At 39.2% G+C, this 72,089-nt stretch overlaps 2 protein-coding genes across 12 annotated transcripts; both read left to right on the top strand.

Moving 5' to 3' along the window:
- The first annotated feature begins 28,339 nt into the window (after positions 1-28,339).
- Positions 28,340-29,410, top strand: ANP32D (acidic nuclear phosphoprotein 32 family member D). The gene is given in 3 exon segments (XM_054443113.1): positions 28,340-28,438; positions 28,780-29,151; positions 29,153-29,410. Coding segments are annotated over 3 exon segments (729 nt in total).
- Positions 29,411-33,119: 3,709 nt separating this feature from the next.
- On the top strand, positions 33,120-53,516 carry C10H12orf54 (chromosome 10 C12orf54 homolog). 11 transcript variants are annotated; one of them, XR_008492826.1, is made up of 10 exons: positions 33,120-33,452; positions 33,896-34,017; positions 36,814-36,868; positions 37,355-37,393; positions 39,579-39,611; positions 47,560-47,584; positions 49,686-49,734; positions 51,533-51,713; positions 52,286-52,329; positions 52,921-53,121. XR_008492826.1 is itself a non-coding variant. In XM_054443114.1 (8 exons), the coding sequence occupies exons 2-7, from the start codon at positions 33,953-33,955 to the stop codon at positions 51,679-51,681; spliced, it is 342 nt and encodes a 113-aa protein (XP_054299089.1). In that variant the 5' UTR covers positions 33,120-33,452; positions 33,896-33,952; the 3' UTR covers positions 51,682-51,713; positions 52,921-53,130. The 11 variants fall into 11 exon arrangements, 4 of the variants coding, with proteins under 4 accessions (XP_054299089.1, XP_054299093.1, XP_054299090.1 ...); XR_008492828.1 differs by having other exon boundaries at positions 33,138-33,452; positions 36,838-36,868; XR_008492829.1 differs by having other exon boundaries at positions 33,139-33,208; positions 36,838-36,868.
- The last annotated feature ends 18,573 nt before the right edge of the window (positions 53,517-72,089 follow it).

Genomic DNA, 72,089 nt, shown 5'->3' on the forward strand with positions numbered 1-72,089 from the left:
ACTACTGGGTGCATAACGAAATGAAGGCAGAAATAAAGATGTTCTTTGAAACCAACGAGAACCAAGACACAACATACCAGAATCTCTGGGATGCATTCAAAGCCGTGTGTAGAGGGAAATTTATAGCACTAAATGCCCATAAGAGAAAGCAGGAAAGATCCAAAATTGACACCCTAACATCACAATGAAAAGAACTAGAAAAGCAAGAGCAAACACATTCAAAAGCTAGCAGCAGGCAAGAGATAACTAAAATCAGAGCAGAACTGAAGGAAATAGAGACACAAAAAACCCTTCAAAAAATTAATGAATCCAGGAGATCCTTTTTTGAAAGGATCAACAAAGTTGATAGACCGCTAGCAAGATTAATAAAGAAAAAAAGAGAGAAGAATCAAATAGATGCAATAAAAAAAGATAAAGGGGATATCACCACCGATCCCACAGAAATACAAACTACCATCACAGAATACTACAAACACCTCTACGCAAATAAACTAGAAAATCTAGAAGAAATGGATAAATTCCTCAACACATACACCCTCCCAAGACTAAACCAGGAAGAAGTTGAATCTCTGAATAGACCAATAACAGGAGCTGAAATTGTGGCAATAATCGATAGCTTCCCAACAAAAACAAGTCCAGGACCAGACGGGTTCACAGCCGAATTCTACCAGAGGTACAAGGAGGAACTGGTACCATTCCTTCTGAAACTATTCCAATCAATAGAAAAAGAGGGAATCCTCCCTAACTCATTTTATGAGGCCAGCATCATCCTGATACCAAAGCCTGGCAGAGACACAACCAAAAAAGAGAATTTTAGACCAATATCCTTGATGAACATTGATGCAAAAATCCTCAATAAAATACTGGCAAACCGAATGCAGCAGCACATCAAAAAGCTTATCCACCATGATCAAGTGGGCTTCATCCCTGGGATGCAAGGCTGGTTCAATATACGCAAATCAATAAATGTAATCCAGCATATAAACAGAACCAAAGACAAAAACCACACGATTATCTCAATAGATGCAGAAAAGGCCTTTGACAAAATTCAACAACCCTTCATGCTAAAAACTCTCAATCAATTAGGTATCAATGGGACGTATCTCAAAATAATAAGCGCTATCTATGACAAACCCACAGCCAATATCATACTGAATGGGCAAAAACTGGAAGCATTCCCTTTGAAAACTGGCACAAGACAGGGATGCCCTCTCTCACCACTTCTATTCAACATAGTGTTGGAAGTTCTGGCCAGGGCAATTAGGCAGGAGAAGGAAATAAAGGGTATTCAATTAGGAAAAAAGGAACTCAAATTGTCCCTGTTTGCAGACATGATTGTATACCTAGAAAACCCCATTGTCTCAGCCCAAAATCTCCTTAAGCTGATAAGCAACTTCAGCAAAGTTGCAGGATACAAAATCAATGTACAAAAATCACAAGCATTCTTATACACCGATAACAGACAAACAGAGAGCCAAATCATGAGTGAACTCCCATTCACAATTGCTTCAAAGAGAATAAAATACCTAGGAATCCAACTTTCAAGGGATGTGAAGGACGTCTTCAAGGAGAACTACAAACCACTACTCAAGGAAATAAAAGAGGATACAAACAAATGGAAGAACATTCCATGCTCATGGGTAAGAAGAATCAATATCATGAAAATGGCCATACTTCCCAAGGTAATTTACAGATTCAATGCCATCCCCATCAAGCTACCAATGACTTTCTTCACAGAATGGGAAAAAACTACTTTAAAGTTCATATGGAACCAAAAAAGGGCCCGCATCATCAAGTCAATCCTAAGCCAAAAGAACAAAGCTGGAGGCATCACACTACCTGACTTCAAACTATACTACAAGGCTACAGTAACCAAAACAGCATGGTACTGGTACCAAAACAGAGATATAGATCAATGGAACAGAACAGAGCCCTCAGAAATAATGCCACATATCTACAACTATCTGATCTTTGACAAACCTGACAAAAACAAGCAATGGGGAAAGGATTCCCTATTTAATAAATGGTGCTGGGAAAACTGGCTAGCCATATGGAGAAAGCTGAAACTGGATCCCTTCCTTACACCTTATACAAAAATCAATTCAAGATGGATTAAAGACTTAAACGTTACACCTAAAACCATAAAAACCCTAGAAGAAAACCTAGGCATTACCATTCAGGACATAGGCATGGGCAAGGACTTCATGTCTAAAACACCAAAAGCAATGGCAACAAAAGCCAAAATTGATAAATGGGATCTAATTAAACTAAAGAGCTTCTGCACAGCAAAGGAAACTACCATGAGAGTGAACAGGCAACCTACAAAATGGGAGAAAATTTTCACAACCTACTCATCTGACAAAGGGCTAATATCCAGAATCTACAATGAACTCAAATAAATGTACAAGAAAAAAACAAACAACCCCATCAAAAAGTGGGCAAAGGACATGAACAGACACTTCTCAAAAGAAAACATTTACGCAGCCAAAAACCACATGAAAAAATGCTCACCATCACTGGCCATCAGAGAAATGCAAATCAAAACCACAATGAGATACCATCTCACACCAGTTAGAATGGCAATCATTAAAAAGTCAGGAAACAACAGGTGCTGGAGAGGATGTGGAGAAATAGGAACACTTTTACACTGTTGGTGGGACTGTAAACTAGTTCAACCCTTGTGGAAGTCAGTGTGGCGATTCCTCAGGGATCTAGAACTAGAAATTCCATTCGACCCAGCCATCCCATTACTGGGTATATACCCAAAGGACTATAAATCATGCTGCTATAAAGACACATGCACACGTATGTTTATTGCGGCACTATTCACAATAGCAAAGACTTGGAACCAACCCAAATGTCCAACAATGATAGACTGGATTAAGAAAATGTGGCACATATACACCATGGAATACTATGCAGCCATAAAAAATGATGAGTTCATGTCCTTTGTAGGGACATGGATGAAATTGGAAATCATCATTCTCAATAAACTATCGCAAGAACAAAAAACCAAACACCACATATTCTCACTCATAGGTGGGAATTGAACAATGAGAACACATGGACACAGGAAGGGGAACATCACACTTCGGGGACTGTTGTGGGGTGGGGGGATGGGGGAGGGATAGCATTGGGAGATATACCTAATGCTAGACGACGAATTGGTGGGTGCAGCGCACCAGCATGGCACATGTATACATATGTAACTTACCTGCAAATTGCGCACATGTACCATAAAACCTAAAGTATAATAATAATAATAATAATAATAAAAGAAAATACCTGTTCAAATGTTAAAGTAGATGAGGAAATGCCTGTATATTTATGTATAAATACACACACACACACACACACACACACACACACACAGCCAGTTCTTTTGATCCCAAATAAGCCCTTTCTCTATTGCTACTGTAATAACCTACTGATAATAAACATTTAGGGGGTCAGTTTTTCTTTTTCTTTCTTTTTTTTTTTTTTTTTGACAGAGTTTTGCTCTTGTTGCCCAAGCTGGAGTACAATGAAGCAATCTTGGCTCACTGCAACCTCCACCTCCTGGGTTCAAGTGATTCTCCTGCCTCAGCCTCCTGAATAGCTGGGATTACAGGCATGCACCATCATGCTTGGCTAATGTTTTGTATTATTTTAATTTTGCCACATAACACAGGAAATGCAGTTCAATGGGAGAGTGGTAAGTGCTATGGCAAAGGCACAAAGAAAGTATCATGGGGATACACCAAAAGAAATGAACTCTAGTTTGAATAGTTCTGGTTGGAACTAGCCTGAAGGCAGGGAGGGAGGAAAAAGGATATTAGAAAGAGGAAACTGAGAAGTTAACTTACAGAGGCCTGGGGGCATGTGGCTCATTCAGGAAAAGGAAAATGATTTCAGAGGTCATGGAGCATAAGGCCTGAGAGGGTTGCAGGTGGGAGGGAGAGTGAAGCAATTTCACAAGGGGCTTTACATGCTGTGTTAAGGGAGTTTGAATTTGATTCAGTAGTAGGTTTTTGAGCAGAAGAGTAACTTTATTAGAGCTGTGTTTTATACGTGGAATCGACCTAGGTGCCCATCAACAGTGGATTGATAAAGAAAATGTGGTACATATACACCATGGAATACTATGCAGCCATAAGAAAGAATGAAATCACATGCTTTGCAACCGCATGGATGCAGCAGAAGGTCATTGTCCTAAACAAATTAATGCAAGAACAGAAAACCAAATACCATATGTTTTCACTTATAAGTGGGAGCTAAACATTGAGTGCTCATGGACATAAACATAGGAACAATAGACACACTGAGGACCACTAGAGCGTCCAGGGAGGAGGGCAAGGGTTGAACAACTACCTGTTGGGTACTATGCTCACTACTTGGGTGATTGGACCATCCACACCCCAAACCTCAGCATCCCACAATATACCCATGTAACAAACCTGTGCATGTACCCCCGAATCTAAAATTAAAAAAGTTGAAATTATTTGAAAATTAAAAACATATGCTTGTCAAAAAAAAAAAAAAAAGTTCTGGCCAGGGCAATGAGGCAAGAGAAAGAAATAAGGGATATTCAAATAGGAAAGAGGAAGTCAAACTATCTTTGTTTGCAGATGGCATAATTCTATTTCTAGAAAACCCAATCATCTCAGCCCCAAAGCTTCTTAAGCTGATAAGCAACTTCAGCAAAGTCTCAGGATACAAAGCTAATGTGCAAAAATTACTAGCATTCCTATTCACCGACAACAGGCAAGCCAACAGCCAAATCACAATGACCTCCCATTCACAATTGCCATAATGAATAAAATACCTAGGAATACAGCTAATAAGGGAAGCAAAGGACTTCTTCAAGGAGAACTGCAAACCACTGCTCAAAGAAATCAGAAATGGCACAAATAGAAAAACATTCCAGGCTTATGAATAGGAAGAATCAATATTGTGAAAATGGCCATACTATCCAAAATAATTTATAGATTCAGTGCTATTCCCATTAAACTACCATTGATATTCTTCACAGAATTAGAAAAACCTATTTTAAAATTCATGTGGAACCAAAAAAGAGCTCAAGTGGCCAAGACAATCCTAAGCAAAAAGAACAAAGCTGGAAGTATCACTCTACCCAAATTCAAACTATACTACAGGGATACAGTAACCAAAACAGCCTAGTACTGGTACAAGAACAGACACATAGATCAATGGAACAGAATAGAGAACCTAGAAATAAGACCACACACCTACAAACATCTGATCTTCAACAAACCTTACAAAAACAAGCAATGGGGAAAGGAGTTCTTATTTAATAAATGGTGCTGGGAGAACTGGCTAGCTGTGCGCAGATAGTTGAAACTGGACCCCTTCCTCACCCCATATGCAAAAATCAACTCAAGATAGATTACAGATTTAAATGTAAAACCCAAAACTGTAAAAACTCTACAAGAAAACTTAGGCAATACCATTCAGGACATAGGCACAGGCAAAGATATCATGACAAAGATGCTAAAAGCAATTGCAACAAAAGCAAAAATTGACAAATGGGATCTAATTAAACTAAAGAGCTTCTGCACAGAAAAAAAAACACAAAACAACAACAACAATAAAAACTATCAACAGAGTAAATAGACAACCTACAGAATGGAAGAAAATTTTTGCAATCTATGCATCTGACAAAGGTCTAGTATCCAGCATCTATAAGGAACTTAAACAAATTTACAAGAAAAAACAAACAACTCCATTAAAAAGTGGGCAAAGGACATGAACAAATACATCTCAAAAGAAGACATACATGTGACAAACAAACATATGAAAAAAAACTCAACATCACTGATCATTAGAGAAATGCAAACCAAAACCACAATGAAATACCATCTCACACCAGAATGTCTATTACTAAAAATTACAAAATAACAGACACTAGCAAGATTGTGGCACAAAAGAAACATTTTTACACCGTTGGTGGGAGTGTAAATTAGTTCAACCATTGTGGAAGACAGTGTGATGATTCCTCAAAGACCTAGAGACAGAAATATCATTCAACCCAGCAATCCCATTACTGAGTATATACCCAAAGGGATAGAAATCATTCTGTTATAAAGACACATGCACATGTCTGTTCACTGAAGCACTATTCACAATAGCAAAGACATGGAATCAAGCTAAATGTCCATCAATGATAGACTGGATAAGGAAAATGTGGTACATACATGATGGACTACTATGCAGCCATAAAAAGGAAAGAGATCATGTCCTTTGCAGGGACATGGATGGAGCTGGAGACCATTATCCTTAGCAAACTAATGCAGGAACAGACAACCAAACACCACATGTTCTCACTTATAAGTAGGAGCTGAATGATAAGAACACGTGGATACACAGTGGGCAACAGCACACACTGGGGCCCGTTGGAGGGTGGGGGATGGGAAGAGGGAGAGGATCAGGAAGAATAGCTAGTGGATGCTGAGCTTAATACCTGGGTGACGAGATGATCTGTGCAGCAAATCACCATGGCACGTGTTTACCTATGCAACAAACCTGCACATCCTGCACATGTACCCCTGAACTTAAAGTAAAAGTTGGAAATAAATAAATGTGTATATATATACATACACATATATATACATATATACACACATATATACGTACATATATACACATATATATGTATATATATACACATATATATACATATATATGTATATATATACACATATATATACATATATATGTATATATATACACATATATACACATATATACGTATATATATACACATATATACACATATATACGTATATATATACACATATATACACATATATATATACACACATGTATATATATATATTCATGTTCTGATATTCAAAGGAACTAATTTGCCCAGTGCCTCACAGCTAGAAATTTAAAGATAATGAAGAGCCAGGATTTATCCTCAAGTTTATTTAAACCTAAGGTATTTTTTAAAGAATAAAACAAAATATTTTGCACATTGCCTGTTTCAAACACACACACACTATATATATGAAACATATAAGCATAATATCATATATCTATATTCATCTATCTACCTATCCATATCCATATACATGTAATCATTCACAGCTCATTTATTCTGACCTTGAGGAAACAAAGAAGGTGATATTTTACTTCTCAACCAAACTGAAAAAAGAAATGCCTTCTTTTGATTTAGATTCATTGTACTTGAAGCCTTGTGTAACTTTGGAGCATCAGGATACCATGAGGTCAGGGAACTCCTGTTATTGTTGGAAAATAAATCAGGGGCTCTAAATTACAGGAAGCAAAATCAAGACAGTTCTCTCTCTCTTTTTTTTTTTTTTTTTTGAGACAGAGTCTCGCTCTGTTGCCAGGCTGGAGAGAAGTGGTGCGATCTCGGCTCACTGCAACCTCTGCCTCCTGGGTTCAAGTGATTCTCCTGCCTCAGCCTCCTGAGTAGTTGGGACTACAGGCATGCACCACCACATCCAGCTAGTTTTTTTTGTATTTTTACTAGAGACAGGGTTTCACCATGTTGGCCAGGATGGTCTCGATCTCCTGACATCATGATCTGCCCACCTCGGCCTCCCAAAGTGTTGGGATTACAAGATGAAGACTATCACAAACTGCAGGCGGATTTGAAAGGCCTAGGAGATGTGGGGTTTGCCTGAGCAGGTCTGATTGCTAAGAATAAAGCCTGTGGCCTGCTTTCTCTCCTCCTGCCCCTTCTTCTCTATCTCTTTCCTTCTTTCTTTAATGCAGCCTAAGAGGAAAGTTATTCAGAATAAAATAAGTGTTGAAAGAAAAATGCAAAATTATACTTTGACTTCCTTTTTAAGATTGAAATTATTTCTTTGTAACATAAATTCCAAGTATCGTATTTTAAAAATACTGTTGGGTAACTATAGTAACTTAGTAAATGAAATATGCAAAGCTCAAAGTTGTAAGTCTAGAGAAGGCATTAGAATAAATATGCCAGCATCTTCAGACCTTATGGCTAGGACACTACTGCTTCCTTGTGGCTCAACTTTAGAATGACAAGTTTTGACTACTGCAAGTTTCTTCAAATCATAGGGGCTTCTTTTTGGGTTTGTTTTTCCTTCCAACTTTTAGGTTCAGAGGGTACCTGTGCAGGTTTGTTATGTGGGTAAATTGCAAGTCACTGGAGTTTGTTATACAAATGATTTCGTCATCCAGGTAGTGAGCATAGTACCACACAGGCAGTTTTTCAATCCCATCCTCCAACCTCAAGTAGACCCTGGTGTCTATTGTTCTCCTCTTTGTGTCCCTGTGTACTCAATGTTTACCTCCCACTTATAAATAAGAACATGCAGGATTTGGTTTTCTGTTCCTATATTAATTTGTTTAGGATAATGGCCACCAGCTGCATCCATGTTGCTCCAAAAGCCATGATTTTATTCTTTTTGATGGCAGCATAGTATTCTATGGTGTATATATATCACATTTTCATTTTCCAGTCCACCATTAATGGGCATCTAGGTTGATTCCATGTCTTTGCTATTGTGAAAAGTGCTGCAATGAACATATGCATGCATGTGTCTTTATGGTCAAATCAGAGTTTTGATTGCCAATTTTAAGCAGCTCACCAAAGCCATGGCTTGGGACGCAGACAGAGCTGTTACAGATCTCTGAGAAATGTCAGCAGAACAGCAGTCTTTGTCAGAGACACAACCATAGTCAGCCAGGTTTTTCTTTCAGATCTCCCAGGTTTGGGAGCAGAGAGGCTGAAGAAAATATTTAAATAACAAGAAAACCTGGAGTTGAGCAGCACCTAAAGATCAGTGAGCAGCTCAAGCATGATTGTACAGAAGAGCTAGGGCACTGGAAGTCTAGAGAACAGGCAGAGATATCCCCTGTGCTGTGTAAAATTATGAAAAATGTATCCATGAGGTAAGATTTGATACATACACATAAATAATCAAGATCTGTCATTCATTGTCTGTTTGACAGTGAAAAAGTTACTTCGCCTTCTATTACTCAGTTGCCTTATTTATAGAACACTAACAATCATAGTAACTAGTCAGTGAATTTTCACAATGGTTAAATAGTGATAATAATTTTAAAAAATGTGATTGAATCCTTACCAGGTGCCATATGTTATTTTAAGTGTTTTACACTGATTATCTCATTTCTTCTCACAAAAAGTATAAGAGCATATAAAGCTCTTAGCTAATAATATGTCAGTAGTTTGTACTCAATAAATTATCATTTAAAAGTCTGTAAAGCTTTCTCTATATCTCAACGACGTAGGGAAAACACATTTTTAAGCAGCTCAGCCAACAACAGTTGTTTTCCAGGCACTGTACTGGGCCCTGGGTATAAAAAGATGAGTAGGAGAGAGTCTCTGCTTTTAAGACACTCACACTGTAATGAGGAATAAAGTTATACTGACAGCTCTAATGCAGTATAGTAAGTTATACTCTACCAGTGTGACAAGATTGCTATGGGAGTTCAGAGGAGGAAAAATTCAAGCTGTATCAAGTGGTCAGGGAAACAGTTACAGGAAAGATACCATTTGACCCTGCCTTATCTAGAGAAGCAAGTCTTAGAACGAGGAGTGGCAGAAGTCTTCCTGGCAGAGGAACCAGTTTAGTAAAGGAAGAGAGATGTGAACAGGTAGCATTTGAGATTAAGATCATGGACTCTGGAGCCAAAGAGGGTTAAATTTGAATCCCAACTCTGCTCCTCACCTGCTGTGACCTTGGGAAAGCTATTTCTCTTTGTTTCTTGGCCTGCAAAATGGCTTTGACAATTGTTCTCTATGTTAGGTTGGTTGTGAGGATTAAATGAGATGTGCACATTAACATTTAGCATATTGTCTAGCCCATTAGTGCTGTGTTATTATTAATATATTTGCCTCTGTCTAGGTTGCCATCAGTTGAAGAAACAACTATTTGTTAATTGTCAGCTTTTTTCTTCTTTGGCAAGCAGAATAAACCACATTAAATGCACATATCAATTGTAAGATGCAGCTGAATCTCAGAAACACCAAAGTATGAAAAGTGTGCATCTTCAAATCAAGGAAAGCATATTATCATCATTATGAGGAGCAGTCTGCCAAGAATCTTTCATAGGATGCTCAATATTTAGGTGTGATCCTACTGTTAAAAATCTTTCCTTTCTTGGTGGTTTCTAGATACTTTGTAGCTCTTAAGTCATGCATTAAGTTTAGTGTGTAGTTAGTTGTGTCTATCTCCCCTATTAATCTGTGGTCTCTGTGTAATATGTCCCCAGAACATCATGGGTAATCCATAGACTATGAAATTAAATGGAATCAGACCAAGCTGGGGGTGGTATAGGGTGAGAGGTGACCGTAGGGCCCCAGGCCAGAACTCAGAAGAATGGGCCATAAGCTTGGTGCCAAATGAATGCAACAAGCAGTTTTTATTGTTGTTGTTGGTTTTTTATTTCTGTTTAGTTTTTTTTTTGTTGTTTTTTTTTTTTTTTGAGACAGAGTTTCGCTCTGTGGCCCAGGCTGGAGTGCGATGTCTTGATCTCAGCTCACTGCAACCTCCGCCTCCCGGGTTCAAGTGATGCTCCTGCCTCAACCTCCTGAGTAGCTGGGATTACAGGTGCCTGCCACCATGCCCAGCTAATTTTTGTATTTTTAGTAGAGACGGGGTTTCAACATGTTAGTCAGGCTGGTCTCGAACTCCTGACCTTGTGATCCACCTGCCTTGGCCTCCCAAAGTTGGATTTGCTCTAGTCCCGGGCTTCTCTGCCAAGGACAATTGTTCTGATGGTGTTTGGCCCCTCCAAGCCTGTCTCTAATGGGATGGGGAAGTCGGCTTCGGCTTCGGTGCCCAGAAGCTGTGAGCCTCTCCAGTCTGCTGCCTCCTTGGCTTTGGGTCCTCTTTCTGTGTGGCATTCTCTACCTCCACAATGACACTGAAATTGTGCCCTGTGGGAGAAGCAGCTGTGAGCCCATTGAGCATCATTACCCAGAGGACGGGATGACTGGGGAGTGATGTTCTGCCTGGCTTTCCAGGGTCTCCTTACTGCAAGTTGGCACTTGTCCCTTCAGGCCCCAGCAGCTTCTCCCTCCTCTGACAGATCACAGAAAGCTTAGTTGACAGGAGTTAGAGGAAGCAGCTCCCCAGTATCTGAGCCCAGGAACAATTGCTGAAGACAAGGATGGCCTGTGCTTTACTTCCCTCACCTACAGACTTTTGAAGAAACTGGCCAGATGCCCACCTTGTTTTCAGCTTCCTCTCAGCAGAAATATCAGAAATGCAGAAAAGGAGGCAGACGCCCTTGAGGCTTTCCTAGTGAGCTCCAGCCTGACCTGCTGGAGTCAATTAAATGCACAAGCTGCCCTTGGCCTCATTCACTGCAACTGCTCAACAGCTAGTGGGGAGAATATTTTGGATTTAGAGAATATTTGTTGATTGGTACAGGAGAGGGATCTGAACAGTCAAAACTCTGAGCTATATGCATTGAAAACACATAACTCAATATTTGAGTTAAACATACATGGAATTTTATTATCGGGGTGTTTGGACAGAATAGGCTTCTCTTTCCCATAATTGTTCATATCACTTTTCTACTGCTGTATTGTAACAACCACCTCTCTGTTGACCTCCATACCTGATTCATATACTCATTTACTGCATGGCTCACCCAAACATTACTGTTAACTGCAAAGAAGCTTCTCAAGCACAGGGACCAGTCTCCTCCAGTTATTTTATTCCCAACTTGTATCTTAGTGCTCAAGACATGGGTGCTTAATAAATGTTTACAAAATACTAGTGTTACCATCGACATCATGATCTCTAGTCATTATTGTTTTATGCCTGACACCTGCTCCACAGAGGATACCTTGATTGTTCTTTGCTTTTTTTTTTTTTTTAAACCAAACCTCATACCTCATCCTGATGGTACCTCACTTCCTATTTTGGAAAGACTGAAACAATTAAGCATGCACGAGCAGTCATGGACCTCTAGTCTTCATTGAAACGTTACTATTTTACTTAGATTTTCAGAGATTTTAAGCATTTTAATAGAACTTATCAAATATTTTCTCTATCTTTGCCACCCAACTTTTCAAGTGGATGTCCAAGCATGCTGACATCCTTTCCTACCCATCAGTTCCTTTTTTGAACCTCACTTTCTCCTGTAAGCTGGCTTCCATCTATCCTCCTCTTCAGGAATCATACACTTTTTCTGCACCAAAATCTTCTTGATAAATTGTAACTACCCCTTCCTCCCTTTATTTCTTTACTTGCTTAAATATTATGAAATTGCACTTTCCACAAACAGAGAGCCAAATCATGAGTGAACTCCCATTCACAAGTGCTTCAAAGAGAATAAAATACCTAGGAATCCAACTTACAGGGGACGCGAAGGACCTCTTCAAGGAGAACTACAAACCACTGCTCAAGGAAATAAAAGAGGATACAAACAAATGGAAGAACATTCCATGCTCATGGGTAGGAAGAATCAATATCATGAAAATGGCCATACTTCCCAAGGTAATTTACAGATTCAATGCCATCCCCATCAAGCTACCAACGACTTTCTTCACAGAATTGGAAAAAACTATTTTAAAGTTCATATGGAACCAAAAAAGAGCCCACATCACCAAGTAAATCCTAAGCCAAAAGAACAAAGCTGGAGGCATCACACTACCTGACTTCAAACTATACTACAAGGCTACAGTAACCAAAACAGCATGGTACTGGTACCAAAACAGAGATATAGATCAATGGAACAGAACAGAGCCCTCAGAAATAACACCACATATCTACAACTATCTGATCTTTGACAAACCTGACAAAAACAAGCAATGGGGAAAGGATTCCCTATTTAATAAATGGTGCTGGGAAAACTGGCTAGCCATATGGAGAAAGCTGAAACTGGATCCCTTCCTTACACCTTATACAAAAATCAATTCAAGATGGATTAAAGACTTAAACATTACACCTAAAACCATAAAAACCCTAGAAGAAAACCTAGGCATTACCATTCAGGACATAGGCATGGGCAAGGACTTCATGTCTAAAACACCAAAAGCAATGGCAACAAAAGCCAAAATTGACAAATGGGATCTAATTAAACTAAAGAGCTTCTGCACAGAAAAAGAAACTACCATCAGAGTGAACAGGCAACCTACAAAATGGGAGAAAATTTTTGCAACCTACTCATCTGACAAAGGGCTAATATCCAGAATCTACAATGAACTCAAACAAATGTACAAGAAAAAAACAAACAACCCCATCAAAAAGTGGGCAAAGGACATGAACAGACACTTCTCAAAAGAAGACATTTATGCAGCCAAAAACCACATGAAAAAATGCTCACCATCACTGGCCATCAGAGAAATGCAAATCAAAACCACAATGAGATACCATCTCACACCAGTTAGAATGGCAATCATTAAAAAGTCAGGAAACAACAGGTGCTGGAGAGGATGTGGAGAAATAGGAACACTTTTACACTGTTTGTGGGACTGTAAACTAGTTCAACCATTGTGGAAGTCAGTGTGGCGATTCCTCAGGGATCTAGAACTAGAAATACCATTTGACCCAGCCATCCCATTACTGGGTATATACCCAAAGGATTATAAATCATGCTGCTATAAAGACACATGCGCACATATGTTTATTGCGGCACTATTCACAATAGCAAAGACTTGGAACCAACTCAAATGTCCAACAATGATAGACTGGATTAAGAAAATGTGGCACATATACACCATGGAATACTATGCAGTCATAAAAAATGATGAGTTCATGTCCTTTGTAGGGACACGGATGAAATTGGAAATCATCATTCTCAGTAAACTATCGCAAGAACAAAAAACCAAACACCACATATTCTCACTCATAGGTGGGAATTGAACAATGAGAACACATGGACACAGGAAGGGGAACATCACACTCTGGGGACTGTTGTGGGGTGGGGGGAGGGGGGAGGGATAGCATTGGGAGATATACCTAATGCTAGATGACGAGTTAGTGGGTGCAGTGCACCAGCATGGCACATGTATACATATGTAACTAACCTGCACATTGCACACATGTACCCTAAAACCTAAAGTATAATAATAATAAATTAATTAATTAATTAATTTTAAAAAATAAATTGCACTTTCCTAGCTCTCTCTCATTCTTCTTATAATCATTTTTCTCTGCTTGATAGGTCCTGCTATCTCAGTGGTAGAAGACTCAAGCCAGGACTTTCAGAGCTTGTAGGTGCTGAGGTAATCAGGAATGCTTTCACCAATATTCCAGTCCTCTGTCTGAGCACACAGTGAGACAGAACTTCTCAGCTGCCTCAAAGGTAAGTGTAGCTAAATATCTAGTTTGGGCCAATGGAAAGTGAGTGGCGGTGATGTGTCAGTTCAAGGCAAAAGTTTTTAAAACAGTGTGTGATTCATCATGTTTCTTTTTCCATATCTCAACAATGCTGAAGCATGAAGGAGGAGGCTCCCTCAGCCTGGTTACCTGGGTGGAGATGATACAGAGCAAAGTCCTTCCTCCAAGCCCATCTAGAGAGGACATGTCACGTGAGTAAAAAAATAAATCTTTCCGATTTTAGGTCACTGAAATTTAAAGGTTGTGTCAGGGATTCCCAAGACCATTCTTAGGCTCAGTTATTCTCTAGAAAGACTCACATGACTCAGAAACCATTGTAATTACAGTTGCGGTTTATTACAAGGAAAGGGTACAAATTGAAATGAGCAAAGGGAAATGGCACATCTCGCCAAATCCAGGAGAAACCAGGTGCAAGTTTCCAGGTGTCCTTGTCCAGCAGAGTTGCACAGGAGTAGTCTTAATTATTCCGGCAGTGATGTGTGGCAACGTGTAAAATACTGCCAAACACGGAAGCTCACCTAAGCCTTGAGGTCTAGACTTTTTATTGGAGGTCGGTCCCATAGGCATGTACATATGAATGACCTCAGTTACTCAGACTCAAGTCCCCTCCAGATTAAAAAGAGGCATTCACCATAAAGATAATCTTGTTTGGTCAAACTGGTACAGGATGGCCCAAAGCCTCAGACGTACAAAAACACTCTTATCAGGCAGAATGTTCCAAGGGTTTAGGAGTTATCTTCTAGGAGCAATCCAAGAACCAATCCTGAAGACAAGTCTTTCTTTGGAATATGCAGAGTATGAAAAACCTAGGCCTACGGAGTTTATTCTTTCCTGCCCAGGGAGTTGATTTTGGGGGTCATACAGCCTATTCTGATTGTTATAGAAACCCAAGTCATTTCCAGTTTTGAAACACTCGTTATACTAAAAAATGAAGAAATGTCCAAACAAAACTATAAAGAAAGGTGAAATAATGTAAATATTTACATTTAGTAAAATGAAACTTTGGAAATAAGGCTTTTAGAGACATATAAACACTGAAGGAATTCATTACCTGGAGATCTACACTGTAAGAAATCTTAGGGAGAGTCCTTCACGGAGAAGGAGAATGACACCAGATAGAAATCTGGATCTACACAAAGAAGTGAAGAGCCCCACACATGATACTTACAAAGGTAATTACAAAAGACTTGGTATTCTTTTTAAAATCTTTTTCTTTTAATGATAATTGACTATTTAAAGAGAAAATAATAATATATTTTGGGGTTTATGCCATATGACAACAATAATAGCACAAAGGCTGTTGGGATAAATGGAAGCATATTGTTGTAATATTTTTACATTATAAATAAAGTCTACTTGAAGGTAGACTCTAATAAGTTAAAGATATAAACTATAAACCATAAACCATAAAGCAGCCTCTAAAGTAACACAGAAGTAGTTATACCTAATAACCCAACAAAGGAGATCAAATGGTATCACAAAAATACTCATACAAAGATGCAGGAAAAACAGGAACAAGGGAACAAAGAATAGCTAAGACAAATGGAAAACAAAGAGCAAAATGAGACTGAAAAACCTAAATGTCAACTAAATATCTCAATTAGAGGACAGAGATAACCAGATTTGATTTTTTAAAAAGAAGGAAACCTAACTGTATGCTGCCTCATAAGAAACCCACTTTAAATATAATACCACAAGGATGTCAAAAGAAAAGTGATGGAAAAAGATATTCCGTGCTGACACTAATCAAAATAAAGTTGAAGTGACTTTATTAATATCAGAGGGAGTAGATTCAGGAGCAAAGAAAATTACCAGGGCTAAAGAAGGTCATCTCATAATGATAAAAGGGTTAATTCATAAAAAAAGCATCTGGGTATCTGACAAAATATATGTCACAGAGAACTAAGGAGAAATAGACAAATTCATAATTTTAGTTGCAGATTTAAATACCCCCTCAATAATTGATACAAGTAGACCAAAAATCAGTAAGTGAATAGAAGACTTGAAAAACACTATGAATCAACTTGACATAATTGAAATTTATGTAATGCTCCACCCAACAACAGCATAATACACATTCTTTTCAAGTATACATGGAATATTTTCTGAGAGAGACCACATTCTGGGCTATAAACCATGTCTCAATAAAATTTTTAAAATTCAATTCATAAAACTATTTTATCTGATTATTAAGCAATTAAATTATAAATCAATGGCAAAAAGATATCTGGAAAAATCTTCAAAATTTGGAAACTAACTAACGTACATCTCAATAATTTAAAGGTCAAAGAAGGAATCAAAACGGAAAATTAGAAGGCATTTTGAACTAGATACAAATGGAAACAATATTTTAAAACTTGTGGAATGCAGCTAAGTCCCACAAATTTCCCACCAATTTAGAGGGAAATGTATAGGATTAAATGGCTGCATAAGAAATTAAATGTCTAAAGTCAGTGCTTCTACTGTAAGAAGCTAGGAAAATAAGATCCAATAAAACCAAAGTAAGCAGAAGAAATAATAAATATAAAAATTATAACGTATATCATTGGAATAGAAAAAGAGAAATTAGTGAAATCAAAAGCTGATTCTTTGAGATGAATAAAACTGATAAATCTCTAATCAGACTGATCAGAAAAAAGAGACGGAGGGAGAGAGATGGATAGAGAGAGAAAGGAGACACAACATTTCCAGTGTCAAGAATGAGAAAGGTGACTTTACTATAAATTGTATAGATATGAAAAGACTAATAAGGGAATTTTGAGAAAATATTTATTTTAATAAATTTGAAAATGGATATGAAATTGGCATATTTCTTGAAAGATACAAACTACTAAAGCTCACTCAAGAAGAAATAGATAACTTGAATAGCCCTGTTAAATGTTTAAATTAAAGAAATAATTTCTAGTTAAAACCTTTCTATAAAGAAAAATTCAGGTCCATATGGCTTTACTAATGACTTCTACATTTAAATAATAAATAATAAAAAAATAAACAACAACTTCTGGAATATTAGGAGGAAGGAATACTTCTCAATTAATTTTGTGATGCCAAGATTATTATGATGCCAAAAATCAGACTATGACATCATAAGAAAAAACCAGAGAGCAATATCATTCATAAACATAGATGCAAAAATTTTAATAAAATTTTATCAAGCAAATTTCATAATATATAAAGAAGATAATACATTGTGACTAAGTGGGGTTTACTCTAAGAATGCAAGATTGGTTTAACATTCAAAAATTAATATTATATACCATATTAACAGAATAAAGAAGAAAAAATCTTAATCTCAATATGTAGAGAAAAGGCATTTGACAAAATCTAAAATCTATAATATTCCCAATGAGCAAATTTCAGCAAAGTGGGAATATAAGGAAACTTGTTCAACTTGACAAAGGCGATCTATAAAAAAATCTACAGCTAACATAATACTTCATAGTAAAAGACTGAAAGCAGTCTCTTTAGGATTTGGAACAAGGAAAGAAATCTGCTCTCACCACTCCTATTAAACATTGTACTATAGATTCTAGCCAGTACAATTAGGACAATAAAAGAGACAAAAGGTTTCCAGACTGGAAAGGAAAAATTAAAACTGCTTATGCATAGAAAACATGATCATCTATGTAGAATATTCATAAAACAACTTCCAGTAGAACTAATATATGAGTTTAGCAAGGTTGCAGAATAGAAAATTCAACATACAAACTAGATGTAGATATTCAAATACTAGGAAAAACCAAAACTTAAAATTATAAGGGAAAAATACAATTTACAATAGCATCAAGAAATATTAAATGCTTAGGTATAAATCTAACAAAAGATGTGCAAGATTGTACATTGAAAACTATGAAATATAGCTTAAAGAAGCTAAGGGGGATATTACCACTGACCCCACAGAAATATAAATAACCATCAGAGATTATTATGAACACCTTTATGCACATAAACTAGAAAATCTAGAAGAAATGGATGAATTCCTGGACACATACACCCTCCCAAGACTGAACCAGGAAGAAATTGAATCCCTGAACAGACTAATAATGAGCTCCAAAATCGAGTCAGTAATAAATAGCCTACAAACTTTAAAAAGCCCAGGACCAGGTAGAATCACAGCTGAATTCTACCAGAGATACAAAGAAGAGCTGGTACCAAGAAAACTATTCCAAAAAATTGAGGAGGAGGGACTCCTCTCCAATCATTCTATAAAGCCAGCATCATCCTGATACCAAAACCTGGAGGACACAGTATAAAAAAAAAAAGAAAGAAAAAAAACTTCAGGCCAATATCCTCGATGAACATCAATGCAAAAACCCTCAACAAAATAACTGGTAAACCTAATCCAGCAGCATATCAAAAAGCTTAACCACCATGATCAAGTAGGCTTCATCCCTGAGATACAAGGTTGGTTCAACATATGCAATTCAACAAATGTGATTCATCACGCAAACAGAACTGAAGACAAAAAGCACATGATTATCTCAATAGATGCAGAAAAGGCTTTCTTTATAAAATTCAACCCCCTTTCATGTTAAAAACTCTCAACAAACTAGGTATTGAAGGAACATATCTCAAAATAATAAGAGCCATCTATAACAAACCCACAGCTAACATCATACTGAATAGCCAAAAGCTAGAAGCATTCCCCTTAAAAACTGGCCCAAGGATACCCTCTCTCACCACTCCTATTCAACATAGTATTGGAAGTCCTGATAAGAGCAATCAGGCAAGAGAAAGAAATAAAGAGCATCCAAATAGGTAGAGAGGAAGTCAAACGATCTTTGTTTGCAGATGACATAATCCTGTATTTAGAAAACCCTATAGTCTCAGCCCAAAAACTCCTTCAGCTGATAATTTCAGCAACGTTTCAGAATACAAAATCAGTGTGCAGAAATCAGTAGCATTTCTATACACCAATAACAGCCAACCTGAGAGCCAAACGAGGAACACAATCCCATTCACAATTGCCACAAAAAGAATGAAATACCTAGGAATACAGCTAACCAGGGAGGTGAAAGATCTCTACAATGTGAATTACAAAATACTGCTCAAAGAAATCAGAGATGACATGAACAAATGGAAAAACATTCCATGTTCTTGGATAGGAAGAATCAATATTATTATGGCCATACTGCCCAAAGTAATTTACAGATTCATTGCGATTCCTATTAAACTTCCAATGACATTCTTCACAGAATAGAAAAAAATGGTTTTAAAATGTGTGTGGAACCAAAAAAGTGCCCATATAGCCAGGGCAATCCTAAGCAAAAAGAATAAAGCTGAAGGCATCACATTACTCAACTTCAAACTATACTACAGGACTATAGTAACCAAAGCAGCTTGGTACTGGTACAAAAACAGACACATAAACCAATGGAACAGAATAGAGAATGCAAAAATAAGGCCACACACCTACAACTATCTGATCTTCAACAAAGCTGACAAAAACAAGCAATGAGGAAAAGACTGTCTATTCAATAATGGTGCTGGGATAACTGGCTAGTCATATACAGAAGAGTGAAACTGAACCCTGTCCTTACATATACAAAAATTACCTCAAGATGCATTAAAGACTTAAATGTAAAGCCCAAAACTATAAAAGCCTTGTATTACAACCTACACAATACCATTCTGGACATAGGAACTGGGCAATGATTTCATGACAAAAATGCCAAAAGCAATTGCAATCAAAGCAAAAATTGACAAATGGGATCTAACTAAACTAAAGAGCTTCTGCACGGCAAAAGAAACTATCAACAGAGTAAACAGACAACTGACAGAATGGGAGAAACTATTTGTAAACTATGCATCTGACAAACATCTAATGCAGTATCTATAGGGAACTTAAACAAATTTACAAGAAAACAAACAATCCTATTAAAAAGTGGGCAAGGGACATGAACAGACATGTCTCAAAAGAAGACATACATGTAGCCAAGAATTATATGAAAAAAAGCTCAACATCACTGATCATTAGAGAAATGTGAATAAAAACCACAATGAGACACCATCTCACACCAGACAGAATGACTATTATTAAAAAGTCAAAAAATAACTGATGCTGGCAAGGTTGTGGAGAAAAAGGAATGCTTATTCACTATCAGTGGGAGCATAAATTCATTCAACCACTCTGGAAGAAAGTGTGGCAATTACTCAAAGACCTAAAAACAGAAATACCATTCAACCTAGCAATCTCATTACTGGGTATATAACCAAAGGAATATAAATTGTTCTAGTGTAAAGACAAATGCATGTATATGTTCATTGCATCACCATTCAAAATAACAAAGACATGAAATCAACCTAAACACCCATCAATGATAGACTGGATAAAGAAAATGTGGTACATACACACCATGGAATACTATGCAGCCATAAAAAAGAACTAGATCATGTCCTTTGCAGTAACATAAATGGAACTGGAAGCCATTATCCTTAGTAAACTAACACAGGAACAGAAAACCAAAAACCACATGTTCTCACTTACAATTGGGAGCCAAATGGTGAGAACGCATGGACACATAGAGGGTAACAACATACACTGGGGCCTAACAGAGGGTGAAGGGTGGGAGGAGGGAGAGGATCAGGGAAAATAACTAACGGGTACTAGGCTTAATATCTGGGTGATGAAACAATCTGTACAGCAAACCTCCCATGACACAAGTTTATCCACATAACAAACCTACATGTGTACCCCTGAACTTAAAAGTTACATTTTAAAAAGAGCTAGAGATACACATTAATGCATAAAAAAGCTCAATATTAAAATGTTAAGATGTCAGTGCCCCCCAGTTTGATTTATAGATTCAATACAATTGTAATCAAAATCCCAGCAGGACTTTATGTAGAAATTGACAAGAAGATTCCAAAATTCCCATAGAAATGTAAATTATCTAGAATAGCCAATACAATTTGAAACAGAACAAAGTCAAAGGTCTTACACAGCCTGACTTCAAGACATTGTAAAGCTATAACAATTAAGACAATACAGTATGGATATAAAGACAGAAAAATAGACAAATAGAACAGATAGAAAGTATAGAAATAGACTCATGAATATATGGTCAATTGTTTTTCAACAAAAATACATAGGCAGTTGGGGAGAAGAGACTGTCTTGTAAAAAAAAATGTGCAGGACTAATTGAATATCAACAAGGGAGAACTTCTATCTATGATATGTTTCACACCACTTCAAAAATTAATTCAAAATGAATCATAGAACTAAAAGTAAAGCCTAAAAAATCTGAAATTATAAAACTTCTAGAAGAAAACCTTAGAAAAATACTTGGTGACCTTGGGATAGGCAAAGATGTCTAAAAAGAAAAATTGATACATTGAACTTTATCAAAATTAAAGATTTTCCTCTTCCTAAAAAACAAACTGAGAGAAACAATTGCAATTCACATATATGATTAAGGAATTGAATCCAGAATAAACAAACACCCAAAACTTAATCTATTATTATAAAACAAGAAACCCAATTATAAAATGGGTAAAATATTTGTTCAGACATTTCATCAAAGACACATGGCTTGGGACTGGACGTGGTGGTTCATGCCTGTAATCCCAAAACTTTGGGAGGCCTACTCAAATGGATCACCTGAGGTCGGGAGCTTGGGACCATCCTGGCCCACGTAGTGAGACCCAGCTCTACTAGAAATACAAAAATTAGCCAGGCATGGTGGTGTGCAACTGTAATCCCAGCTACTCAGGAGGCTGAGGCAGGAGAATCGCTTGAACTGGGGAGGCAAATGTTGCAGTGAGCCAAGATCAAGCCATTGCACTCAACCTAAGCAACAAGAGTGAAACTCTGCCTCAAAAAAAAAAAAAAGATACATGGCTTGCAAATGAAAAGATGCTTAACATGATTCGTTATTAGGGAAATGCAAATTAAAACCATGAGACAACACTACACACCTATTAGGATATTTAAAATTAGAAATAATGGCCATACCAAATTCTGGTAAAAATATAGAGCAACTTGAAATCTCATGAACTGGTAGTAGGAATGTAAAATGGTACTGCAACTTTAGAAAACAGTTTGACAGTTTATTAATTTTTAAAATATACAACCCCTACCATATGTCCCAGCCATTCCACTCCTATTTACCCAAAAGAAACAAAGCATATGTCCATACAAAAATTTGTGACTGGATGTTCATAGCCACTTTATTTGTAATAGCCCCAAACTGAAAATAACCAAAATGTCCATCAACAGGTAAATGGAAAAACAAATGGTAGTATATGTATACGTAGTGATGTGAATGGTACCCCTCCCCAACAGATGTTCACTCAGAACCTGTAAATGTGACTTTATTTGGGAAAATAGTCTTTGAAAATATAACTAATTTAAGGGTATCAAGATAAGATCATCCTAAATTAGGATGAGACCTAAGTCTAATGACAAGAGTCTTTAGAAGAGAAGGGAAAAGACACATCAGAAGAGAAGGTGATGGGAAGACAGAGGTAGAGACTGAAATGAGGCATTACAAACAAAGGAACTACACAGATTGTCTGCAGCCAGTAAAAGCTAAAAGAGAAGCTTGGAACCCATTCTCCCTTAAAGGCTTTAGAAGAAACAAACCCTGTCGACACCTTGATTTCAGACTTCTGGCCTCCAGAGCTATGAAGGAATACATCTTTGTTGTTAAAACCACCAATTTTGTGGTAATTTGTTATGGCAGCCCTATGAAATGAATATACCACATGATGGAATACTACTCAGCAATGAAAATGAATGAAATGAATGCTGTACATAATAACAGGAATCTCAAAATAATTATTCAGAATGAAAGAACCTGTACCATGAAAAGTACACACTGTATAATTTTATTTAAATAAAATTCTAGAAAATGTGTAACATTCTATTAATATAATAAGAGAAAGCAAATACATGGTTGCTTCAGGATGGGAGGGTCAGAATGGCAGAGAGGGCTAAGATGACAGATTACCAAGGGGCCCAAGGAAACTTTTGAATTCATGGATATTTTCATTATCTTGTTTTTGTTGATAATTTCATGGGTGTATATACGTGCCCAAACTTAACAAGTATGTGTCTTTTATTGCATGTCAATTATACCTCAATAAAGTTCTCAAAAATATAGTCTAAATTTAGTCTTTGTGTTGGGGGGCCATGTAACAACTTAGCTATTTTAAATGATATCATGGCAGCAGAGGGGTGCCTCTCCTCTGTAGGATGCCCTTGTAGCCTCATCACTGGCCTGGATAATAATGGATGACTTCCCACCCATGGGAAATGTCACTATGTAATATTTGTTGGCTCATTTATTCTACGTACATTTGAGTTCCTTCTATTTTTCAAATATAGTTCTTGGTAGTGTAAATACAATCAATAATGATTAAGACAAAAGCCCTCATGAAGCTTACATTCCATGAGATGAAACAGACAAACAAAACTATTAGGTATTTATAATGTCCAGTGGGGATTTAAAAAATACAAATCAGAGTAAAGGGCAAGCAGTGGCAGCTGCTGCTTTAGAGAGGGGATATAAGAAGACCTCTCTGAGGATATGTCATTTGAGTGAGGGAGCCAAAACCTTGAGACAGAAGTGCACATCTGGCACACCTGAGGGAAAGGAAGCTAGTGTGACTAAAGCAGAAGGGACAGGTGGAGTGGGCAGGAATGATGTCCAAGGGGTAGGCCTGGACATGGAAGGACTGTGTGCTTTGTCCTAAGCATGATGCAGAGGGAACACAGGGTTTTGAGGAAGGCTGTGATGTGATCTACATGTGTTTTATGTATTTGTTTGTTTATTTATTTTACAAGAGACACATTTTATGTATAAAGATACAGATGGATTGAAAGTACAAGGACCAAAAAGATATCATCCAAATGCTAACTACAACAACAATAAAGCTGTTATGGTTATATTAATATCAGACAAAGTAATCATTTTTTTTCAACTTTTATTTTAGATACAGGGGACACATGTGCAGGTTTGTTACATGGGTATATTGCATTCAGGTAGTGAGCTTAGTACCCAATAGGTAGTTTTCCAGCCCACACCCCCCTCTGTCTTATAGGGGGAACCAGCCCCCAATATTTCAATGTAGGTTCTTTTTTATTTTCCCTAAGTGTCACCCTGTCTGAGAAATAAAGAGAAAGAGTACAAAAGAAAGAAATTTTACAGCTGGGTCTCCGGGGGTGACATCACATGTCAGCAGGTTCCGTGATGCCCGAGCCACAAAACCAGCAAGTTTTTATTAGCGATTTTCAAAGGGGAGGGAGTGTATGAATAGGGTGTGGGTCACAGAGATCACATGCTTCAAATGCAATAAAATACCACAAGTCAAATGGGGGCAGAGCAAGATCACAAGGCCAGGGCAAAATTAGAATTACTAATGAGGTTTCATGTCCTGCTGGGTACACATTGTCATTGATAAACATCTTAACAGGAAACAGGGTTCGAGAGCGGACAACCGGTCTGACTAGAATTCGCCAGGCTGGAATTTCCTAATCCTAGCAAGCCAGGGGGCGCTGCAGGAGACGAGGGCGCATTTCATCCATTATCTACAGCTGCATAGGACAGACACTCCCAGAGCGGCCATTTTAGAGACCTCCCCCTGGGAAATGCATTCGTTTTCCCAGGGTTATTCCTCACTGAGAAAAGAATTCAGCGATATTTCTCTTATTCACTTTCTGAAAGAAGAGAAATATGACTCTGTTCTGCCCGGCCCCACAGGCAGTCAGACTTTATGGTTATCTCCCTTGTTCCCTGAAAATTGCTGTTATCCTGTTCTTTTAGGATGCCCAGATTTCATATTGTTCAAACACACGTTTTACAAACAATTTGCACAGATAACACAATCATCACAGGGTCCTGAGGTGACATACATCCTCATCTTATGAATATGATGGGATTAAGAGATTAAAGTGAAGACAGGCATAGGAAATTATAAGAGTATTGATTGGGGAAGTGATAAATGTCCATGAAATCTTCATAATTTATGTTCAGAGATTGCAGTAAAGACAGGTGTAAGAAATTATAAAAGTATTAATTTGGGAAACTAACAAATGTCCATGAAATCTTCACAATTTATGTTCAGAGATTGCAGTAAAGACAGGTGTAAGAAATTATAAAAGTATTAATTTGGGAAACTAACAAATGTCCATGAAATCTTCACAATTTATGTTCTGCTGTGGTTTCAGCTGGTCCCTCCATTTGGGGTCCCTGACTTCCCACAACACTGTCTCTTCCCACTCTAGTTGTCCCCAACATCTGTCGTTCCCATGTTTATGTTCATGAGTGCCCAATGTTTCACTCCCACAGGTGAGAACATGCAGTATTTGGTTTTCTGTTCCTGCATTAATTTCCTTAGGATTATGGCCTCCATCTCCAACCATGTTGCTGCAAAGGACATGACTTTACTCATTTTTATGGCTACATGCTATTCCATGGTGTCTATGTACCACATTTTCTTTATCCAGTCTACCATTGATGAGCACCTAGGTTGATTCCATGTCTTTACTATTCTTAATAGTGCAACGATGAACATATGCATGCAAGTTTCTTTTTGGTAGAATGATTTATTTTCCTTTGGGTAGATACCCAGTAATGGAACTGCTGGATCAAATGTATTTCTGTTTTAAGTTCTTTGAGAAATCTCCAAACTGCTTTCCACAGTGGCTGAACTAATTTACATTACCACCAAAAATGTAGAAGTGTTCTCTTTTCTCCGCAGCCTCACCAACATCTGTTATTTTTTTACTTTTTGGTAACAGCCATTCCGACTGGTGAAAGATGGTATCTCATTGTGGTTTTGATCTGCATTTCTCTGATGAGCATTTTTTCATATGTTTACTTGTGTGTGTTCTTTCGAGAAGTGTCTGTTCATATCCCTTGCCCATTTTTCATGGGGTAGCTTTTTGCTTGTTGATTTAAGTTCCTTAAAGAGTCCTGATATTAGATCTTCATCAGATGCATAGTTTGTAGATATTTTCTCCCATTCTGTAGGTAGTCTGTTTATTGATTGTTTCTTTGGCTGTGCGGAATCTCTTTAGTTTAATTAGGTCCCACTGGTCCATTTTTTTTGTTTTCGTTGCAGTTGCTTTTGGGGACTTAGCCAAAAATTCTTTGCCAAGGTTGATGTCAACAAGGGCATTTCCTAGGCTTTCTTCTAGAATTTGTTTTCAATTTTTATGTTTATTTATTCTTTTTTAATTTTTTAAAATTTTGTGCATGCATATTAGATATATATACTTATGGCATACATGAGATGTTTTGATACAGGTATGCAATGTGAAATAAGCACATCATGGATAATGGAGTATCCATCCCCACAAGTATTTATCTTTTAAGTTACAAATAATGCAATTACACTCTTTAAATTATTTTTAAATATACAATTAAGTTATTTTTATTATAGTCACCCTGTTGTGCTATCAAATAATAGGTCTTATTCATTCTTTTTATTTTTTTGTACCCAGTAACCATCCTCATCTCCCTCAACAGCCCCCACTACACTTCCCCCAGCCCCTCCACCATGAGTTCTATTGTTTTTATTTTTAGATCCCACAAATAAGTGAGAACATGCAATGTGTGTCTTTCTATGCCTGGCTCATTTCACTTAACATAATAATCTCCAGTTCCATTCATGTTGTTGCAAGTGACTGGATCTCATTATTTTTATGGCTGAAGAGTACTCCATTGTGTATATGTACCACATTTTCTTTATCCATCCATCTGTTGATGGACATTTAGGTTGCTTCCAAATCTTAGTAAACAGTGCTGGAACCAACATAGGAGTGCAGATATCTCTTCTATATACTGATTTCCTTTCTTTGGGGTATATTTTCTAGGATTTTTATAGCTTGTCCTTGCATTTAAAACTTTAATCCATCTTCAGTTAGTTTTTTTATATGGTGAAAGGTAAGGGTCTGGTTTCATTCTTCTGCATATGGCTAGCCAGTTATCCCAGCACCATTTATTGAATAGTCCTTTCCCCATTGCTTGTTTTCATTGGTCTTGTCAAAGATCAGATATTTTTAAGAGTAAGGCTTTATTTCAGAAGTTTCTATTCTGTTCCATTTGTCTATGTGTCTGTTTTTGTGTCGATACCATGCTGTTTTGGTTACTATAGCTTTATAGGATAGTTTGAGGTCAGGTAGTGTGATGTCTCTGGCTTTGTTCTTTTTGCTTGGGGTTACTTTTGCTATTCAGGCTATTTTTTGGTTCCATATGAATTCAGAGTAGTTTTTTTCTAATTCTGTGATGGATGACATTGGTAATTTGATAGAAATAGTGTTGAATCTGTAAACTGCTTTGGGGAATATGACCATTTTAATAATATTGATCTTACAATTCATGAACATGCGATGTTTTTTCACTTATCTGTGCCATCTCTGGTTTCTTTGAGCAGTGATTGGTAGTTCTCCTTGTAGAAATCTTTCACCTCTCCTTGGTTAGCTGTATTCCTAGGTATTTCATTTTCTTTGTGGCTATTGTAAATGGGGTTGTGTTCTTGATTTAACTCTCAGCTTGAATACTATTGGTGTATAGAAATGCTACTAGTTTTGTATATTGATTTTGTATCCTGAAACCTTACTAAAACTGTTTATCAGTTCTATTAACCTTTTTACAGAGTCTTTAGGGTTTTCTGCCTTTTAAAATGAGCATTCTGGCTGCTGCAGGAAGATAAGAATGAGCCAGTTAGGAGGCTTTGACAACAGTCCATGAGATATATAATATGGCGTGGCCTAGAGATGATGAGAAGTGATCAGATTTAGGATACACTGTAAAGGTACAGCCAATACATCTATCCAGTGTAAAACAGAAAAATAGAGGAAGTAGTCATTATTCTAAGGTTTTGGAGCAACTGGGTGAATGATAGCACAATTTAATGTGATGGGAGATAATAGATTTTGGGTGTGAGTGGAATTAAGAATTTACTTTTAGAGAACCCAGCGGAGCTGGTTGAGCTTTCAAACGCGCGGTTGTGGGTTCAGGGTTTATTGATTGAATTCCGCTGGCTCGGGAGCCTCTGCAGAGAAAGCGTGAGAGATGGAGATGGGCAAACAGATTCATTTAGAGCTGCGGAACAGGACGCCCTCCGATGTGAAAGAACTTGTCCTGGACAACAGTCGGTCGAATGAAGGCTTCGCCTCACAGATGAATCTGAAGAACTGGAATTCTTTTTTTTTTTTTTTTTTTTTTTTTTTTTTGAGATGGAGTCTGGCTCTGTCACCCAGGCTGGAGTGCAGTGGTGCAATCTCAGCTCACTGCAAGCTCCGCCTCCCGGGTTCACGCCATTCTCCTGCCTCAGCCTCCCGAGTAGCTGGGACTACAGGCGCCCGCCACTACGCCCAGCTAATTTTTTGTATTTTTAGTAGAGACAGGGTTTCACCATGTTAGCCAGGATGATCTCGATCTCCTGACCTTGTGATCCGCCCACCTCGGCCTCCCAAAGTGCTAGGATTACAGGCGTGAGCCACCGCGCCCAGCCAGACCTGGAATTCTTAAGTACAATCAACGTAGGCCTCACCTCAATCACAAACTTGCCAAGGGCAAACAAACTTAAGAAGCTTGAACTAAGCAGTAACAGAGCCTCAGGGGGCCTAGAAGTATTGGCAGAAAAGTGTCCAAACCTCATACATCTAAATTTAAGTGGCAACAAAATTAAAGACCTCAGCACAATAGAGCCCCTGAAAAAGTTAGAAAACCTCGAGAGCTTAGACCTTTTCAATTGCGAGGTAACCAACCTGAACGACTACTGAGAAAAGATGTTCAAGCTCCTCCCGCAACTCACATATCTCAATGGCTGTGACCCGGATGACAACGAGGCCCCTAACTGGGATGGTGAGCGCTACGTGGAGTGGCCTGGATGACAAGGAGGAGGATGAGGATGAGGATGAGGAGGAGTATGATGAAGATGCTCAGGTAATGGAAGACGAGGAGGGCGAGGAGGAGGAGGAGGAACGTGAAGAGGAGGAGGTGAGTGGAGAGGAGGAGAAGGATGAAGGTTATAACAATGGAGAGGCAGATGACGAGGAAGATGAAGAAGAGCTTGGTGAAGAAGAAAGGGATCAGAAGAGAAAATGAGAAACTGAAAATGAGGGAGAAGATGATGACTAAGTGGAATAACCTATTTTGAAAAATTCCTATTGTGATTTTACTGTTTTTACCCATATCCCCTCCCCCGCTCCAATCCTGCCCCCTGAGATTATTTTTTTCTGATTGTAACGTTGCTATGGGAACGAGAGAGGAAAAGTGTACTGGGGGTTGTGGGGGGGGGAGGGAAGGAGGGGGTGGAATAAAATACTATTTTCACTGCCACTCTTTATTTTTTCCCCCTACTTTTTCCTGGTGTCCGGTTTTTGTCCCTGTAAATGCAATAGCTAAGTACACACTAAGCATTTGTTCCTGGCTCTCAAAGAAGATGGTTTGGAGTTCTTTTATGTTTCCTGGTATTTCCCAAGTCTCGGGTTGGGTGGAAGGCCGCGGCTGGTCTCAGTTTGGTTACTCAACGCCCAGGAGGGGCTGAGCACAAGCCATATCTTTTGCTTTGATTCACATGCTTTTCTCGGACCTGCTAGAGGCATCCAACACCCTGGTTTGTAAATAGCAATCTAAAGGCGTATTTTGGCACTGGTTTGGGGACATTCCCCATCTGTCATCCCTTTTCCCCCTTCACAGATAGTGGTGGGCTTCACTCTACAAAGAGGACTCAGATGTTACTCTTGAGAGCTTAAGAGCCAGAGAGCTGAAAACGGCAGGCTTGTGAGTTATAAGGAAAATGGATTTGGTAATAATATTTAAAAGAGAAGAAACAAACCCTCAAACTTCAACTTCTTTACAAGAAAAAAAACTGTCCTGTCTTGTTCTGTAAAATATTAGAACGCTTTGCTTTACAAAAATGGCTTGAGAATTCTTCTACATGTATTTCTGCGCTTAGAACGTTTTTACAGACCTAAGTGCTGGAGACATTGCTACATGTCAGCTGGGTTTTGTTTTTTGTTTTTTTCATACACCCAAGCATGGAAAAGCTAACGCAAAATTTTATTTTCTTACCTAGTGGAAATCTGAAATGACTGCAATTCCTAGTGAATGTACAGTTGCTTTCGTGTCCCTCTCTGGTTGCTTCATAAGTGACGTGTAATTTCTGAACACGTTTCATCTGTATAAAAGAACATCTGCACCCGTTTTTCTCCTGCCCCTCAGACGAGCCAAACTTTGAGTTTTATGTCTGTCATTGATAAATTTCAATAAATCTTTTCATACAATTTTTTGGGGGATGGCTTCTTTAAGTCCAACAGGCCATTGATCTTTTCAAGATGGATTCCAGATGAACTGCTAGGTGAGGGGGAAGTTTCATTTTTGTTACCTGATAGAATAGCTTTTCTTATGATATATATATATAATGTAATACTAAGTTTGGATACTTTTGGTCTTAAAGCAAGACTCAGTGGTATATCTTCTTTAAAATCTTCATTTAAAAAAGTTATAAAGTTACTAAAAACACAAATACCCAAACAATCAAGTTGGTCCAACCTTGGAACCTTGTTTTGAATATCTTTCAGTGTTTTGTTTGTTGTATTGTGGAAAGAATGTATGGTTGAAACTCAGGAATGTATAAAACAAATTATTTCACAAAAAAATTACTTTTAAGAAGTGTCTGTTCATGTCCTTTGTCCAATTTTTAATTGAGTTGTTTGGTTTTTTCTTGTTTATTTGTTTAAGTTCCTTAAAGATTCTGGATATTAGTCCTCTGTCAGATGAATAGTTTGCAAATATTTTCTCCCGTTCTATAGATTATCTGTTTACTCTGTTGAGAATTTTTGCTGTGCAAAATCTCTTTAACTAAGCCAACAAATATATGAAAAAATGTGCAACATCACTAATTATCAGAGAAATACAAATCAAAACCACAATGAGACATCTCATTTCACACCAGTCAGAATGGCCATTATTAAGTCAAAAGATAACAGATGCTGGCTTATACACTGCTGGTGGGGATGCAAATTAGTTCGACCCCTATAGAAACCAGTTTGAAGATTTCTCAAAGAACTAAAAATGGAACTTCCATTTGACCCATCAATCTCATTACTTTGGATACACCCAAAGGAAAATAAATCATTCTAACAAAAAGACACATGTACTTGTATGTTCATTGCAGCACTATTCACAATAGTAAAGACATGGAATCAACCCAGGTGCCCATCAATCATGGATGGGATAAAGTGTGGTACATTTCTCTTCATGGTATACACCACGAAATACAACGCAGCCATAAAAATAATGAAATTATATTCTTTCCAATAACATGGATGTAGATGGAGGTCATTATCCCAGGCAAGCTAACACAGAAACAGAAAACCAAATACCACATGTTCTCACCTGTAAGTGGAAGTTACACTCACAGACATAAAGATGAGAACAATAGACTCCAAAAGAAGGGAGGGAGGGGGCAAAGGATGAAAAGCTTCCTATTGGGTACTATGTTCACTGTCTGGGTGACAGGATCAATAGAAGCCCAATCCTCGCAATATATCCTTGTAACAAACCTACATGTGTATCCTCTGAATCCAAAATAAAAATAGAATTTTTTTAAAAAAATTACTTTTGGATAGCAAAAGACTTGGGGTGGTTTGAGAGAGGTAGGAATTGAGTTGGATTATGAGATACATCTGGCCATGAAAGGGTAAAAGTCCCTGTGATGTGAGATGATAAAGGGAGGAGCTTAGACTCCTTATGGAAACTGAGGTAAATAAAAAGGTAGATTATGATGGGAATGGCCCTTCTGGTCTCTTAGAGGATGGGAGAGAGTAACCTCTAATCAGAGTCTAATTTGAAGCACTTCATGATAGTAAGAAAGTGGTGTGCAGAGACGGTCCATGGTGGTCTCACTAGTAGCACCTGGAGCTCTAAAATCAAACCAAGGGATGGGACAGTGTGCCTTTCCTTTAAATTCTGCTAAAGACAGGTGGGGCACCGAGCCAATGTTGACACCTCCATCTGTTGTACATACCCTGGCATGATTTTTGAGTCCTCTTTAGATTTTAGCCCTCTCCTTCTCCACACTGCATTTCTGCATGAGGAGTTTGCCCACCATCACCTGGACAGGCTATGGGACCTGAAAGGTACTATCTCAGGTCCTGTCTGCCTAAACACGCTATACCACAACTCCCACTTCACCACGACCTCCCCATGTAGGCACAGTGCTCTCTCTGAGACTGCTCCTCCAGGGGTCTAGTCTCAAGGGAGAAGCTGGCCCTTGGTTCCTTCTGTTCTTAGATTTCTAGACATATTGGGATATTTTATATGCACCATCACCAAAAAGAAGCAGGCCCCAGAGTTGCACACCTACACCTAATGCCTCTTCCCTAATATTCACTTCCTGCCTCCGTATTGAAACCCTATACTTTCTTCAGAAAAACTGTTTTCATCCCTTCTAAATCTAAATGGTTTTAAATCCATGATCATTCACAAATCTTTGGTGATTTTCTAAGTCAAATACTGGGAATTCACAACAAAACCATTTCTCTCTGAAGGACCTATCTCTTGAAATTGAAAGCCAGATTTCTCAGACCTGATTTTGAAATTCAAAGTAAAAACTGGATTCTTCTGGCCTCATTCCTTTCATCTCTAAGAATCAATGGATTTCCAATGCAATGGGTAGAAGGCAATGAAGAAGCAAAAATTCCCAGAAATTAAAATTAAAATCCCACAACATTATCCCTCCATTTTACCATTATCATTTGGATTGAATGGAGCCTAGTGTGTGGCTGGGAGGGACAGCAAGTTGTCCATCTATGAGGTCACAGCTGAAGTCACAAAGTATTGAAAAGGGCAAGGTTGATATGGGAACAGGAGTCTGTTGTGAGATGGGGCTCCAATAGGAAAAAGTCTAGGGGTGAAGGAGTGGGGCAAAGTGTAATTTGGGGAACCAATCAGGATAAGTTTCTAGGCATAATTGACCTGGTTCTTGACTGGGGCTTGGAGGCCAAGAAGGGTGGGAATGGGAAAAGTGGGAGGGAAACTTCTCAAAGGAGGATTTGTCACCTGTCTGGGTCACTGCCTATGAGCCCTTCTTCTCTACAAAGCACTTGAAGGCTGGAGCTGATGGCCATCCATCCTGAAACTCTATCCTTAGTTAACCATGAAAATTCTGACTGAGGTGGGAGGGGGTGGGGTATTTGCCAATCTTGCATTCACTCTACACTATTTCCTGTCCTTGCCTGAACTCAAAGACCCTTTGGCCAATCCCCCATCCCCGATCTCAGTCAACTTATTTTTCACTTAGATTCTCTCTCTTTTTTTTTTCATCTACTTCCTCACTGCAATTTCTGTTGTTACTGACAAAGACTATAGGAAGATTTTACCCAGGGCAAATACTTCCTTCCTCTTACCCTCCTCTTATCCTCATCTTTCTTTATGCATACGTACACACATACATGCACACGTATGTAAGCACACACATGCACATGCACACTCACCCATTCAAAATACAAATGCTTCATTAACCACTGAGACATCTGTCCTGGTAGTTCCTCACTGAATAAGCGCTTTTCTTCTCACCATGTGCCTGCCTTCTCCCCATATTCATTTATGCCTCTCCAGGGCCTGGAGCTATCTCCATCTTCAGCTCCAGAGTCCTTGGTTCCTGTCTGAGAACAAATGGCACAGCATCCCTGCCAGGATCAAGAACAAAAGGCAGAAATGACCTCCAAGCAGCAGAGAAGGTAATGGGGCTAATGATGACCCTCAAACATCCTTAGATTGCTATACTCCATGGGAGAAGAACCAGGACCTCCTGTCTCCTATGGCTCTTCATTTGGCTTCACTTGCTTCCTGGCTGAATAAGATGGGGACTTTCATGTGTCCTCCCTCTTCTCCATCTCCTTAATGAAACAGACAATAGCAAATCTTTGTCATTCTAATTTAGAAATCAGGCATCAATTGCAATTCCTCTAGGAGTTGGTGGGGAATACAAACTAGGGACATTAATTTATTACAGGATTGACTTTGCCTAAGTCCTTTATATCCTCTATAGTGTAAATCGAGGCCAAACATCTAAAATCAAGCTTCCCTTGGCCTATGGTGGAAAAGAGGGCTAGAATCTGCTGCTTGAGGCTAAATATGAGACCCAGGTGATGGTATCCATGAAGTCAGAAAAGAAGGAGGGTTTACTGTGAACTTACGGGTCAGGAAAGCTTCATAAAGGAATCAGAACTTGGCTTGAGCCTTTGAACTTGCAGCAGATGTTTTGAGATAAGATTTTGTAGAAATTTGGGCCCGGGTGCGTTGGCTCACGCCTGTAATCCCAGCACTTTGGGAGGCCAAGGTGGGTGGATCACCTGAGGTTGGGAGTTCAAGATCAGCCTGACCAACATGGAGAAACCCCGTCTCTACTAAAAATACAAAAAATTAGCTGGGCGTGGTGGTGCATGCCTGTAATCCCATCTATTCGGGAGGCTGAGGCAGGAAAATCGCTTGAACCTGGAAGGCAGAGGTTGTGGTGAGCCGGGATCATGCCATTGCACTCCAGCCTGGGCAATAAGAGCAAAACAAAGAGTTTGTAGAAATTTGGGAAGAGAAAGTGAAAAATGACTTCTAAATTTCTAACCTGCCTGAAAGTGCTCAGAATGGTTAACTGGACCTCAAGCCTGAGAGCCAATGAGGAATTGAGAAGACTGAATCTGGAGGAAGTTGGGAATCTGTTCTGTCTAAGAGTATGAATTATCTTCCAGACAACTGCAGGACCTTGAGGAAAAAATAATGAGTAGATATTGGAGTCTCCTAGACTTCTATATGAGAAAGCACATAAACCACACCAGAGCCCTGGCCTTTCTGCCGATGAACACATGCTTTTTTTTGATGGTAAAAGTGGACAGGACACTGTAAAAATAACACACAATAAGAAAGTTTGAAAAAACTTAACAGTTACAAATGCTTTCATATAATCATCCCCCAAATCCTTGAGAGAAAGATTACTCCTCTTGTTTTATAGGTGAGGAAACAGGCTTAGGGTTGAGGTTCAATAGCATAGTAGGGTGACTATAATTAACAACAATTTATTATGTATTTCAAAATAGTTAGCTGAGAAGAGCTGAAATGTTCCCAGCACAAAGAACTGATCAATGTTTGAGGTGATGGATATCCTAAATACTCTTGATTCGATCATTACATATTTTATGCATTATCAAACTATCACATGTACCTCATAAATATGTATGATTATTATGTATCAATAAATAAATTAAAAAGATGTTTTCAGAATTAGGGGCGTGATTTGGATTTGCAATGAGTAGTAGCTCTGCTAGGTTCTATGGAGAAATAGCACTCCAGCTGGCAGAATTGTGTGCCTGAGCCATCTGATATGATGTCAGTGCTATCAATGTTCATCAAGAGTCTCCTCTTAACTGGAAAACTGTAGGCTGAATGTCTTTTTATTTTTATTTTATTTTATTTATTTTTTTTAGCGACAAGGGCTTGCTCTGTTGCTGAGGCTAGAGTGCAGTGGCTCAATCATAGTTCACTGCAGCCTCGAACTCCTGGGCTCAAGCAATCCTCCTGTCAGCCTCCTGAGTAAGCTAGGTCTACAAGTGCCTGCCACCATGCCTGACTGGGTTTTTGTTGTTGCTGCCGCTGTTTTGTTTGTTTGTTGTTGGTTTTGTTTTGCTTTGTTTGTAGAGACAAGGTCTCGCTATGTTGCCCAAGCTGGTCTTGAACTACAGTGTCATCTAGAGCCCAGTTTTCACTCTATTCTGGGTCCCCAGGCTCCCTGTGATTACTGGCCTCCCTAGCCCTGTTTAGAAAAACTTACTGCTTTTTGTAATGGCAGGAACTGTACTAGCAGGAACCCCAGGGTGAGGAGATGGGGCTGAGTTTGCTCAGGATCAGCGAGCATGGTAGAGCAGACTGGTTGCCCCAACTTCACTCACTTTCACCCTTCTTCTTTCTTCCAGTTACCTGTTTATCTGTATACACCCCCTCCTAGGTGACCTTGGCACTGATTTAGGAATGAGATGGTATTTAGGAATAAGAGCTTCAGTTGTGCGGCCAAGAATAAGCAAAATCTTTCCACTTCCTCAGCCTTCCATCCCCATTCCCACCCCATCAGAAGTCACAAAGGAAAAGAACACTTTTTTAGGGGATAAAAAAGGAAGCAGTTTGCTAATTGAGCGTACTTTCCAAAGAGGACCTGGGAAGTTTGACAGGTTAGGCAGGGTAAAGGGTGGAGAGTGGACATAAATTAGGCAGGCAGGAGAATAGCAAGGTTTAATGACAGTGACCATCACCTTCACTTCCATTGTTCTATGCTTTAGAGTTCTCAAAGGGCTTCCACAATAGTCAAGATACTTGGAAGATGAGGCAAGGGTCCCACCTCTCCCCACACCTCCCATAAAGGGATATGACAGGCAGGACCGTGGCTATCCTTCCTGGATTTTTAGTATAGAAACTTCAAGAATTCCTGCTAGGAGTGATAGAATAGAGTTAGGAGAAGCCTTTAGCCCACATTCTCTGCTCCTCATCAGGTTTATATCATTCTTTCTTTGCAGCACATCCATAGAAGAGACAATGAGACCACAGGTGGGTAAGATATCCAAATTCTCTGGATCCTCTGGGGCTTCTAATTCCTAGGGAGAGGGGAGGAGAAGAGGTTGTAGACAGGAGGTCAAAAAAAAAAAAAAAAGCTGTCTGACCAGGGATGGGGTGCCCTTGACTGGCTGATGGAGTGGGTCATTGTCTACCAAACCAGGTAACATCTCCAATGCCACCACTTCACCAGATGACTCCAGGGGCAGGCAGGCTGTACAGGCATTGACAAGGTGATAAACAGATGAGTCTGTTTGTACCTGTCACGCACCAGCTAGATCCAGAGTGAAGCAGGATATACGGGATGAAATGATTCAGCAGGGCTGCAGGAGACTTTTGGCTGCCTAAGAAATGGGGTGATTTTGGGTGTCCAGCTCAATTCCAAGAAATGTCTTGTCTTCCACCAGTTTCATAATGTGTCACTTCAGATTCTGGGAGAGTTGGAATGTTGTTTCCAACATTTGTTCCTTATTTATACAGGAAAGACATGTAACCATCACTGAAACCCTGTGGGACCAGGTGAGTACAGAGGAATCATTTTTGACAGCATGGCACGAGGCAGGAGGTGGGGGAAGTCTTCAGGAAGGAGCACATTTCTTTCTCATTCCTTGAGCAGTTTGTCCATTCCCTCCCACCTTGTTCTGTTGCTCGTGCAGTCTCATATCCTCAGAGCTCCTTGTGTCTGTGCATGTTAGTGCCCCTTCCTGACACCCACTTGTTTGAAGCTGTCACAGGTCCTGTTTGTTTTAAGGGTGTTTAATCCCCAATTCTCAGTGATTGCTACAGACTTGAAGGCACATGTTTGGCCTTTCACAAACTTGAAAATGTTGGTTTCAATTCACAAATGCAAAAATGCCAGGTTTCACTTTATAGTTGAAGGGTATATATGTGCAGAAGCTAGTTATGCCCATAAGATACCCACAGCAAATTGAACTTTCATAGAACACAGACATTTACTTGGAGTTTCTAAGAGGCCTTCACATAAATACCAGCTACTTCAACATCCAAATCTTACCATATTAGTTGCTTGTAAAACTTTAGATAGAGATGAGAATTAAAAGATAATTGATCACTTTTGAACTTATAGTATAGGAAACTGAGCAGGAAAAGACTGTTACTTAAGTCAATGGCTATGGCTTTCTGATTAAAAAGGAGTAAAATTCTCCAGAGCCTCTTGTGCCAGCCCCCACTGTACAATATTATATAAAACAAATAATGTGTCCAACATGTTTTATTTTCTGTGATATTCAATGACTCTTTACATAAGGAAATAATCTTAATTACAATGCTGTACAGTAGCATAACTATTTCATGTTCTTACAATTATTATATTAGCTAAAGAGTAAGTTGCTTGTGTAAGAGTCAAAAGACCATCCTGTTGAGAACAAGTAAATAATCAGGTACTTATAATATAACAAAGAGTGAACAAAGGGCAATGAATTGATCATTGAGAGGCAACGAATTAATCATTGGCACACTCTACCTCTTTGACCATTCATCTTCCATATGTACTCTTACATACAAATTGAAACTCCTAAATATCTACATACACTGTATTTCCACCAAACAAGATACAACTATCTTAAAGTTCTCACAATTTCTCCCAAGGGAGACAACCCACAGTTCCAACAGTCACTGGATCCATTCATGGCTGGGTAATACAGTAGGTGGATATTTGATTTTATAAGAAACTGCCAGCCCTGGCCCTGGATCCCATAGCCGCCGAGATGTTGATGCCTAAGAAGAACTGGGTTGCCATTTATGAACTCCTTTTAAAGGAGAGTCATGGTGGCCAAGAAGGATGTCCACATGTCTAAGCACCCAGAGCTGGCAGACAAGAATGTGCCCCATCCTTCACATCATGAAGGCCATGCAGTCTCTCAAGTCCCGAGGCTGCATGAAGAAAGAGTTTGCCTGGAGACATTTCTACTGGAACCTTATCAATGAGGGTATCCAGTATCTCCATGATTACCTTCATCGGCCCCTGGAGTCTATGCCTGTCACTCTACGCCACAGCCATCCAGAGACTGGCGGGCCTCAGCCTAAAGGTCTGGAGGGTTAGTGATCTGGAAGACTCACAAGAGGGGAAGCCAACAGGGATACCTACAGACAGAATGCTGTGCCCCCTGGTGCCGACAAGAAAGCCAAGGTTGGGGCTGTGTCAGCAACTGAATTCCAATTTAGAGGTGGATTTAGTCATGGATGTGGTCATCTACCCCAGTAAAATTGGAGAGGATTATTTTGCATTGAATAAACTTACAGCCAAAAAAAAAAAAGAAAGAAAGAAAAGAAAGTGCCAGAACTTTTTCCAAAGTGATCATATGATTTTACACACCCTCCAACAAGCAAATAAATACCTGTTGATTTGAATACCTATGCTAAGCTTCAGAATAAGAACAAATTAGACCAAAAATAAATATAATAGTAGGTTTCATTATACATTCAATGCACAGCCCAGTCTTCTTTAAATACTTTACTGTATTTTGCTCATTTACCATATAGAGAAATGGCAGCCCAGAGGTTTCTGTAGAGTGGAAGTCAATGAGGATTTATTGCTAGAGCTACAAAGCCACAGTCTCTTGGCATTCACATTCTACAGCCTAGTGGCTAGGAGACCAGGTAACTTAATTTTATATGTGAAATCCCTCTGTAATAAAGTGATCATCTACAATATTATTTTTTCTATATTTTTGTCTTCTGTCAGGTGCTGACAGTTTTTAAGGATATACAAAAGGAGGTGAGATTAGATTTTGATTCTCTGAATTCCCCAGCCCCATCATGTGCCTTGATCCCATTTTTTTTCTTACCCTACTGAGATGTTGCCTCTGACCAAGGTTTTAGCTTCATTTATTTTTCTAGTGATTTCTCCCTTAAAGAGTACCATTGACTTGTCAGTCCAGGCAGCTAAGGCAAGAAGATGCCTAACAGTTCCCTTGAGGAAATGTGATAATACAGACAGAAAACTGTATCTGCTAGAACTTCTCTCAGCAAGAATACTCTATGTGGTTCTTCTTCTGTGGATTTCAGTGTCTCTCTCAATCTCTCTCTCTCTCTCTTTGAGACAGGGTCTCACTCTGTGCCCAGGCTGCAGTGCAGTGATGTGATCTTGGCTCACTGCAACCTCTGGCTCCTGGGTTCAAGCGAATCTCCTCCCTTAGCCTCCCAAGTAGCTGGGACTACCACACCCAGCTAACTTTTTTTGTATTTTTTTGTAGAGACAGGGTTTCACCATGTTGCCCACATTGGTCTCAAATTCCTAGACTCAAGCCATCTGCCAGCCTTGGCCTCCCAAAGTGCTGGGATTACAGGTAAGAGGCATTGCACCCAGCCTAAGAAGGATTTTTTTTTTTTTTTTGAGACAGTCTTGTTCTGTCACCCAGGCTACAGTGTAGTAGCACAATCTCAGCTCACCACAACCTCTACCTCCCGAGTTCCAGTGATTCTCCTGCCTCAGCCTCCTGGGTAACTGGGATTACAGGTATGTGCCACCATGCCTGGCTAATTTCTGCATTTTTAGTAGAAACGGGGTTTCACCATGTTGGTCAGGCTGGTCCCAAACTCCCGACCTCAGGTGATCCACCCACCTCGGCCTCCCAAAGTGCTGGGATTACAGACATGAGCCACTCCACTCAGCCAAGAAGGGATTTTTTAAAGATCCTTTACACGTACTTAAAGCTTCTCTGCAGAGAACCACTGGAGACTCAATGAGGAGTGTAAAAGGACCCAGAAAAGACATGGCAGAGGGCCAGACGGCCACAAAGAATAAAAGATGTGAGGTCTTGGTATCAATAGTTATGACTGTAAGTGATGAATTGTGTGTCTCCCACCCCTAAAGAGGCACAGCTTGCTCCTATTTATTCATTCATTATTCAAAAGACATTTATTGAGCATATGCTATATGCAGGGCATTATCTTAAGTGGTTTGGTGTGAGAGACACAAAAACAATACAAATTGTGCTTTTGGGAATCTTGGGATTTTGGCCAGGCACCGTGGCCAAAGTGGCTGTGTGGTAATCCCAGCACTTTGGGAGGCTGAGGTCACCAGATCACCTGAGGTCAGGAGTTCAACCAGCCTGACCAACATGGTGAATCCCCATCTCTACTAAAAATGCAAAAATTAGTCAGACATGGTGGTACACATCTGTGATCCCAGTTCCTGGGGAGGCTGAGGCAGGAGAATTTCTTGAAACTGGGAGGTGGAAGTTGCAGTGAGCCAAGATCACACCACTGCTCTCCAGCCTGAATGGCAGAGCAAGACTCCATCTCAAAAAAAGAAAGAAAGGAGGGCAGCCAAGATGGCCGAATAGGAACAGCTCCGGTCTACAGCTCCCAGCCTGAGCAACACAGAAGACGGTTGATTTCTGCATTTCCATCTGAGGTACCGGGTTCATCTCACTAGGGAGTGCCAGACAGTGGGTGCAGGACAGTGGGTGCAGCACACCATGCGCGAGCTGAAGCACGGCCAGGCATTGCCTCAATTGGGAAGCCCAAGGGATCAGGGAGTTCCCTTTCCTAGTCAAAGAAGGGGGTGACAGACAGCACCTGGAAAATCGGGTCACTCCCACCCTAATACTGTGCTTTTCCGATGGGCTTAAAAAATGGCGCACCAGGAGATTATATCCTGCACCTGGCTCGGAGGGTCCTACGCCCATGGAGTCTCGCTGATTGCTAGCACAGCAGTCTGAGATCAAACTGCAAGGTGGCAGCGAGGCTGGGGGAGGGGCAGCCACCATTGCCCAGGCTTGCTTAGGTAAACAAAGCAGCCAGGAAGCTGGAACTGGGTGGCACCCATCACAGCTCAAGGAGGCCTGCCTGCCTCTGTAGGCTCCACCTCTGGGGGCAGGGCACAGACAAACAAAAAGACAGCAGTAACCTCTGCAGACTTAAATGTCCCTGTCTGACAGCTTTGAAGAGAGTAGTGGTTCTCCCAGCATGCATCTTGAGATCTGAGAACAGGCAGACTGCCTCCTCAAGTGGGTCCCTGACCCCTGACCCCTGAGCAGCCTAACTGGGAGGCACCCCCAGCAGGGGAAGACTGACACCTCACATGGCTGGGTCCCCCTCTGAGACAAAACTTCCAGAGGAACAATCAGGCAGCAGTATTTGCAGATCATGAAAATCCATGGTTCTGCAGACACCGCTGCTGATACCCAGGCAAACAGGGTCTGGAGTGGACCTCTAGCAAACTCCAACAGACCTGCAGCTGAGGGTCCTGTCTGTTAGAAGGAAAACTAACAAACAGAAAGGATATCCACACCAAAAACCCATCTGTACATCACCATCATCAAAGACCAAAAGTAGATAAAACCATAAAGATGGGGAAAAAACAGAGCAGAAAAACTGGAAACTCTAAAAAGCAGAGCGCCTCTCCTCCTCCAAAGGAACACAGTTCCTCACCAGCAATGGAACAAAGCTGGATGGAGAATGACTTTGACTTTGACGAGTTGAGAGAAGAAGGCTTCAGATGATCAAACTACTCTGAGCTACAGGAGGAAATTCAAATCAAAGGCAAAGAAGTTAAAAACTTTGAAAAAATTTTAGATGAATGTATAACGAGAATAATCAATACAGAGAAGTGCTTAAAGGAGCTGATGGAGCTGAGAGCCAAGGCTCGAGAATTACGTGAAGAATGCAGAAGTCTCAGAAGCTGATGTGATCAACTGGAAGAAAGGGTATCAGTGATGGAAGATGAAATGAATGAAATGAAGTTGGAAGGGAAGTTTAGAGAAAAAAGAATAAAAGGAAACGAACAAAGCCTCCAAGAAATATGGGACTATGTGAAAAGACCAAATCTACGTCTGATTGGTGTACCTGAAAGTGACGGGGAGAATGGAACCAAGTTGGAAAACACTCTGCAAGATATTATCCAGGAGAACTTCCCCAATCTAGCAAGGCAGGCCAACATTCACATTCAGGAAATACAGAGAATGCCACAAAGATACTGCTCGAGAAGAGCAACTCCAAGACACATAATTGTCAGATTCACCAAACTTGGAATGAAGGAAAAATGTTAAGGGCAGCCAGAGAGAAAGGTCGGGTTACCCACAAAGGGAAGCCAATCAGACTAACAGCGGATCCCTTGGCAGAAACTCCACAAGCCAGAAGAGAGTGGGGGCCAATATTCAACATTCTTAAAGAAAAGAATTTTCAACCCAGAATTTCATATCCAGCCAAACTAAGCTTCATAAGTGAAGGAGAAATAAAATACTTTACAGACAAGCAAATGCTGAGAGATTTTGTCACCACCAGGCCTGCCCTAAAAGAGCTCCTGAAGGAAGCAATAAACATGGAAAGGAACAACCAGCCACTGCAAAATCATGCCAAATTGTAAAGACCATCAAGGCTAGGAAGAAACTGCATCAACTAACGAGCAAAATATCCAGCTAACATCATAATGACAGGATCAAATTCACATATAACAATATTAACTTTAAATATAAATGGGCTAAATGCTCCAATTAAAAGACACAGACTGGCAAATTGGATAAAGATTCAAGACCCATCAGTGTGCTGTATTCAGGAAACCCATCTCACATGCAGAGACACACATAGGCTCAAAATAAAAGGATGGAGGAAGATCTACCAAGTAAATAGAAAACAGAAAAAGGCAGGAGTTGCAATCCTAGTCTCTGATAAAACAGACTTTAAACCAGCAAAGATCAAAAGAGTCAAAGAAGGCCATTACATAATGGTAAAGGGATCAATTCAACAAGAAGAGCTAACCTAAATATATGTGCACCCAATACAGGAGCACTCAGATTCATAAAGCAAGTCCTGACTGACCTACAAAGAGACTTAGACTCCCACACAATAATAATGGGAGACTTTAACACCCCACTGTCAACATTAGACAGATGAACAAGACAGAAAGTTAACAACGATACCCAGGAATTGAACTCAACTCTGCACCAAGCGGACCTAATAGACATCTACAGAACTCTCCACCCCAACTCAACAGAATATACATTTTTTTCAGCACCACACCACACCTATTCCAAAATTGACCACATACTTGGAAGTAAAGCTCTCCTCAGCAAATGTAAAAGAACAGAAATTATAACAAACTGTCTCTCAGACCACAGGGCAATCAAACTAGAACTCAGGATTAAGAAACTCACTCAAAACCACTCAACTACCTGGAAACTGAACAACCTGCTCCTGAATGACTACTGGGTACATAATGAAATGAAGGCAGAAATAAAGATGTTCTTTGAAACCAATGAGAACAAAGACACAACATACCAAAATCTCTGGGACACATTCAAAGCAGTGTGTAGAGGGAAATTTATAGCACTAAATGCCCACAAGAGAAAGCAGGAAAGATCCAAAATTGACACCCTAACATTGCAATTAAAAGAACTAGAAAAGCAAGAGCAAACACATTCAAAAGCTAGCAGAAGGCAAGAAATAACTAAAATCAGAGCAGAACTGAAGGAAATAGAGACACAAAAAACCCTTCAAAAAATTAATGAATCCAGGACATGCTTTTTTGAAAATATCAACAAAATTGATAGACCACTAGCAAGACTAATAAAGAAGAAAAGAGAGAAGAATCAAATAGATGCAATAAAAAATGATAAAGGGGATATCACCACCAATCCCACAGAAATACAAACTACCATCACAGAATACTACAAACACCTCTACACAAATAAACTAGAAAATCTAGAAGAAATGGATAAATTCCTCGACACATACATCCTCCCAAGACTAAACCAGGAAGAAGTTGAATCTCTGAATAGACCAATAACAGGCTCTGAAAATGTGGCAATAATCAATAGCTTACCAACCAAAAAGAGTCCAGGACCAGATGGATTCACAGCCAAATTCTACCAGAGGTACAAGGAGGAACTGGTGCCATTCCTTCTGAAACTATTCCAATCAATAGAAAAAGAGGGAATCCTCCCTAACTCATTTTATGAGGCCAGCATCATCCTGATACCAAAGCCGGGCAGAGACACAACCAAAAAAGAGAATTTTAGACCAATATCCTTGATGAACATTGATGCAAAAATCCTCAATAAAATACTGGCAAACTGAATCCAGCCGCACATCAAACAGCTTATCCACCATGATCAAGTGGGCTTCATCCCTGGGATGCAAGGCTGGTTAAACATACACAAATCAATAAATGTAATCCAGCATATAAACAGAACCAAAGACAAAAACCACAATTATCTCAATAGATGCAGAAGAGGCCTTTGACAAAATTCAACAACCTTCATGCTAAAAACTCTCAATAAATTAGGTATTGATGGGATGTATCTCAAAATAATAAGAGCTATCTATGACAAACCCACAGCCAATATCATACTGAATGGGCAAAAACTGGAAGCATTCCCTTTGAAAACTGGCACAAGACAGGGATGCCCTCTCTCACCATTCCTATTCAACATAATGTTGGAAGTTCTGGCCAGGGCAATTAGTCAGGAGAAGGAAATAAAAGGTATTCAATTAGGAAAAGAGGAAGTCAAATTGTCCCTGTTTGCAGATGACATGATTGTATATCTAGAAAACCCCATTGTCTCAGCCCAAAATTTGCTGAAGTTTGCAACTTCAGCAAAGTCTCAGGATACAAAATCAATGTACAAAAATCACAAGCATTCTTATACACCGATAACAGACAAACAGAGAGCCAAATCATGAGTGAACTCCCATTCACAATTGCTTCAAAGAGAATAAAATACCTAGGAATCCAACTTACAAGGGATGTGAAGGACCTCTTCAAGGAGAACTACAAACCACTGCTCAGTGAAATAAAAGAGGATACAAAGAAATGGAAGAACATTCCATGCTCATGAGTAAGAAGAATCAATATCGTGAAAATGGCCATACTGCCCAAGGTAATTTATAGATTCAATGCCATCCCCATCAAGCTACCAATGACTTTCTTCACAGAATTGGAAAAAAACTGCTTTAAAGTTCATATGGAACCAAAAAAGAGCCCACATCACCAAGTCAATCCTAAGCCAAAAGAACAAAGCTGGAGACATCACACTACCTGACTTCAAACTATACTACAAGGCTACAGTAACCAAAACAGCATGATACTGGTACCAAAACAGAGATATAGATCAATGGAACAGAACAGAGCCCTCAGAAATAACACCGCATATCTACAACTATCTGATCTTTGACAAACCTGACAAAAACAAGCAATGGGGAAAGGATTCCCTATTTAATAAATGGTGCTGGGAGAACTGGCTAGCCATATGGAGAAAGCTGAAACTGGATCCCTTCCTTACACCTTATACAAAAATTAATTCAAGATGGATTAAAGACTTACATGTTAGACCTAAAACCATAAAAACCCTAGAAGAAAACCTAGGCAATATCATTCAGGACATAGGCATGGGCAAGGACTTCATGTCTAAAACACCAAAAGCAATGGCAACAAAAGCCAAAATTGACAAATGGGATCTAATTAAACTAAAGAGCTTCTGCACAGCAAAGGAAACTACCATCAGAGTGAACAGGCAACCTACAAAATGGGAGAAAATTTTCTCAACCTACTCATCTGACAAAGGGCTAATATCCAGAATCTACAATGAAATCAAACAAATTTACATGAAAAAAACAAACAACCCCATCAAAAAGTGGGCAAAGGACATGAACAGACACTTCTCAAAAGAAGACATTTATGCAGCCAAAAAACACATGAAAAAATGCTCACCATCACTGGCCATCAGAGAAATGCAAATCAAAACCACAATGAGATACCATCTCACACCAGTTAGAATGGCAATCATTAAAAAATCAGGAAACAACAGGTGCTGGAGAGGATGTGGAGAAATAGGAACACTTTTTTTTTTCTTTTATTATTATTATTATTATTATTATACTTTAGGTTTTATGGTACATGTGCGCAATGTGCAGGTAAGTTACATAGGAACACTTTTACACTGTTGTTGGAACTGTAAACTAGTTCAACCATTGTGGAAGTCAGTGTGGCGATTCCTCAGGGATCTAGAAATAGAAATACCATTTGATCCAGCCATCCTATTACTGGGTATATACCCAAAGGGCTATAAATCATGCTGCTATAAAGACACATGCACACGTATGTTTATTGCAGCACTATTCACAATAGCAAAGATTTGGAACCAACCCAAATGTCCAACAATGATAGACTGGATTAAGAAAATGTGGCACATATACACCATGGAATACTATGCAGCCATAAAAAATGATGAGTTCATGTCCTTTGTAGGGACATGGATGAAATTGGAAATCATCATTCTCAGCAAACTATCGCAAGAACAAAAAACCAAACACCACATATTCTCACTCACAGGTGGGAATTGAACAATGAGAACACATGGACACAGGAAGGGGAACATCACACTCTGGGGACTGTTGTGGGGTGGAGGGAGGGGGGAGGGATAGCATTAGGAGATATACTTAATGCTAAATGACGAGTTAATGGGTGCAGCGCACCAGCATGGCACATGTATACATATGTAACTAACCTGCACATTGTGCACATGTACCATAAAACTTAAAGTATAATAATAATAAAATAAAAAAAAGAAAAAAGAAAGAAATCTTGGGAGTTCCATGTCCAAGAAGCCCATATTTTCCCAAACAGACATCCCTGCATTTGACCAAGTCTATAGCTAGTACACTGCAGGTCCGAAGGAGACCAGCCCCATCATCTCTGACTCTGTATTCTCATTATTTTTCAGCTGCAGGAAGATGCTCGGATTCGAGGTAAAAGAGCACCATTCCAAGGTTTGGATAAGGAAACAAGGGAGGGGATTTGGAATTCAAGTCTCATTGTATTCATTTGCCATACAAAAGAAAATGGAGATAAGAAGTGAGATATGGAGTTCATCCCAAAGTCTCACCCTAGGATCTTCCATTTAGCTTACAGCCGGAGTCCAGGTTCTATTTTCTTTCCCTGCTTCAACCAAGCTGGGAATTGGCTTTCCTTAAAGCATTCATAAGCACTGCAAGTCTCTCCTCTGTCCAGCTCAATTGCCTCGTGTCTGAGTCTGTTCGGGCTGCTAGAACAGAGTACCATACTGGGTAATTTATAATCAACAGAAATGTATTTCCCACAGTTCTGGAGGCTGGGATATCCAAGATCAAGGTGCCAGCAGATTTGGTGTCTGGTGAGGCCCTGCTTCCCAGTTCATAGACAACCAACTTTTTCACTGTGTCCTCACATGGAGGAAGGAGTAAAGGAGTTCTCTAGGTTCTCTTTCATACAGACACTAATCTCATTCATGAGAGCTCTGCCCTCATAAGCGAATTACCTCCCAAAGGCCCCACACCTTAATATCATTGCTTTGGGGATTAGGTTTCAATATATCAATTTGGAGGCGACATAGGCATTCAGTCTACAGCACATGGACAGGGATGGAAGAATCTTTTTCTCCCTTGGAATGGTTGTTGAGGGCCTGAGAACACTCTCATGCCTCAGCTAGATATGATTCTTGTCTGTAAAGACAGCAAGTACAGAAAAGGGGAACAGCTTCCCAAGACTGGCACAGGGATAGAATGGCAGCGACGCTAGAGTGGAATGATTATTCAGGGTGGTCAAGTTACAGTTTTCAAATGCCCAGATGCTAATTCTAGCATTTCAAGAAAATACTCAGAATACCCAGGAGCCTAGAATTATAGCAGAAAAGCCATATCTGGAACTTTTTTCTTCACTCATCCAAGAAAGAACTTACAAATTGGGGCTTTTCATACAGATCACCTGGGTCCCTTGTTAAAAAACAGATTCTTATTCAGTAAGTCTAGGGTAGGCTTGAATTCTGAGATCTGAGGTTCTATAACTCTAAGAGACTCCCGTATGGTGCCAAAGCTCTTGGCTCTTGAATCCCACTGATAATCAAGGATATATATGACTGAGCCCAAAGAGAGAGCCTCCAAAGTCAGAATTAAATAAGATTGAATTCAAGGATTTTTATACCCCATGGAAAGGGTGACGAGCCTTCAGCTGTGGATACAAGAGACAGGGAGAGGAGGAAATCTGGAGATTCTGACTACTCTTGGGGTCTTTCTGGTATTGGAACCACTCTATGCTTTTTCAGCCCCATGGCAAAACGGAGTTCGTTAAGGGTACAAATCTTCTTGGGGATCTTTAAATACAGACAGTCCCAGAGAAGACTCCCTCTGATCTTCCTCCAAACCTGGCCCATCACCTCCACTCCAGAATAAGGACCTATGGCCTCCACTGGGAGATCCAGAGGCTTGTGAGATACTTTCCTTGGATGCTGATCCCTAAGGTTCAAAAGGTCAAAAAGGGCCAAGCTTACCTCTGCTTGGAGAATGCTCTCCTTCATCCTCAGAAGCCTGATTTCCAAATAGGTCCCTGCAGGGCCCTGGGAACACCCACCCGATTACCTGGGCTGTAAAAATGTGGATTTAGGATCTAACAGCTGCGCTGCTTTTCTGCTTCCTAAAAGATGGAGGGAGGGAGGGTGAAATCCAGGGTGAGAAGAGGAGAATTCAAGTCTTATTGTACCCATTTCCCACACAAAATAATAGATATAAGAAGTGAACTACCAGGGACTTGTTCCAGTGGCAGCACCCTGGGATGGAAACATTTCTCTAACTTAGTTCCCAGCCCTGAATGAACAGACCTTCAGTGGCCATGATCCACTCTGCTTCACAGGGGGCCAGATTTCTGGTGCCACATTCTGCAACTGCCTCTCTGACGGGCCTGTTAGGTCGTCAGTGTCCCTTCAAGTCTGGCCCCTCCCACTTTGGCTATACTTCAAATCAAGGATGTTAGCTGGGCAGCTGGGGAGACATGTCCAGGCCCCTGTAACAGAATGACTCTTCTCTGTGTCCACTTTAGGGATGAGCAACTGCTCCATGACACCCATGACATCAGCACCCAGGACTGGGTAAGTGTCCCTATTCTGACAATGTTCAAGTGAGATGGCACCCACCTGGATATGGGTGTGCTGGCCATGAATATAGCTAGCTCTGAGCTTTGAGCCTTCAGAAGCCTGTGCTTCCAAAGGGGCAAGAAGTGCCTCCCCACCCGACTATGTCTACTAATGGTTAACTACAGAGCCTGGGCTTCCTCCTCCATCCTCAGCCCCATCAGAAATCCCTGAAATCTCAGAATCAGCCCTGAACCTCACCCTAAGAGATTGTAAGAAAGTATCTTAATTCAATTGAGGGAATAAGGGAACATAGAAAGAATGACAGCTAGGAAAGGAAGGCCACAAAGAAGGAATAAAGAATCAAGGACGTAGGCTGGGCGTGGGGTGGCTCATGCCTGTAATCCCAGTACTTCTGGAGGCCAAGGCAGTTGGATCGCTTGAGCCCAGGAGTTCAACACAGTGAGACCTGTCTCCACAAAATATACAAAAATTAGCCAGGTGTGGTGGTAAACGCCTGTAGTCCCAGCTACTCGGGAGGCTGAGGTGAAAGGATAACCTGAGCCTGCAGAGGTGGAGACTGCAGTGAGCCATGATCATGCCACTTCCCTCCATCCTGGGCTGGAGACAGAGCAAAACGCTGTCTCATTTAAAAAAAAAAGGTGGGGGGATCCGGGACTTAGAAGAAAGTTATAAAGAAAATTAATGAAATTTGATTTTCAAAAAGAAAATTAACAAAAGTTAAAATGCCCTAATACTGAGAGATGTCACTTTCTCTTCCATAACAAGATGAGGAGAAAAAAGATCAGGCTACTGCAACACAGATTTAAATTAGACATTGGCAGGAAAGACCTTTCAATAGTGCAACTGAGAAATAGAACTAGGTAGTCAAGAAAGACAGCAGCACCATGTACTTCAGAGGGCTTTAAAGATAATGTTTAAAAAAAAAAATAGGCCAGGTGCGGTGGCTCATGCCTATAATCCCAGTACTTTGGGAGGCCGAGGCAGGTGGATCACCTGAGGTCAGGAGTTCAAGACCAGCCTGACCAACATGGAGAAACCCCATCTCTACTAAAAATACAAAATTAGCCAGGCATGGTGGTGCATGCCTGTAATCCCAGCTACTCGGGAGGCTGAGGCAGGAGAATCACTTGAACCCGGGAGGCGGAGGTTGCAGTGAGCTGAGATTGTGCCATTGCATTCCAGCCTAGGCAACAAAAGTGAAACTCTGTCTCAAAACAAAAAAATAATTTGACATGTTATGGTTTTTCCCGAACCAGGAAATGGAAAAGGTGAACTCCCTAGATCCCTGTTTGAACAGAATTTGTCCCTATCTCAGAAAATTGACTCTCATAAAATAAAGCCATTTGTTTTAAAGAGATGGATTCTTATGCTTTAACTGGCTCAGTGCTGAAACCATGGAAGGAATAAGTGAAAAGTGATTTCATATTAACAAAATTCTAAATGTAAACCTTTGTGTATGAGGAGCACTTTTGATTAGTCAAAATCCTTTCAGATATATGATATTATTTAATTTTAATTTTATTATTCCTCTGAGTCAAGCAGGAGGAATTTTCCTGATGAAAACATAGGCTGTAATAGGTTATGATGCTTCATCTCCTAAAGCCCACCCAACAAGAGCTTTTTCCTGTGAGCCATGCATCCATCAGGAAATTGCAACTCCCAGAGCCTGAGATGCCCATTCTTGGTGGAGTGTAATAATAGAATCCCTAAGGGCAGTGGAGGCCAGAAAGGGAATTGAAAGGGTAAGATCTCTTTCCCTCACATGGCTGCAATGTTCTCTTTTTTGGCACAGAGAATAAGGCCTCCAGATTCCTTGATGACCCCAAAGTTGAGAAGATTGCAATTCAGCTCTGGAGAGCAGCCATCAGGAGGCCGTGTCCACAACCTGAAGACACAGCTCTTCAGTCAATCAGCTTTCTACCCTGGACCCTAACTCTATAATCAAGGAAGAAGGACATCTCTGCTTCAGCCAGGTGCTTTACCCAGGCAGCCTTTCCTCTGCGCTCCACCCTGCCCATCTGTGGTAGTCAGGAACCCAGGCCTCTTAGGCCCTCATCCCAATATAGCAGGGCAGAACCCCACAAAGCAGGTGCAGTCATACAAGGGGCAATAGGGTGAGAGGCTGGACTAGTGAAGGCAGGGCTAGGCCAGGTTCTTTTGGTCTCTGTGATCAAGACAAAGGGCCAGAGTGCATCAGGTATGGACAGTTTTATACAAGGATCAAAACAAAGATCCAAACAGAGTGCATCAGATGTGGATAGTGTTCAGGAATCAGGGACAGACAATTGTGGGATAAAAAGATGGAAAGGTGGAAAGTTTTAAAACATGTTAATAAATGTGAGGCCTATAATTCCCTCTGGAAAGTGCTCTAGAAACTTGCACTACTTTGGGGGCTTAATTCAGTGTCAAGAGTCAGACACAGTCCATCTTTTATACACTCCCTTGTCCGGGTTTTCTTTCCTAAAGTACTTGAGTATGCTTCCCCAAAGGCACTGTTTAAGTGACAGGCCATTTCCTCAACCCTTTTCACTCTCCTGCTCCATAGGCTCATCTGACACCTAACCCACCTGGAGAAGAAGACTGTCTCAGGTGCTCACCCTGTGGCAGAGACTATACTAGCCACACCCTCTATATGGCCTTCTCTAGGGCTCATTAGGAATTCCTTTTAAGAAACAATCTGAGTGATAGGTGGTGGAGAAAATTGGTTTCATCCACCTATGTCTAAGTACAGTGACTCTATGTATTTTCTTGAATAGCCCCCTTTCAAATATTTTATCCTGTTTCCCCCACAAATCATCAAAATACACAAAGTATTTCCATATTTTAGCATTAAGATTATATTTTGCTGAATGTAATACATACACTCAAAAAACCTCTATCAAAACCCAGTTTGGGTTCAGATTGTAAGGCAGGAAGCTTCCTTCCTCTAGTACGACATGGACAGCAAGTGTAGGACAGCAAAATTCCTGAAGTGGAAACTACACAGAGAGAATATGGTCTACAACTAATGGATCTCCTCCTTAGTTCCTGTTGGATGTCTTGGGATGGGGTTGTGAGGGTAGAAGCATCATCACAAGGATGCTTTACTCTCAGGGTCACCTGCCTAGTAAATTGTCCAGCAGGGAGGAAGATAAATTTCTTTTATTTCCATCCATATGACCATGACATCTGGTCATACAGCACATACAGCACAGCTTCAGTTGGGGAAGATATTAGCAGACATCATCACTGAACCCAGAAGAGAGGGTGGTGCCCATGAGTGGAGATGCGAGGGTCTATGGCTGAAACTGGGAACTTGGAAATCAAGTGAGACCCAAGCACATTCCAACTGCCAAAGCAAGGAAACCAGCAAACAAACAGCTGATGAAATAAATGTGACATAAAAGACTTGCCCTCCTGGTTCTTCCTGGGCTGTGGAATGCATAGTGATAGAATTTCCAAGTATGATAGTGCATTTGGTTCAAAGAACAGCACTGTAGCATGGGAGAACCTGCACTATAATGTCATAAACTCAGTCTGACTTTGTCTGAGTTTTTCTTCTTTGTGGGCCTCAGTTTCCTCTCCCATAAAGTAAGTAGTTGTTACTAGAAAATTCTGAAGGTACCTTTCATTTCCAATATCCTGTGATCTGGATGGTCTCACAGTCTACCATTTAAAGATAGTTACTCCCAGCCTATGAAAAGACCACCTAGTACAAAAGTATTTCCTACAAGAAAGGACTGTTTAGGGTATTTGTCAAAGATGGTAATCTTTGTATATATAAATGCGCATATTACATAACTGGTAAAGCAGAATTTTTATTTCTTTCCTTTTAAACAAAATCTGAACAAATGAACATAATATATTAAATATTCTATCATGTAAGATTTAACCCCTGAAATGAGAATTTGTCACAACACCAGCAAAATAATAATCAGAACACATTATGGCAGTAAGGTAACTTTGTAAAAATCTTCACCTCATAGATGTTGACTCGGCATTTGTTAACATACAAATTTTATTTTTTTAATTAACACTTTAAAAATTAAATTACCTGATAAGGAGACACTGTAACTATTGGACTGTATTGAAAACAAAACCAGACAAGGGTGCCCTCTATTTTCATGCTAGCTCAACAGTATTAAAAATGTTGTCAGTGTTTTCCATTTATTTTATTTTATTTTATGTATTTATTTATTTTTGAGATGGAGTTTTGCTCTTGTCACCTAGGCTGAAGTGCAATGGCACGATCTCAGCTCACTGCAACATCTGCCTCCTGGGTTCAAGTGATTCTCCTGCCTCAGCCTCCCGAGTAGCTGGGATTACAGGCACCTGCCACCACACCCAGCTAATTTTTGTATTTTTAGTAGAGACGGGGTTTCACCGTGTTGGCCAGGCTGGTCTTGAACTCCTGACCTCAGGTGATCCACCCATCTTGGCCTCCCAAAGTGCTGGGATTACAAGCGTGAACCACTGCACCCAGCCCAGTGTTTTTCATTTCTAAAAACACTTAAAATAAAATCTCAGCAAGACATTTTATACAAATAGGTAGAAAATTCATCCAGAAGCATAAGACAAAATGTCCAAAAACAGGCTGGGCTCACACCTGTAATCCCAGCACTTTGGGAGGCTGAGGCAGGCAGATCACCTGAGGTCGGGAGTTTGAGACCAGCCTGACCAACATGGAGAAACCCCATCTCTACTAAAAATATAAAATTAACCAGGCATGGTGGCACATCCCTGTAATCTCAGCTACTCAGGAAGGCTGAGGCGGGAGAATCGCTTGAACCTGGGAGGAAGAGGTTGCGGTGAGCCGAGATCATGCCATTGTACTCCAGCCTGGGCAACAAGAACGAAACTCCGTCTCAAAAAAAAAAAAAAGAAAGAAATGTCCAAAAACAAATCAAGTATTAATGGAGTTACCTTCAAATTTTTACTACTCAAAGTTACAGCCACTGAAATTATATTGTATCATATTAAAAGGCAGAAATAATTAGTGGAATAGAAATGCAATTCGTGATCCAGAAAAGTTTCAGCCTGTGATAGTCAAAAATTCCTAATCAAGAAGGATTAGAAGGGCTCATTAATAAATGATATTGAGGCCGGGCGCAGTGGATCCCAGCACTTTGGGAGGCCAAGGCAGGCGGATCACCCGAGGTCAGGAGTTCGAGACCAGCCTGGCCAACATACTGAAAACCCCGTCTCTGCTAAAAATACAAAAATTAGTCAGGTGTGGTGGCGGGTGCCTGTAGTCCCAGCTACTCTGGAAGCTGAGGCAGGAGAATCACTTGAACCCAGGAGGTAGATATTGCAGTGAGCTGAGATGGTGCCATCGTACTCCAGCCTGGGCAACAGAGCGAGACTCTGTCTCAAATAAATAAATAAATAAATAAATAAATAATATTGAGGAAAGAACTTCATTCATTTACACAGAAAATATTGTCTATCCTGAGTCAGATACTGAGCTTAAAGAACATGGAGTAAAGAAATTGCAACTGGTAAAATATCTCCTGTATGAATGCCGTTATGTGAGGAAGCACTAATGTCACTGAGGATAATCAAGGATGATCCAGGACTCGAACTGGAGCAACTGGGTGAAAGGAAGCAACACATTACTAGAAATTGAGACTGAGAGGAAGAGACTTTGGAGGTGAAAACAAAAATTTACTTTTGGAAATATGTTTGAGAGTCTATGAGACATCAAAGCAGAGACTTCAAACACATTGTTAGATAGATGAATCTGCACTGCAAAGGAAAGATTTAGGAGCTTTTTCAACCACCTAGTCATTACACTTATTTGCTTTTGTTACCATGCCTTCATTCTTGGGCTAAGAGGTGGGGAGGATATTCACAAGTTTCCTAAATTTTAAGGGAAAAGAATGTAGCCCTTAGAGAGTATTAAGGACTTTTGGGGAGGAGACCCATGGGGAAAGTAGGGCTTTGAAGGAGCCAGGACAACGGAGGAGAGCAGGTTTTACAAATCAATAATGATAAGACCGAATTGGCATGGGAGGTTTCCTGCATTACAGTGTGTATGCGAGTGTGCCCTTGGTGCACATCCTCATTGCCCAGCGCACCTGTCTGCGAGCCCACGTTGATTAGCCTAGAATAAATCTGAAAAAAGTAGCTTTCTACCTATTTGCTTAAGTATCAATGACATAGGGACAAAGGAATCAGTATATCAGAAGTAACACGTTAAAAATGTCATTAAATTAAGAGAAAAGACCGATTTCTAACGTTGTTGCCATATTTCAACATAGTTCTGAATGTTCTAGACAACAAAATATCAAAAAAGGAAAAGAAAAAATAAGTGGAGGTCTAAACATTGGATAGGGCAAGATGATATGTAGGAAAGCATGAAGGTGGCCCACTCGTCTACTTGGATGCCCTCTCCATGTGCCTATAGATATAGGGATGTCCTCTACTTTTGCACTAGGTCCATAATAGATCAAGCCTTCTCAAGAGCATTGCTCCCACAATTCTCCCCTTTTTTCCTGAATCATTTTTTCTTTTTTGTTGCTATTGCAATTATTTCAGTATCATCTATATACGCTATAATTTCTCCCATTTCTCACCACTTCCATTCTTTTCTCTATTAACAGAACTCCTCTAGCTTATGATTAGAGCTTTGTGTGATATGTCTTTTTCTATCCTTTTACTTTTAATCTATGTGTTTTATATTTATATTTAAATCATATTTATATTTAAAACTTATATTTGAGTCTTCCTTTTTTATTCATTCTAAGATTTCTAACTTTCAATTGGAGTTTTTAGACCACTTATGTATAATGTACATGTAAGTAGTTGGATATAAAATGACCATCATACTATTTTCTGTTTTATCATTCAGTAATTTATTCCTTTTTGCCTGTTTTCCTACCTTCTTTTGGGCTAACTGAATATATTTTAGCCTTTCACTTTATTTCCACTACTGGATTATTAGCTACAAATTCTGGTTTTTTTAGTGTTTTCTCAGTTTATAATATGAAGTTTTAATTTATCTACTTAAATTTAACATGTCTACTTTTTGAATTCTACTTTCAAATGATATGATACCATCTCATAAGGTAAAATGTGAAAACCTTAAAACAATATCTTCTATTTTTCCATTCCTATTGTTTATTATTTTTTCTATTCATGACATACATTTTACATCTGTGTAAGTTAAAGTTTATTATCTTTTTAGCGTCTTTAATAATTTACATTAAATAAAATCAACCCATTTTAAGTATACAGTTTGATGAGCTTTGGCAAATCTAGGCAGCCGTGTAATCACCACCAAAATCAAGATACAGAATTGCCTCCATTAAAATAAGTTCCCTCGTGTGCCTTTGCCATCAGTCTCTGCCCCCAGCCTGCCAGGCCTCCCATCCTCCTTGACAATCATGGTGCTGATTTAGATCACTGTAGTTTTGCCTTTTCTAGAAGTTCATATAACATAAATCATACTGTATATAGTATTTTTATCTTTTTTCCTTCACTTAACATAATGCTTTGGAGATTCATCCTTATTCTTCCATGTCTGAGTAGTTTGTTTCTTTTAAATGCTGAATGTGTTACTTTATATACATATACCACCAGATTTTTATTCAAGAGTTAATAGATATTTGGTGTTTTCCCCACAGGTTTTGACTATTATAAATAAGGCCCACATGAACTTTATGCATGGGTGTGCAGTGGATAATATGATAAGGGTAACTTTATTAGAAACTGACAGGCCAGGCACAGTGGCTCATGCCTATAATCCAGCATTCTGGGAGGCTGAGGCAGGTGGATCGCCTGAGGTCAGGAGTTCAAGACCAGCCTGGCCAACGTGGTAAAACCCCATCTCTACTAAAAATACAAAATTAGCCAGATGTGGTGGTGCATGCCTATAATCCCAGCTACTCAGGAGGCTGAGGCAGGAAAATCACTTGAACTTGGGAGGCAGAGGTTGCAGTGAGCGGAGATCGTGCCATTGCGCTCCAGCCTAGGCAAGAAGAGCAAGACTCTGTCTCAAAAAAAAAAAAGAGAGAGAGAGAAAGAAGGAAAAAGAAACATTCCAATTATTTTCCAAATTGGATATACCACTATTACATTCCTACCAATATATGAGGGATCCAGTTACTACACATCTTCATCAATACTTGATATTGTCAGTCTTTTTAATTTTTAGCCACTCTGGAGTAGGTAGTATATTTTTCTAATGACTAAAGATGTTAAGCGTTATTTCAAATGCTTACTTACATTGGTATATCTTCTTTAATGAAGTGCCTGTTCAAATATTTTGCCTATTTTACTTTGGGTTGTCTTATTTTACTGAGTTATTAGGCTTCTTTATATATTCACGCTACATATCCTTTAATACATAACAATATAATATTAAAAGTCTGGGAGGTTTTTCATAGAAATTTGCAAGCTGATTCTAAAATGCATAGGGCAAAGCAAAGACCCTATAACAGCCAAAAGTATGAGAACAAAGTTGAAAGACATGTTACTTCATTTCAGGACCTACTCTAAGCCATGTAATCGATGTGTACAGGATTGACATACAGAAAACTACAAAATCATGATTTTAAAAACCAAAGAAGATATAAATAAATTGGAGAAGACACAAATAAATAGATTCTGTGTTCATGGATTGAAGACTCAATATTGTTAGAATGTCCATTTTTCCCAATTTGATCTATAGATTGAATGCAGTATCAATCAAAATCTCAGAAGCTATTTTGTAGCTATTAATGAACTAGCCCTAAATTTTATTTGGAAAGGCAAAAGCCATAGAGTAGCCAATACAATATTGAAGAATAACAAAGTAGGGGGACTCACACCATCTGATGTCAAGACCTACAGATGGCAAATAAGCAGATGAAAAGATGCTCAACATTATAAGTTATTAGGGAATTGCTAATAAAAACAACAAAGAGATACCACTGCACACCTATTAGAATGGCTGAAATCCAAAAAACTGACATTATCAAATTCTTGGGAAGGATGTGGAGCAGCAGGAACTCTCATTCATTGCTGGTGGGAATGCAAAAAATGCAAAATGGTACAGGCACTTTGATAGTTTGACAGTCTCTTACAAAATTAAACATAATCTTACCATACCATCCAACATTTATGCTTCCAGGTATTTATCCAACTGAGTTGAAAAATGTGTGTTCACATAAAATCTCCACATGAATATTTATGGCAGCTTTACAGTCAATCCTCCTTACCTGCAGGTTTTATATTTGTGATTCACCTATTTTCTAAAATTAACTTGTAACCCCAAAATCAATGCTCATGATACTTTTGTGGTCATTCAAAGACGTGCAGAGAGTAGTGAAAAATTTGAGTCACCCAAAGTGGACACTCCCAACTGAGCTTGAGCAACTGAGCTTCCCAACTCTGCCTTCTTGTTTCAATTCTCACATTGTAGACAAGTAACTCTTTTGCATTCGATTTAGTGTCACATTTTTTATGCATTTATGTTTTTTGTTGGTGATTTCACTGTTTAAAATGGCCCCCAAGCATAGTGCTAAAGTGCTGTCTGGTATTTCTAAGTACAAGAAGCTTGTGATGAGCTTTACAAAGAAAATACCTATGCTAGATAGGTTTGAATCCGGCAAAAGTTACAGTGTGGTTGGCCATGAATTCAATGTTAGTGAATAAGCATATGGTACATCCAGACAAAGGAATAGGAAATTCACTGATCTGTATGTGAGGTCCTATGGAAAGTGCTAAAATAACAGGACAAAGCTATGGGAAAGATAGAAAAGCAACTAAATTTTAAATTTATAAAATGATTAGCAATATTTAAAATGCATAGTGCCCTCTCACCCCTCCTTTTCAACATCATTCTGGAAGTCCTAATGCAGTAAGACAAAAGTAAAATTAAAGTATTTGTGTGTGTGTGTGTGTGTGTGTGTGTATATATATATAATATATATGTGTGTGTATATATACATATGAGGAAGAAGTAAAACTGTCTTTGTTCACAGATAATATGATCATCTATGTAAAAAAATCCAAAAGATTGATGTAAAGACTCCTGGAACTAACAAGCAATTATTGCAAGGTTGCAGGATGCAAGATTAATATACAAAAGTCAATCACTTTCCTATATATCATCAATGTAAAAATTGAATTTGAAGTTAAAAACACAATACCATTTACATTACCACCCCCACCAAAGAAACACTTAGGTAAAAATCTAGCAAACTATGTACAAGATCTATACAAAGAAAACTACAAAACTGGTGAAATAAATCAAACTGTAACTAAATAGAGAGATATACCACGTTTGTGAATAAAAAGACTCAATATTGTTAAGAAGGCAATCTTTTCAAGTTGATCTATAGATTCAACTTATGTCAATCTATTGATTGATTTATAGATTGAATCTATAGATTCAATGCAATCCCAACCAAATCCCAGAAAGTTATTTTGTGACTATCAACAAACTGACTGCCTAGTTTATATGGAGAGGTAAAATACCCAGGATAACCAGGATAACCAACAATATTGTGGGAGAAAAATAAATGAGAGGACTGACACTATCTAACTTCAAGACTTACTATAAAGCTATAAATATCCAGATAGTGTGGTATTGGACATAGACAAATAGATTACTGGAATAGAATATATATATACAGCCCAGACATAGATCCACACAAATATAGTCAACTGATCTTTGACAAAGGAGCAAAGGCAATGCAATGGAGAAAACATAGTCTTTTCAACAAATGATTTTGGAACAACTGGACATCTACATGCAATAAAATGAATCTACACACAGGCTTTATACCCTTCACAAAAATTAACCTAAAAATAAATCAAATGCCTAAATGTTAAAGATGAAACTCTAAAACTCCTAGAATATAACACAGGAGAAATTCTAAATGATTTGGGGTATGGAGGTAACTTTTTAGATGCAACACCCAAGGCATGATCCATGGACATAATCATTGATCAGATAGACTTCATTAAAATTCAGAATTTCTCCTTTCAGAAAGATGTTGTCAAGGGAATGAGAAGACAAACCACAGACTGGGAACAAATATTTGCAAAAGACTTATTCCATAAAGGACTATTATCCAAAATATACAAAGAGCAATAAGAAAATGAATAATGCAATTAAAAAGTGGGCAAAATGACAGACACCTCACTAAAAAATAAATACAGATGGAAAATAATCATCTAAAAAGATGCTCCGTATAAATGTCATTAGGTAACTGCAAATTAAAACAACGAGATACCACTACACACCTATTAGAATAGCCAAAGTCAAAAATACTGACAACACCAAATTCTTGTGAGGATGTGAAGCAACAGAAATTCTCATTCGCTGCTGGTGGGGATACAAAATGGTATGGTCACTTTGGAAGATAGTTTGTCAGTTTCTTAAAAAACTAAACATACTCTTACCATATAATCATTTGGGTATTTACTCAAATTAGTCAAAAGTGTATATCCACAGAAAATTTTGCACATGGATGTTTATAGCCACTTTATTCACAGTTGCCAAAAAATTGGAATCAAACAAGATGACCTTCAGTTGAGAAGTAGATAAACTGTCATACATCCAAACAACAGAATATTATTCAACCCTAACACTAAAAAGAAATGAGCAATCAAGACATAAAAACACATGAAGGAAACTTAAATGCATATTACCAAGCAAAAGAAGGTACTCTGAAAAGGGTTCATAGAGGATGGTTCCAACTATATGACACTCTAGAAAAGACAAAACTGTGGAGACAGTGAAAAGATCAATGGTTGCCAGGGGTTGTGGGGAGGGAGGGATGAGTAGGCAGAGCACAGAGGATTTTTAGGGCAGTGACAACATTTTGTATGATGTTATAATGACAGATACATGTCAGCATACATTTGTCAAAACCCATAGAATGTACAGCAAGAATGAGACTTAATGTAAACTGTAGACTTTTGGTGATAATGATGTATCAATGTATGTTAATTAATTATAATGAAAGGACCACTCTAGTGTGGGATATTGATAGTTGGGGAGGCTGTGCATGTTTAGGGACAGAGGTATATGAGAACTTTATACAATTTCAGCTCAATTTTGCTGTGTCAGGAGAAAAGCTGAGGCAAGACTTGCTAGTCTGACATAATATAAAAAGAGTCTTGGAACATGTCCTGGGTCCAGAGTTTAAAACCTCTTGTGCCCTATGGAACACCAAGCTCTGTGCTTAAGGGTGGAAGGCTGCCCTGCCACACTACAACCTAAGCCCAGGGCATAAAACCCCTCGTGGCTTGGATGGAATCCAGGACTCAGGGCATAAAACCCCTCATGGCCTCTGGAATGTGTCTAGACTTGCTGGCTCCTTGTTTCTAGCAATTCCAGGCACATAGATCGATTGTATCTTAAACTAGAAGAACAGGTTTCCCATTATCTCCATATGCTTCAAAGAAAATGCTAAACCATCACAGCTGTAGATCATGCACTTGATGAATCGCCACCTTTCAACCCCCACATCCTCACCACCTGTTTCTTTGTTTGATCACCAATAAATAGCGTGGGGTCCCAGAGCTTGGGGCCTTTGCAGCCTCCATACTAGCATTGGCCCCCTGGACCCACCCTATGTACTCTTAACTTGTCTCATTCCTTTGACTCCACCGGACTTCATAGCCCCCATGGCCTGGTGTTGGGTCTGATCACCCCAACATTCCTGGCACCCAATGTGGGGCGATGAAGACTCTGGCAAAGGAATGCTACAGCGTGTGGAAGCAGAGGATGCATCATCAGAGGACACCCGAGGATGACTGAAGGAAGCTCAGCAGGTAAGCTGGGTGCTTGGAAGAACCAGGGTAACTATGGGGCAAAGTGAAAGTAAACATACTGCTTATTTAAATTTCTTAAGGCATTTATTACAGAGAGGGGGAGTGAAGGTTAGTACTCAGAATTTGTTAACACTTTTTAGTACAGTAGAGCAGTTTTGTTCATAGTTCCTAGAACAAGGGACTATCGAGTTGGATGAATGGGACAGAATTGGAAGAGAGTTTAAAAAGGTGTATAAACATGGAGCAAAAATTCCAGTTTCTGCCTGGTCACTGTGGGCATTAATAAAGGCGGCTCTTGAGCCATTTCAAACAGATGATGAGGCAGATTCAGAAGAGGAAGAGAAAGATGAGTGTAAAAAACTAACTTCAGATTCTGAATATGAGGAGCAAAAACCAGAGGAAATTAAAGAAAAGAAAGGGAAACCGAAAAGGGTATGTTTTACTAGCCCGTTGGCTCTGCCTGCTGAACTAAGTGAATGGCCACCTCTTCCCCATCCCCCTAATGGGCAAGAAGATGAATTAGCTGCAAAAGTTACCCCTCCTGTAGTGGCAATATTAAAATTTGGAGCAATTGGTGGTGCTACACAAAATTCTATTCAAAAGGCTAGAGCTATGGGAGACCTTGAAGCATAGCATTTTCTAGTTACTATAACCTGGCAAGGAGGACAGAATATAACCAATTGGGCCACCTTTTCCTTTAAGTTGTTAAAGGAATTCAAGCAGGCCATTAGTCAATATGGGCCAAACTCTCCTTTTGTGCAAACTTTGCTAAGAAATATGGCTCTTGATAGTAGGTTAATACCACATGATTGGGATACTTTAACAAAATCTGTTCTGATTCCATCTCAATACTTATAGTTTAAAACCTGGTGGGCTGACGAGGCTCAAACTCAGGCAAGGGAAAACACACAAGCACAGCTGCCTGTGCCTGTTTCCTTTGAACAGTTAATGGGGGTTGGCCCTAATTGGGGTCGATTAGAAAATCAAGCAGTAATGGAGGATGTTCATCTGCACTTTGTGTGCTTATGGGCATGGGAAAGGATAAATGTTACTGGAGAAAAATATCCTTCTTTCAGTTCTGTCCAACAGGGACCTAAAGAACCATATATTGATTTTATTGCTTGGCTCCAAGAGGCTGCGTATAAGCCATAACTGATAAAACAGCTCAAGATATTGTAATACAACTTCTTGCATATGATAATGCTAATGCAGAGTGTCAAAATGCTATTAGACCTATGAGAGGGAAGGCTTATTTGGCTGAATATATTAAGGCTTGTGATGGCATTGGAGGTAACTTACATAAGTCTATTCTTTTAGCTCAGGCTATGGCTGGATTAAAAGTCGGAAAAAATATGCCCCATTTTTCAGTTTCTTGTTTTAATTGTGGGCAATTTGGACATACAAAATAGGAATGTAAAAAAGGAAATCAAAAGGCAAGAACTACTACCATCAAACAACAGAAAAGCCCTGGTATATGCCTCCATTGTAAAAAAGGCAATCACTGGGCAAATCAGTGTCACTCTAAATTTAGCAAAGATGGACAACTTCTTTTGGGAAATGGGAAAAGGGGCCCACCTCAGGCCCCTCAACAAACTGAGGCATATCCGACACAGCCAATGCCATTACAAATGTACAATAATTTTTCCCCACCACAGCAGGCAGTGCTGCCGTAGACCTCTGCAGTGCAATTCCCATCTCCCTACTTCCTGGAGAGCCACCAAAAAAGGTCCCCATAGGGGTTAGGGGCCCTTTACCCTCAGGAACAGTTGGTTTATTGCTTGGAAGATCTAGTTGAAATTTAAGAGGTGTCACTGTGCATACTGGAATAATTGATTCTGATTATACTGGAGAGATTCAACTAGTTATTAGTTCCTCAACTCCATGGTCTGCTTCCCCAGGAGAAAGAATTGCTCAGTTGCTGCTACTGCCTTACACAAAACTAGGGAGCAGCACAGTGAAAAGAACAGGAGGCTTTGGTAGTACTAATCCAGCAGGCAAGGCTGTATATTGGGTTGATCAAGTGTCTGACAAAAGACCTATTTGTACAGTAACCATTCAGGGAAAGGATTTTGAGGGGCTAGTAGATACTGGAGCTAATGTTTCTATTATTGCTTTAAATCAATGGCCCCAACACTGGCCCAAACAAAAGGCAAAAGCATCCATTGGTATTGCTGGAGTAGGAGTTGCTTCAGAAGTTTTTCAAAGTTCCTTGATTTTGCCATGTCTAGGGCCAGATGGCCAGGAAGGGACAATCCAACCTATTATTATACCTATTCCTGTCAATGTATGGGGTAGAGACTTATTGCAACAATGGGGTGCTGAAATATCTATTCCTATGGACCAATATAGTAATAATAGTAAACAAATGATGAAAAATATGGGATATCTCCCAGGAAAAGAATTAGGAAAAATGAAAGTGGCCAATTAGAATCTTTAGAATTAAAAGGGCAAACAGATTGAACCGAATTGGGGTATCATTTTTAGGAGCAGCCATTGTTGAGCCTCCTGCTCCCAATCCTCTTGTTTGGCTAACTGCCAAACCAGTTTGGGTGGAGCAATGGCCACTGAAACAGGAAAAACTGGAGGCTTTAAAAGAATTGGTGCAGGAACAATTGCAAAAGGGACACATAGAGCCTACTTTCTCTCCTTGGAATTCTCCTGTGTTTGTCAGTATGAAAAAATCAGGGAAATGGAGAATGTTAACAGATTTACAAGCTGTTAATGCTGTAATTCAACCCATGGGTGCACTGCAACCAAGGCTGCCCTCCCCAGCCATGATTCCAAAAATACTGGCCTCTTATAGTAATAGATCTAAAGTATTGCTTTTTTGTCATTCCTTTAGCTACCCAAGATTACGAAAAATTTGCTTTTACTGTTCCTGCCATAAATAACAAAGAACCAGCAGACAGATACCATTGGAAAGTACTACCACAGGGCATGTTAAATAGCCTGACTATTTGTCAAACCTATGTTGGGAAAGTTATTAAGCCAGTTAGAGAACAGTTTTAAAAATGTTATAGTATTCATTACATGGATGATATTCTATGTGCAGCTGAAACTAGGGAAGAATTAATGTTATGCTACAAACAGTTAGAAAAGACTATAACAGCAGCAGGCTTAATTATAGCCCCTGATAAAATTCAAACTTCTACTCACTTTCAATATTTAGGGATGAAAGTAGAACAAAGTACTACTAAGCCTCAAAAGGTTCAAATTCGAAGAGATAATTTAAAAACACTGAATGATTTTCAAAAATTACTAGGAGACATTAATTGGGTTTATCCCACTTTAGGTATTCCTACCTATGCTATGTCTCACCTCTTTTCTACTTTACAAGGTGATTCTAACCTTAACAGTAAACATTCCCAGTCCAAAGAAGCATTGGAGGAACTTCAATTAAATGAAGAAAAAATTCAACAAGCTCAAGTGGAACAAATTGACCCAATGCAGCCATTACAGTTTTTAGTTTTTCCTACTAAGCATTCCCCTACAGGAGTTATTGTTCAACAAAATGATCTAGTTGAGTGGCTTTTTCTACCTCACAATACAACTAAAATGCTAACTATACCTAGATCAAATTGCTGTGCTAATAGGTCAAGCAAGGCTGCCCACAACAAAATTAATGGGATATGATCCAAATCAAATTATAGTTCCATTAACTAAACAACAAATTCAACAAGCTTATATTAATTCCCAGGAATAGCAAGTTAATTTGGCCGGTTTTATTGGCATTCTTGATAATCATTATCCTAAGTCTAAAATCTTCCAGTTTCTAAAATTGACATCATGGATATTGCCTTCCATTACTCAAAAAGCCCCTATTTGAAGGGGCCATTACTGTTTTTACTGATGGGTCTAGTAATGCAAAAGCCTCATTTGTAGGACCTCAACAACAAGTTTTTCAAACTGACTTTGCTTCTGCTCAAAGGGCTGAACTTATGGCTGTGATAACAGTGTTGAAAACTTTTAAACAGCCAGTAAGCATTGTTTCCGATTCAGCTTATGTGGTGCAAGTCAGGCAAAATATTGAATGTGCCTTAATTTGGAATGTAACTGATGACCAACTTAATCTTTTATTTCATTCTTTGCAGCAAGCAGTATAAGGACATTCCCCTTTCTATATTACTCATATAAGAGCACATACTAACCTCCCTGGTCCCACTTTATGCCTTAACCTGCCTTTTCTCATTCCTTTGACTCCACCAGACTCCATTGCCCCCATGGCCTGGTGTTGGATCTGATCACCCCAACAGCTATGAGCCTAAAACTTTTCTAAAATATGAAATTTATTTTAAAAAATAGATAGTGGACCACATTGCTGTGAGGCTGAAAGCCAAATAAATTTATAGTCACATTATTCAGGGTGAGGAATATGCTAAATCTTTTTGGTTAGTGCTGGCTAGGTCACATGTTTTGAAAGGTGATATAGTATGAAAAATGTTAAGCCAGGTGCAGTGGCTCATGCCTGTAATCCCAGCACTTGAGAGGCTGAGGCGAGCAGATCACCTGTAGTCAGGAGTTCGAGACCAGCCTGGCCAACATGGTGAAACTCCGTCTCTACTAAAAATACAAAAAAAAATTAGCTGGGCTTGATGGCACATGCCTGTAATACCAGCTACTCAGGAGGCTGAGGCACTAGAATCGCTTGAACTGGGAGGCAGAGGTTGCAGTGAGCCAAGATCGCATCACTGCACTCCAGCCTTGGCTACAGAGCAAGACTCTGTCTTCTGTCTCAAAAAAAAAGAGAGAGAGAAAAGTATTACATGTGCAGGTAATACAGGTTCAGAGGGTAAGGAAGCTACAGAGAAATTTTTAGAATACCTGCTAAGCATTATATGGGAAAAGAGTTGTGTAAAACAGTAAGTTTTCAACACTGATGAGACTGGTTTGTTTTACAAGCACATTGGCAAACGAACCTATATTATGCAAATGACCTTCAAAGCCCCTGTTTTTAAATCATGCAAAGACTGTGCAATTAATTCTTTGTAAGAAATATGTATTAAATAAGGTGTCTTTAAACAGAAGCACACACAAAACAAGGTTATCTATTAATCATTTGATGAAACTGTGACCACAGATTTGGAGGAACCTAACCTTGTATTTCTGCAAGGAGCGATGGTTCTATATTCACTAATTTAATGTTCACAACAACATTATAGAACATAACTACCATAAATAATTATAACTAACTGTATTTATAATTGTTCAAAACTGGAAGTAAGCAGGATGTTCTTCAGTAAGTTAATGGATAACAAACTGTGGTACATCCATACAATGGAATGTCATTCGGCAATAAAAAGAAATGAGCTATCGGGCCATGAAAACAGACATGGATGAATCTTAAATGCATATTGGTAAGTGAAAGAAACCAGTGTGAAAAGGCTACAACCTGTATGATTTTAATTATATGACCTTTTGGAAAAGGCAAAACTATACAGAAAGTAAAAATATTACTGGTTGCTAAGAGTTCATGGGGAAGGGGAAGAAAATTGAATAGGTGAATCAGGGATTTTTTAGGGCAGTGAAACTGTTTTGTATGATACTATCATTGTGGTTACATGACACTATGCACCTACCAAGGCCCATTAAACTATGTAGCAAAAAAGAATGAACCTAAATGTATGCAAATTTAAAATATATCTTTTAGGAGACTGGGGGAATCCCAGGTTTAAATGCTGAATTCACATCACTGAAGTGGTTAGGGGGAAAAGGTATAGACGTAAATACCTTTGGAAATCAGTAGAGTCTATAAGACTAAAGGCAAAAGCACCTGTACATAAGAACTCTATTCTAGTTAATAAACTTGTTTTCCAGAGGGGGAATAGGTTAACGATTCTGATACTGCCATCCATGTGTATGTGAACAGTTAAGTAAATAGATGGCAGATGGTGAAAGATAGATTTCTCTCACTGTTGAAATGGGAATTTACAAATAAGCAAGGGAGAAGCCTGGAAGTATCTATGTAATAATAGGTGAGAGTTGGAAACATCAGAATGAACTCATGTTTAACTTAACATAACTAGAAATGATTACATAAAGGAATATTTATAGATATGCGTATATACACAAGTACATATGCACACATGTATTTCCTGCTCTCGATTGAGAGGGCCTGGAGCAATGACATCCCAGTAACAATCACATCTAGCACCCAAATCTTGGGGTTTTTTCACTTTTCCTTTTTGTAATTTGTAATTTGTCATTTTTATTAGTACATAGTAGGTGTACATATTTATGTATTACATAAGATATTTTGATACATGCTTGCAATGTGTAATAATCACATCAGGGTAAATGGGGTATCAGTCACTTTAAGCATTTATTCTTTATGTTACAAACAACCCAATTATACTCTTAGTTATTTTTAAATGTACAATTAAATAATTTTTTACAGGCCAGGTGCAGTGGTTCACACCTATAATCCCAGCACTTTGGGAAGCCAAAGTGAGTGGATCGCTTGAGCCCAGGAGTTCAAGACCAGCCTGGGCAACATCGTAAAACTCTATCTCCACAAAAAAAAAAAAAAAATTAGCTGGGTGTGGTAGTATGCACCTGTAGTCCCAGCTACTCAGGAGGCTGAGGCAGGAGGTTCTACTGGGCCTGGGAGATTGAGGCTGCAGTGAGCCATGATCATGATAGAACAACACCCCATCTCAAAAAAAAATTTATTTTTTTACCGTAGCCACCCTGTTATGCTAGCAAATACTAGATCTTATTTCTTACCATTTTTTGTACCCATTAACCATCCCCAATTCCGCCCCACCCCCCAACTACCTTTCACAGCCTCTAATAACCATCCTTCTACTCTCTATCTCCATGAGTTCAATTGTTTTAATTTCTAGTTCTCACAAATAAGTGCAAACATGAGAAGTTTGTCTTTCTATGCCTCATTTATTTTACTTAATATAATGACCTTCAATTCTATCCATGTTGTTCCAAATGACAGGATCTTATTCTTTTTTTGTGGCTGAATAATACTCCATTGTGTATATGTATCACATTTTCTTTATCCATTCATCTGTTGATGGACACTTAGGTTGCTTCCAAATCTTGGCTGTTGTGAATAGTGCTGCAATAATCATGGGAGTACAGGTATGTCTTTGATATACTAATTTTCTTTCTTTTCAGTATATACCCAGCAGTGGGATTGCTGGATCATATGGTAGCTCTATTTTTAGTTTTTTGAGAAACTTCCAAACTGTTCTCCATAGTGGTTGTGCTAACTTACATTCCCACCAACAATGTACAAAGGTTCCCTTTTCTCCACATCCTCACCAGCATTTGTTATTACCCATCTTTTGGATAAAAGCCATTTTAACTGGGGTAAGATAATATCACATTGTAGTTTTTGCATTTCTCTGATGATCAATAATGTTGAGCACCTTATACCTGTTTGCCATTTATGTCTTCTTTTGAGAAATGTCTATTCAGCCCTTTTGCCCATTTTTTAGTCAGAGTATGGGATTTTTTCCTATGGAATTGTTTGAGCTCCTTATACATTCTGGTTATTAATTCCCTGTCAGATGGGTAGCTTGCAAATATTTTCTCCCATTCTGTGTGTTATCTCTTTACTTTTTTATTTTTCCTTTTCTGTGCAGGAGTTTTTTAAATTGATGTGATCCCATTTGTCCTTTTTTGCTCTGGTTGCCTGTGCTGGTTGTGTATTACTCAAGAAATCTTTGCCCACTCAAATGTCCTGAAGAATTTCCCCAATGTTGTCTTTTAGTAGTTTCATAGTTTGAGGTCTTAGATTTAAGTCTTTGATCCACTTTTTATTTTTTGTATATGGTGAGAGATGGAGATCTACTTTTATTCTTCTGCGTAAAGATATCCAGTTTTCCCAGCACCATTTATTGAAGAAAATGTATGTTTCCCTAATGTATGTTCTTGGCACCTTCATGAAACATGAGTTCACTGTAGATGTATAGATTTATTTCTAAGAGAGTGGATAAACTGGCAACAACCAACACAGACTAGGTTTGTGTTGAACTTCATGAAACATGAGTTCACTGTAGATGTATAGATTTATTTCTAAGAGAGTGGATAAACTGGCAACAACCAACACAGACTAGGTTTGTGTTGAACTTCATGAAACATGAGTTCACTGTAGATGTATAGATTTATTTCTTTTTTTTTTTCTTTTATTATTATTATTATTATTATTATTATTATTATTATTATTATACTTTAGGTTTTATGGTACATGTGCGCAATGTGCAGGTAAGTTACATATGTATACATGTGCCATGCTGGTGCGCTGCACCCACCAACTCGTCATCTAGCATTAGGTATATCTCCCAATGCTATCCCTCCCCCCTCCCCCCACCCCACAACAGTCCCCAGAGTGTGATGTTCCCCTTCCTGTGTCCATGTGTTCTCATTGTTCAATTCCCACCTATGAGTGAGAATATGCGGTGTTTGGTTTTTTGTTCTTGCGATAGTTTACTGAGAATGATGATTTCCAATTTCATCCATGTCCCTACAAAGGACGTGAACTCATCATTTTTTATGGCTGCATAGTATTCCATGGTGTATATGTGCCACATTTTCTTAATCCAGTCTATCATTGTTGGACATTTGGGTTGGTTCCAAGTCTTTGCTATTGTGAATAATGCCGCAATAAACATACGTGTGCATGTGTCTTTATAGCAGCATGATTTATAGTCCTTTGGGTATATACCCAGTAATGGGATGGCTGGGTCGAATGGAATTTCTAGTTCTAGATCCCTGAGGAATCGCCACACTGACTTCCACAAGGGTTGAACTAGTTTACAGTCCCACCAACAGTGTAAAAGTGTTCCTATTTCTCCACATCCTCTCCAGCACCTGTTGTTTCCTGACTTTTTAATGATTGCCATTCTAACTGGTGTGAGATGGTATCTCATTGTGGTTTTGATTTGCATTTCTCTGATGGCCAGTGATGGTGAGCATTTTTTCATGTGTTTTTTGGCTGCATAAATGTCTTCTTTTGAGACGTGTCTGTTCATGTCCTTCGCCCACTTTTTGATGGGGTTGTTTGTTTTTTTCTTGTAAATTTGTTGGGGTTCATTGTAGATTCTGGATATTAGCCCTTTGTCAGATGAGTAGGTTGCGAAAATTTTCTCCCATTTTGTAGGTTGCCTGTTCACTCTGATGGTGGTTTCTTTTGCTGTGCAGAAGCTCTTGAGTTTAATTAGATCCCATTTGTCAATTTTGGCTTTTGTTGCCATTGCTTTTGGTGTTTTAGACATGAAGTCCTTGCCCATGCCTATGTCCTGAATGGTAATGCCTAGGTTTTCTTCTAGGGTTTTTATGGTTTTAGGTCTAACATGTAAGTCTTTAATCCATCTTGAATTGATTTTTGTATAAGGTGTAAGGAAGGGATCCAGTTTCAGCTTTCTACATATGGCTAGCCAGTTTTCCCAGCACCATTTATTAAATAGGGAATCCTTTCCCCATTTCTTGTTTTTGTCAGGTTTGTCAAAGATCAGATACTTGTAGATATGTGGCATTATTTCTGACGGCTCTGTTCTGTTCCATTGATCTATATCTCTGTTTTGGTACCAGTACCATGCTGTTTTGGTTACTGTAGCCTTGTAGTATAGTTTGAAGTCAGGTAGTGT

Source organism: Pongo pygmaeus, chromosome 10 (genome assembly GCF_028885625.2).
Source record: "Pongo pygmaeus isolate AG05252 chromosome 10, NHGRI_mPonPyg2-v2.0_pri, whole genome shotgun sequence".
NCBI classification, from domain to species: domain Eukaryota; kingdom Metazoa; phylum Chordata; class Mammalia; order Primates; family Hominidae; genus Pongo; species Pongo pygmaeus.

Bases quoted from the DNA above. Each gene is read 5' to 3' on its own strand.
- C10H12orf54 (XM_054443118.1), top strand. From the start codon at position 33,953: ATGGCACAGCATCCCTGCCAGGATCAAGAACAAAAGGCAGAAATGACC. The intron at 37,394-39,578 runs GTGAGTACAGAG...GTCTTCTGTCAG, and splicing joins CTGAAACCCTGTGGGACCAG to GTGCTGACAGTTTTTAAGGA. The intron at 49,735-51,534 runs GTAAGTGTCCCT...TTTGGCACAGAG, and splicing joins ACATCAGCACCCAGGACTGG to AATAAGGCCTCCAGATTCCT.